Source organism: Eschscholzia californica, unplaced genomic scaffold (genome assembly GCF_041429995.1).
Source record: "Eschscholzia californica isolate CP2 unplaced genomic scaffold, dmEscCali1.0.p SCAF_1, whole genome shotgun sequence".
Classification (NCBI taxonomy): domain Eukaryota; kingdom Viridiplantae; phylum Streptophyta; class Magnoliopsida; order Ranunculales; family Papaveraceae; genus Eschscholzia; species Eschscholzia californica.
Window position 1 is genome coordinate 65,521,717 of NW_028238198.1, and position 69,337 is coordinate 65,591,053.

General features: G+C 36.7%; 8 protein-coding genes, 2 non-coding genes and 1 pseudogene across 12 annotated transcripts; 5 read left to right on the top strand and 6 right to left on the bottom strand.

Annotated features, from left to right (window-relative positions):
- The first annotated feature begins 4,673 nt into the window (after positions 1–4,673).
- On the top strand, positions 4,674–4,780 carry LOC147568328 (small nucleolar RNA R71). Its single transcript, XR_015231613.1, has one exon. It is a non-coding gene; the product is annotated as a small nucleolar RNA R71 (small nucleolar RNA).
- A 7,951-nt stretch (positions 4,781–12,731) lies between these two features.
- LOC147568329 (Polynucleotidyl transferase, ribonuclease H-like superfamily protein) lies at positions 12,732–15,464 on the bottom strand. 3 transcript variants are annotated; one of them, XM_086654789.1, is made up of 8 exons: positions 15,103–15,464; positions 14,885–14,956; positions 14,139–14,262; positions 13,969–14,056; positions 13,680–13,817; positions 13,501–13,588; positions 13,288–13,408; positions 12,732–13,046 (listed from the first exon to the last, which is right to left on the bottom strand). In XM_086654789.1, the coding sequence occupies exons 1-8, from the start codon at positions 15,191–15,193 to the stop codon at positions 12,869–12,871; spliced, it is 900 nt and encodes a 299-aa protein (XP_086510915.1). In that variant the 5' UTR covers positions 15,194–15,464; the 3' UTR covers positions 12,732–12,868. The 3 variants fall into 3 exon arrangements, with proteins under 3 accessions (XP_086510915.1, XP_086510916.1, XP_086510917.1); XM_086654790.1 differs by having other exon boundaries at positions 12,732–12,963; positions 15,103–15,359; XM_086654791.1 differs by having other exon boundaries at positions 12,732–13,030; positions 15,103–15,359.
- A 3,295-nt stretch (positions 15,465–18,759) lies between these two features.
- LOC147568330 (rho GTPase-activating protein 5-like) lies at positions 18,760–22,163 on the top strand. Its single transcript, XM_086654788.1, has 5 exons — positions 18,760–19,320; positions 20,405–20,525; positions 20,672–20,791; positions 20,946–21,176; positions 21,340–22,163. The coding sequence occupies exons 1-5, from the start codon at positions 19,196–19,198 to the stop codon at positions 21,931–21,933; spliced, it is 1,191 nt and encodes a 396-aa protein (XP_086510914.1). The 5' UTR covers positions 18,760–19,195; the 3' UTR covers positions 21,934–22,163.
- Positions 22,164–22,294: 131 nt separating this feature from the next.
- LOC147568331 (N-carbamoylputrescine amidase-like) lies at positions 22,295–23,258 on the bottom strand. The gene is made up of 5 exons (XM_086654792.1): positions 23,099–23,258; positions 22,965–23,011; positions 22,834–22,858; positions 22,510–22,676; positions 22,295–22,380 (listed from the first exon to the last, which is right to left on the bottom strand). The coding sequence occupies exons 1-5, from the start codon at positions 23,256–23,258 to the stop codon at positions 22,333–22,335; spliced, it is 447 nt and encodes a 148-aa protein (XP_086510918.1). The 3' UTR covers positions 22,295–22,332.
- A 412-nt stretch (positions 23,259–23,670) lies between these two features.
- TRNAI-AAU (transfer RNA isoleucine (anticodon AAU)) lies at positions 23,671–23,744 on the bottom strand. The gene has a single exon. It is a non-coding gene; the product is annotated as a tRNA-Ile (tRNA).
- Positions 23,745–26,583: 2,839 nt separating this feature from the next.
- On the bottom strand, positions 26,584–29,681 carry LOC147568333 (vesicle-associated membrane protein 727-like). Its single transcript, XM_086654794.1, has 6 exons — positions 29,571–29,681; positions 28,681–28,916; positions 28,393–28,588; positions 28,180–28,300; positions 27,010–27,072; positions 26,584–26,871 (listed from the first exon to the last, which is right to left on the bottom strand). The coding sequence occupies exons 2-6, from the start codon at positions 28,868–28,870 to the stop codon at positions 26,728–26,730; spliced, it is 714 nt and encodes a 237-aa protein (XP_086510920.1). The 5' UTR covers positions 28,871–28,916; positions 29,571–29,681; the 3' UTR covers positions 26,584–26,727.
- An 85-nt stretch (positions 29,682–29,766) lies between these two features.
- Positions 29,767–33,648, top strand: LOC147568334 (coenzyme Q biosynthesis Coq4 family protein / ubiquinone biosynthesis Coq4 family protein). Its single transcript, XM_086654795.1, has 3 exons — positions 29,767–29,891; positions 30,154–30,346; positions 33,030–33,648. The coding sequence occupies exons 2-3, from the start codon at positions 30,164–30,166 to the stop codon at positions 33,522–33,524; spliced, it is 678 nt and encodes a 225-aa protein (XP_086510921.1). The 5' UTR covers positions 29,767–29,891; positions 30,154–30,163; the 3' UTR covers positions 33,525–33,648.
- LOC147568335 (5-methyltetrahydropteroyltriglutamate--homocysteine methyltransferase 1-like) lies at positions 30,623–32,987 on the top strand (annotated as a pseudogene).
- A 238-nt stretch (positions 33,649–33,886) lies between the features above and the next one.
- Positions 33,887–36,455, bottom strand: LOC147568336 (leukocyte immunoglobulin-like receptor family A protein). The gene is made up of 4 exons (XM_086654793.1): positions 36,281–36,455; positions 35,368–35,457; positions 34,545–34,812; positions 33,887–34,392 (listed from the first exon to the last, which is right to left on the bottom strand). The coding sequence occupies exons 1-4, from the start codon at positions 36,321–36,323 to the stop codon at positions 34,065–34,067; spliced, it is 729 nt and encodes a 242-aa protein (XP_086510919.1). The 5' UTR covers positions 36,324–36,455; the 3' UTR covers positions 33,887–34,064.
- A 149-nt stretch (positions 36,456–36,604) lies between these two features.
- LOC147568337 (F1F0-ATPase inhibitor protein) lies at positions 36,605–38,327 on the top strand. Its single transcript, XM_086654797.1, has 3 exons — positions 36,605–36,988; positions 37,074–37,157; positions 38,070–38,327. The coding sequence occupies exons 1-3, from the start codon at positions 36,848–36,850 to the stop codon at positions 38,088–38,090; spliced, it is 246 nt and encodes an 81-aa protein (XP_086510923.1). The 5' UTR covers positions 36,605–36,847; the 3' UTR covers positions 38,091–38,327.
- A 234-nt stretch (positions 38,328–38,561) lies between these two features.
- Positions 38,562–40,814, bottom strand: LOC147568338 (uncharacterized protein At2g27730, mitochondrial-like). Its single transcript, XM_086654796.1, has 4 exons — positions 40,486–40,814; positions 39,643–39,681; positions 38,655–39,065; positions 38,562–38,596 (listed from the first exon to the last, which is right to left on the bottom strand). Exons 1-3 carry the CDS (start codon positions 40,585–40,587, stop codon positions 38,856–38,858), a joined length of 351 nt encoding a protein of 116 aa, XP_086510922.1. The 5' UTR covers positions 40,588–40,814; the 3' UTR covers positions 38,562–38,596; positions 38,655–38,855.
- Positions 40,815–69,337: the final 28,523 nt, after the last annotated feature.

Sequence of the window (69,337 nt, forward strand, 5' to 3'; positions counted from 1 at the left end):
TAACCAACTAAAAGCAAAGGGAAGTTTTCTAGCCTTTTTGTGGATTATCCAAACACAAATGCTATTCCATGTGACAACTCTCAACCTACCCCAGACCTAATCAATGAGAGCGCGACATATTTTATTGTCAGTACAAAAGTTGAGATCTTTGAAAACTTTAGCTTTCAGTCCTTGAAAGCAAGAGCATTCGCTTTAAGTCCCTCATCTTCTAACTAATCTGGACTGTTGGATGGACGAACGGTCTAGATCTTATAAGAAAAAAACTCAAACTCCCTTTCCCTCTTAATTTCAATCGACTTAACCTGTTCCACCTCCTTCTCTTACTAAAAAACGGCCAAGCAAGAACAACAATGATTTTCTTTACTCTGTTCAACCATTCAACGTGAGAAATCCAAAGATTGTACCCACTAGTCAGGAAATTATTGTTGAAGCCATTTATCTTGAAATTCAGTTGATTGGAAGCAAAAAGTCACAAGAAATTCGCAAGATTTTGTTTGGTAATAAGTTAGGTTTTTTTTTCATTCTTGAACATGCTATTGCGACATATTTTATACCCCCCCCCCCCCCCCCTTAGCACATGCTATTGCTACGTATCTCAAAATTCCTTGTAGGCTTCTTTGTGATGTCTTTTCCATAGAGGCCCCACTTTTTTGGCGTAACGAACATAATCATAAAACTCTTCAACACCGTTAAACTTCATTCCAAACCAAGGTACTTGATGCAGCGCGTAGTAGGCAAGAGATTAAAAGTATAGAGATCGCCCTTCTATGATTGATTAAATCAAATAAAATTTTATTCAATAAACTAAGCTCCCCTAACAATGAACATAAAAGTTCTGTTTATAGGCTTGAAACTCTAAAATAATAGAAGTCTAAAAATACTAAAACTCTAAAATGTCTAAAATCTAGAAACTGCTACAAACTAACAAAATAACCAAACCTGAGAAACTGCTAAAAACTAGAAAATCTTTCCTAAAGCAACTTATATTCTGAAACTTCTAAAACTAAGAAAATATAAAATTCGAAAACTACTCAAACAAAAAGTCTTCCGGTAGGTCATCCAATTCCTGACTTGTCATGGTCCCACTTATCATAAAATACTAAAGTTATCGTGTCAGCTGCATCATCCTCCCGGGTTGGTCAGAATTCGACCTCGAGTTCGAATCATGCTCGCCCGAATTATCTTCAGAATATGGTAATAAATGTTTGACATTAAATTCATCAGAGGAACACACATGACTTGGCAATCTCAGACGACAAGCATTGGGATTAATCCTTTCAAGGATCGAGTTTGCAAGATATCCAACCCGAAATCACACATGTAATGTGCAACAAAACAAGACAATAAAGTAAACCTAGCTCACTTTCGGAGGACTCCCGGTTACATTTAGCGTATGCAACAAGCCTTTAAACCCTTAGGTTACCCCTAAAGGACGAGTTTTGTCTCGTGAGGGTTTCCAGTGAATACACCCACAAAGTTCTAGATTCCAAGGGACAAAAGAGTTCAATTATCGATGCAAATAAGGTGATGATAAACAAGTGAGAGACTAAAGTATGTCAAACATATGAATCAAACCAATAAACACAAAAGCATGCTAAGAGTCTCCTCACTAATAGTTTTATACTCAAATGTAAGTATCCCATCATCATGAGTATCATCCAAGGCTAAAGTAACAAAACCTTGTTTCCTATCATAGCACATTTCGCCTCGACTTTAGCCTCACAGTCATACGCTCTTAAACATGAAATCACTCAAAATCGAATCGTAATGGTTCACTCTCAGGTGTGAGCATGGAATAAAGTAAACTCAACACAGCAAAATTAAATGAGGATAACAAGTTATAAAACGAAATGATCTCTTAGGAATGGAAATAACCACTAACGGAATGGGGAAGCTCACTCACTCTTCTCACCCACTCTACCGTCTAATAATGTCTCCTAAAGGTCAACGGATACAAGTGATGGAATGGAAGATGATGAAATCCCGAGAATGTCGACGCCTTCAACGATAAAAGAACACTCAAACAACCTTTAAACTTAACTTCTTGCATTGAATACTTTATTTTCATAACACTTACACAAACACAAAATAACACATATAACCAAACTTTCTTTCTTTTTTCTTTTTTTTTTCTTTTTTTTTTCTTTTTCTCCTTTCTTTTCTCCTTTTTTTTTCACTTTTTCACTTTTTCTTTTATTTTTTTGCACACATATCCAAACACCAAAGTAAAAATACAACTAGTATTCTCAACAGATCACCTTTACTTTCACATTTTGCTTTCGCATTCTTTCTTCTTTACTTCTCATGCCTTCATTCTCGAGAATAGTATGATGAATGGATGGTGGAGTATCCGTTTCCCTAAAGTTGACACCATTATCAAGTTTCATGGACTACAAGAGTAAGGTTTATTCGCTATCCTGATGTCACTCCTAGTGGCTAAGGAAGTTGAGCTCATGAGATCGTCTAAGCTCTATTGAAAGTTGCGAAGTTGAGTAGCTCTTCATTCTACTCGGAGTTAGCGCGGAAGAGTACACTCAAAGGCAATAAAAAGGCTCAGATATCTCACATGGGTTTAAGTCTCCACTAATGACTATTTTAGGTCACTTAGAAGTGTTCCTTCTTCCTTAAGATGATACTCACATGATAAAACACCAACACCAAAGGACTCAACATTCATAAAAAGACTAAGAGCATGCATACGATTTATCGAGAAAGACACACATGCATCAACATACTTAAGAAAATCACTAGAATCATACCAAATCTACCCAAAAAATTTCAGATTTGGTCGAATTTGTTGAACTCTCTTGTCTTTTGAAATCTAAGGTCATGATGTCATGCGACCAAAAAGTCGTATCCCCATCCCCAAACTTAAAACTACATTGTCCTCAATGTTCTAAGCATATACTCACCAAAAGATAAGAGGTACAATAAGTTAAAGAGAAGAGTGGAAGGATATTACCATAGCCGGCGGAGATAAAAATTTATACTACCAAGACTTGTGTATTCGAGTTCCAAGTTGATGATAAACCCATCGCCATCCCCAAACTTGGAACGAACCACGTCCCAAAGGTATATAAAGTGAGAAACACTCCTAAAACATCAGAATGAAGCATAAGCATGACCACATAAAAATGACCACTCACGCAGGATCACTCGATTGCATCGAACCATGCAATTAGTCATTGATTCTCTTGCTTTCACAAGAGCACGAGTTAGATCTCGTGGAGGGTTTCCAGAGATGATACCCACAAACATCAAACCCATCTCAATAGACCAACCAATCATATAACAAAAGACGAAATATTTGGGGGTCTACCCATACGAAAGTTTTAACTGGTAAGAACCGTCTCACAACAATGTAATGGTATGGGTTTATACGTGAGACGGCAAAAAATAAGAGGTAATCCCCAAACTTGGATGACGACAAGGCAACAAAGTTTGACATAATAACAGAAAGGACATGCATTTCACTACAGGGATCTACGTATGTATGAGATATTGGTTTAGGTGTCGAACTACAACTTAAGGATTTGTCTATAAGGCTCGGGACTAAGTCAGAAGTTTCCTTAAGTGAAGGTTCAACCAATTGTTTAAACATTATTCTCGTCTCGATATCATACGTGTCCTTAGAGAAATCTATAGCTCCGCTTAAGAGGGCATCCACATCTAATCCATCTTTACTAGCTACAAAGGTCTCAGGTAACAAACTAGTCATGTCGTTATGGTTCTCCTGAGCACTAGTAGTATTGTCCCTCTTAACTATCAATGCAAGCATATTCATATCACGAGCAGGGAACAATTGTTTATGAAAAGCGGAATGAGGTTCATCAACTAGTTCAGACTCAGATTTCGACTTTAAAACCTCGTTATGTCCATCTTCTCTCTCAGAATTTGTAAGATCCTCGGGTATGTCTACCTTCATAGGAGTATCCAAGCTATTCAATTCATCACTTCCAAGAATGAAGTTGGACTTAACATTAGCACTAGGTGTATTACCCTCACCTATACCCTTGAGATTTGTTGGAGTTTGGGGTTGTGAAACCCTTTTCTCGATGTCTTTCAATTTTTCCTCCATCCCTTTAAGGGCGTGCAAGGTGTTTTGGCTAATCTGAGTTTCTACCTCATAAAATGATTTCGAAACATCTTCAAGAGTCCTCTCATGATGAGATGCATAAGAACCAACTAAGGGCTCTTGAAGATTCTCATAATCATTGGTAAAGACATCACTCCTCGAACCTACGGGCTTCATATGAGTGTTTACGACATTTGTGCATCCTAGCGAGACATCTCGACAAAGAGAAATAGTAGGGCATTTACTCGCTAGGTGTTCTCGACTTGCACAAATGCTACAGACACTATCAATCGCTAAATCACCATCATGCATATCTATAAATTCTTTCCGAGCCATGTATGCAATTTTATCTTCTACTTCCCCAATCTCCTTTAAAAAGCATATGCCTCCTTTTGAGTAATGGTTTCCTTCGGCTATATCTCCGTCACTCTTAACGGGTGTGTCCCAATCTTGGGCCTTCTCCGCTAAGAGGTCGAGATACTCCCAAGCCTCATTAGGACTTTTACTCATAAACTCTCCGTTGCACATTACTTCCACGAAGTGTTTCATTTTGGAGGTCAAGCCATCGTAAAAGAACCCGATGACCCTCCATATTTCATAGTTATGATGTGGACATGCGAGAATGAGGTCTTTAAATCTCTCCCAACACCCAAAGAAGGTCTCCTCTTTGTGTTGCTCAAAATTCATAATTTCTCTTCTTAAGGTGTTGGTTCGATGGATTGGGAAAAACTTTTTCAAAAACGCCCTAGTCATCTCATCCCAACTTCTTATAGTCCTAGGCCTTAAAGAATGAAACCATATCTTCGACTTTTCTTTCAATGATAATGGAAATAGTTTGAGCTTAGCGACTTCCTCAAGTACTCCATTGATTGGGAGTATCGAGCAAATCTCATCAAACTCTCTCAAATGAAAATATGGATCTTCATTCTCTAGGCCTCGAAATATAGGAAGTAATGGAATAATCTCAGGGTCTATGTCTAAATTACACTCATAACTCGGAAATATGATGCATGAAGGTATGTTAGCCATATTAGGTTCAAGGTAGTCTCTAAGACTTCTAAGTGGTCGATGAACCTTATACCCATCATTCCAACTATCATTCCCATAAACATCCATTGAAGCACAATTAAAGCAAAATGCAAGCAATCACAAGTGTTCAATTCAACTACGACTATCAATAATAGACAAGATGCAAATACACGTAAGCCGCTCAAATAGGTAAAGGTTAGGGAATGATACTAGAGGTGGCGTTCGTTACCACAATTTGATCCTCTTCCCTTTTCTTGTCTCTACCTTTTTATCCCCAAACTTGTTTGCTTTCGTCCTTTAAAGCTCCTTGGATGAGTACCTCAAAGAAAACAAGAATTAAAAGAAGCTAAAAAAAACAAATAAAATAAACGTCCAAGTAAGCAAATAACACTAAACTAATGAACAAACCACGTAAACGATATCTAAACTACTAAACCTATCCCCGGCAGCGGCGCCAAAAACTTGATGCACCCGAAAAGGTTGCACACCCAAGCGGAGGTATCAAGTAGTAATCTGGCAAAGCCGGGATCGATCCAAGGATAGGAAGGTAGTTTGGATATCGAAAGGGTCTCGTTCGCCGGTCTAGATATCACTAACTAACTTAGACTAAAAAGGAGAATAATACAGGTAAACGGGGGGTTTTGGATTGAATGAGAAACAAAACAAGAAAACTAAACTAAATAATAAAAGTAAACGGGCGAGAGAGATTCGAGAGAAGAGTTCGGAGGAACAAGAGTAGGGAGACGGTAAGACTCGACTCGGACAACAAATAAGCGAGAGAGGTGTCGAAGTCCGGGAATCCATAATGATAAATCTATGACTATGTGTAGTCCGATCTAATGTTTCAAAATATAATCGATGTTCGGCTCCTAAGGTGATGTCTATAAGCACTACGTATATCCGGAGATCATACTTAGTCAAACAAACGTCATAATCGGTTAATCCCGAGTCAACGAAAGTGTCGTCTAGTCGTCTAACTATGTGAAGTGCATGACAGGAGACATGAAATTATGACTTATTCTACGATCGATATCAAATACTTCGTTTCGTCTATTAACTATGCGAAGTGCTTGAAAAGACACATGAAAATACGATCAAAACGATAATCGAAATAAATGAACATCAATTTATAATCAAAACATCAAATCATATTAAACAGTCACGAATTCATCACATTTCATCTCATATAATCGACAAACTAAAGTTAGTTAAACATGGTGATTAAATAAGAAATGGAAAGGAAATGGTGAGAGAATCCCCCTTTTTCGATGATGGTTCGAGGCTAAGATCGTCGGAAAATATGAGTTTTTAGTTGCAGCCGATCTCCCCTTAGCAATTTCCTGGGTTCCCCATAGCGACCACCATCATCTTCTCCATTTAGAACACAACCTCCATTAAAGCTAACCCTAGCTTTCTCTCTCTAGAAATTTCTTGCCCAAAATCAAATCAAACTACATGGGAAGCTAGCCAAGATGATGGGGAGCAAAAACCCTAAGGTTTCGAACCAAGAAGGTTGCCGGAAAACTCATATAAGTCCGGCCAAAATATGAAGAAATCCTGTCAAAATCCATGGAATCCGGCCAAAATGTGTTGTCCCAGCCAAAAGGCCACTGTCCCGAGTCGTGAGCTGCTTATCCTTGCACGTCCGAGCCGTGAGCAGCTACCCCTTGCACGTCCGAGCCGTGAAGCATCAAGTCCGGCCAGATGCAGCAGCTACCTTGCATCCGGCCAGGAGCAGCAGCTACCCGAGCTGCTTGCACGCGTCCTATGCTGCTGGTCGCGACTAGCTAGTGCTGCTCCGGCCTGGTCTGAAGCTCTCCCGTGAAGCAGTCCCGTCCGTGCTGCTTAGCAGCTTCTCCCGAGCAGCTCGAGCTGCTGTCGGCCAAGGCTAGGCCGGCCTTGCCTTGGCCGACACTCCTCCTTCTCCTTCTTCTCTTTTTCTCTCTCTCAACTTCTACTTAGTGATGAAGAACCCTAACCCTCTTGCCTCTTTCCCTCCTCTCTCTCTTGGTGAAGAAGATGATGAATAGTCCCCCTCTTGATTCCTTTTTCTCACTTGTGTATACACAACCCTAGACTTAGTCAAACTTGACTAAGTCTTAGACCATTTTGACTTGGACCAAAAAGTGCCCATAGAATCTCTATTATTCTCTTCCTCTTTGGGCTCTTAGGTTGGGCTTCTTTCTAAAGCAAGGGAGTGTCTTCATCTTGTCTCTACATTTAGAACCAAGGGAGGTGCCTTTATAGAATCCTTGTTTCAAGACCGAACCTCGGCTTCTTTCATTCACAACTTCTCCGTCCGAACTCCGAATCAACTTCCGTTTTCACCGTCGGACTCGTCATTGACTTCACTTGTTGTTTGACTTCTGATTTTGACCAAATGACCAAAATATCCCTGGTGCTCTTTTCTTCCCTTTTGCCGCATAAGATGAAAATGTGATAATTCGCTCTCTTTATTCCGAATTACACGCCAAACCCCAAATAAACTACTTAGCAATAAAAACACATAAATAATTAGAAATAAAACTCGAAAAGAACTAACTCATCAAAGTTAAGTGACCTAAATGTGGCATTTTCACGCCACATCATAATGCTTGCAAATCTAGTTTGCAAATTACATTTTGCAAATCCTAGTTTGCAACTTACATTTTGCAACCCCCAGTTTGGATTTTACATTATGCAACCCCATGTTTGCAATTTACTTTTTTAAACCCCCATTTGCAAATCTGTTTGCAATAATAACAAACCCAGTTTGCAGAAAAACATAAAAAACGTCGTTTTTCTGAAGAAAAAAAATTCGAAAAAAAATATTGAAAGTGGATCTTGTTAGAAAGTTAATATTCTAAACATATAAATTTCATACTAATCCGACATCTCGAGAAAAAGTTATATAGGTTTAAATTTTTTTCTTAAAAAGTAAAAGAGTTAGTTACACAAAGGTACTGTAGTCTGTTTATATTTTTCGATCTAAATAATAATTATGAAATGTTATATGCTTTTAGACTCATTTTTAATATTATTTTCACCTTTTTAGTTATTGTCCCTTTTTAGATTGTTTGATTTCTTTTTTGTTGAAGGCACGTACAATCAATCAAAATCCAAAAGACCCTATCATGAGACCGTGTTAGAGAGAGACTGCATAACATCAAGTCTTCATGGTCTTATGTATTCTACTTGAGGAAGTAACAATCCTAACCATCTAGTTTTTTTTTTTTGTTGACAATCCTAACCATCTAGTTGAGAATAAATAATAATTAACCCCCCTCCCCCGCCTTTTCATTAACTTAAATCAGAAGATTCAGCTCTTCCATGAACAACGATCTCATATATTCTAATTGAGGAAGTATTCTAACCATCTAATTGAGAATATAGAGATGCTAGAATGACTTAGAGGGTGACCAAAAGGGTGCCATGATGACGTGAAATTCATTAAAAAGACAAGGTTTTTTCAAAGTTTGACTACGGTGGGGACCGCTTTTGTTTCCAAATGAGAAAACATGTCATCCTCTAAGTACCAATTTCTAAGCCACTCTATCATTTCCCTTTTGAAAGTGTGCAACTGTCTAAACCGATCACTTGACTCGGTGATGCTCAATGGGGTAGTCGAGTGAGAGAGAGATGAAACAACTCACTGACCGATGGCTAACTTACTCTTCTTTGCTGGCGAGTCATTTTCAGGTAGAGTTTTGGATGAATTACAGAAAGAACGGTTGTTAAATAGAAAGAGAAAATCACAAGTTAAAAGTTTACTGACTTTGAACTTAGTTTAACTAAAGTAAAAGGAAAAAAATAATCATTTCCCCTTTGATATTGTGATAACAATGGAGTATTAGTTTTGGTTGTCCTGTGAAAATAAGAACTCTCAGACAACAATAATTGAAAATAGAAGTTAATTTTTCATCAAGAAAATGTTTAAGTATTTATAAACATTAACGATGGAGGAAATTGACATAATTAAAAATAAATAAAATAGTTAGCCCTAATTAAAAAAATAGAAAACAAGAATTCCAATTACTAAAATTAATCTAATAATCAGAAGATAATAGTTTGCCAATTTTCCATTATTCTTGCCGGTTCCCGTTGCTATAGGCGCCTTCAATGTTAGTTCATTACATCCAACTTAAACACCATATTGGAGATAAGGGAAATGATAGAGTGACTTAGATCATCCCCAATGCAAAACTCAATCTTAGAAACTCGGAGTGCCACATAGGATTTTCTGAGTTTTTCTTAAAAAATCATCTCCAATGCAAAACTCAACTAAGATCTCAAAGATGATGTGTCGAGAGTGGAATAGAGATATCTCAAGAGGACACTCTATTTTCAGAGTGTCCTCTTGAGATATCTCTAATTGTTCAACTCATCAATATTTAAATTTCAACCAATAGAGATCAAGTATTCGTATATTTCCAAAATAACTAATTATTTTTGTACAAAAATAACCATGACACGTAAGTAAAATAAAAAAGTTAGAGTGTTGCATTGGAGACATATAAGAATGGAGGATCTCTGTTTTCGACACCTAGGAGTGAGAATCTCAATTGGAACTTGATAAATAGGACGAATAGAGATTTTTTTGAGTTTTGCATTGGAGATGCTCTTAGAAATTGGTATTTAGAGGGTGACATGTTTCCTCATTTGGAAACAAAAGTGGTCCCCACCGTAGTCAAACTTAAAAAAAAAAAACTTGTCTTTTCAGTGAATTCCACGTTCTAAATGCACTCAAGGGAGTTTAACACAAACATCAAACTTGGTTGGCCTCGATAATTGTCATTAATGCAACGTGGAAAATGAAACTTTCCATGCACTAAGAGCAAGTTTAATGGCAGTTTGTCTTACGCCGAAAACCCCAAAAATTTTGGCCTCATGATGAGTCATGAAAATGCCTCATTTCAATCTCTTAATTGGAGCTAGTTAGTCCATATCGAGCCGTTACTCTGATGAACTGCTTGATTTTCTTTCTCAGATGTCTTTTACGGAGTTTAGTGTGAAAAACAGGCGAAATCGAGAGCAATTGATGTTAGGGGCATTTTGGTCATTTGGTGACAAGGGTAGCATGGTAAGTTTGGATAATGTTGATGCTCGGATAAGAACAGGGGTCCATGACGAGTCCGTGGGCGAAAACGGGAGTCAAATCGGAGTCCGGACGAGCAAATTAGCCAAAGTCAAAGTTGGAGTCAAATTTGGTTGACCAAATCACTTAAATACACGTGGCGTGCAATCTGACGTAGGATGGAATTTTCGGTACACAGTTGGGCGTAAATGGGACAAATTTCGGGATTTCTCCAAGCGGCTGCTAACAAGCATCTCAGCGCAAGATAAGTTTGTGGCCTTGACAGATCTAACGGTCAGCTTCATATCAGGGACACGTGGGACCATTCGATGATCTGTTGTAACGTTTTCTACACGGCTGCGATGCACGGGATCACTCCTATAGCCAGCACTTAACCAACGGCCACTGTTTAGTTCCACATTAAGTGGAATCGTACTCTCTCTCTCTCTTATCTCTATTGATAAACCTTAGAGATTTGAGAGAGATTTCTCTCCTATAAAACCGAAACTAGATGTAGAGAGAGAGGGGGTGATTTAAACAGAAAGGAAAATCATAGAGAGGGAGATTGGTTTCTGTTATAAACCGAGAGAGTTGTTCGGATTTGGGAGAGAATTGAGGAAGAAATCAAACTTGTTTTGGCCGAGATTTGATGGGTTCAGTCTTATATAACAGAGGAGGACGATTTTGAAGGGGGATCACGTTTTGAAAAGGAGGTTTTTCAGAGAACAAAAAGAACAGGAGAGAGAGATATAACCGAGAGCTCATCATTTTTGAGTTTTTCTTAATTTCTGATTTTTGCTTCTCTTTTTGTAATCTTAGTTTCTTAGTGAGAGAGAGAGAGAGCGAGAGAGAGAGATTACAGAGGAAGAGAGAAAGTTAGAGAGAGAGACAGAGAGATATTGTAGAGAGAGAGAGAGACTCGGTTGTATTAATCGATTACTTTTATCTTGTTTTCGATTTTCCTTTTTATTCTGTTTTCTTGGTGAGAGAGAGATAGAATAGATAAAGATAAAGAGATTACAGAGAGTTATAAGTAGAGAGAAAGAAAGAAACAGGAGGTTAGAGAGAGAAAGAAAGTTGAAGAAGATGAGAAAATAAATTTCCCAGAGGGAATCCATTTCCGGGAAGACGAGAAAATCGTTTTCCCAGAGGGTGCGTTTAGCAGAATTCTTGGAAAAACAGACGGAAATCAATTCCTTAAGGTTTTGCTTGGCTGCAAAATCAGTAAGAAATCCGACTTGTTCTACTTTTCTCCCATATTTTATGTAGTTAAACTTCTATCTATCATCATGAGAAACTAATTTTTTTATCTAGGGTTTTAGATGAAGTCCATAATGAGAATGTTATCGTTTTGATTTATATGCAAGTCAATTTTTCGATTAAATCTTCATATCTTTTAAAGTTCTTATTGATTTTAATGACAACATCTTCCGGATTCTAGAACGTTCATGTAATAGAACCCGAGTAAAACAAAGAACTTAGTTGATTAAGGCAAATACATCGTCTTTAGGATTATCATGTGGACGGATTCGAAAACCCTAGGTTCCCCTTTTCTGAATATTAACTTATTTGTTTTCTATTGAGTTATATTTGCTATTTTTTTATTTGAATCGTATTACCAATCAAACCACTTTTGAAAATCACAATAGTTTTAAGATTAAATTGAGTTTGGCTTAGTCTCTGTGGAACGAACCGGTCTTACCAAGAAATTACAACTTGACACCCGTGCACTTGCGGGTGTAGACCTTTTAGGGTAACCTTTTAGGCCCATCACCTCAGCTCAGCCTCAAAAATTCAGCTCCAATCCCAACCTCTCTTGAGGCCGAAAATTTGTTTATGTGGGAAATGCGTGTGTGGCGTTTTTGTCTGTGTGCGAGAAACGTGTGTGGTTTTGTGTGTATACAAAACACGTGTTTGAACTATTTCGAAATAATATTTTTTTCCAAGGTTGAAAAATTATTTGGGGACCGACACTTTCATCCAATGTATTTTAATTTAATGTGGAAGTTTTTTTAGAGTTGAAAAAAAAAATTAAAACTAATTACATTAAAAAAACGAAAAAAGAAATAGGAGAAGATCTTGGCCGTAGGATTTTTTCCAACGGCCAAGATCATCCCCAGCATGACCGTTGGATCCCCAACGGTCATGTTGGGGACTGCTTCAGTCGCCCCTAACATTAGGGGCGACTGAAGCATCGGCTGGGGCCTCCGCCCCAGCCGACTGCTGTTGGAGGGCCTGGGTGAGGCTAAAAATTTGAATTTTTGGCCTCAGCCAGGCCCACGTTGGAGTTGCTCTAAAGGCATAGGTTACACCTACTTAATAAACAATGAGGGTACAATTTTACCAGAAGATACAAAAGAGATGCGAAATGCTTTGTATATAAGACGTGCAAGAAGATGAAGAAGGTACAATACTACTCATATCTTAACAATCCAATTTCTTGGATGATTTAGAACTCTATTAGTGAAATCAGATTTAGGTTTCAAATGCATCTTTATAGTGGGGTAAAGAAATGTTTCTTCGTGAAAAGCCGAAAAGAAGATCCTCAACTCTGCTACGACTGTGAGTACTATGTTCTATAACTATCCCGTGTTCCAAATTATAATATAAGATGTTGAAGTTTCAATCCATGTCTTAATCGTTGTCATTAAGAACAAAATTCTCCTTCATGTTTTAATTGATATTGCAATTGAATCAGTAGAAGTAGCCTGCTAGAAATGAGAAACTAGCTCAAGTTTGCGCGTCTGGAAAAACTTGCACCGACCTTTGCCACTTGACTCGATTTCTTCATTCTTCCTCTTGCATCCTGTGAAACCAACATTGCTTAATTTCAGTTGCCGCTTCCCACTCTGATCACTTAAGCTTTCGTCATCCTGTTTATCCGATTCCCTTCAAGGATAACAAATAAATAAATCAACCATAAAACTATATTTCAGAATAAAATCCATGTATATACTATGTTATACACTTCCTTTTAGTACTTTCCCCGTGTCTGGGTACTTCTACTCTGTTGTCACACACTCCTGGACACTTCAGTGGACAATTGCACCTAATAATATGAGGTTTCGTATGTGCACAACATATACAGAGAGAGAGAGAGAGAGACGGAACGGGGTAAGTGCAGACTCACCATGCTACTTCGACCATGTCCTTGAAGTAAGAAGTGCATGTTCCCCAACTGAAGCGGACTAACTTTGGGAACCCAAATACCGGGTGTTGATGATCTTTCAACCAAGCCTTTGTTTCAGGATCTGGAAACAATATAAAACAAAGAAAATGCTCAGACAAAAAACATTAGTCGAAGGATAAAGAATGAACAAACACTTAAGAGTACCCTAGCTACCTCCAGGATATCCAGATCCAAAGTTCCTATGCATGTTCTCTGCTGTCTCATCAAGCACCCAATTTCGTAAAGCTCGGTCTCTTGTGACCTATATATTAACATGATAACAGAAAATAATACATAATCAGGAGTTCCGGAAGAAAAACTAAAAAAAATGAAGTTAGAGTTGGGTCAGGAACCTTCGCCACTATGCTAGCACCACTAACAACAGGATAAAGACTATCAGCTTTCTTTGCAACAACAAACTTGATACCCGGAAATCTTTCTGATAACCTTACTCTGTATTTCTCTGGATCTCCAACTGTATCGACATAAACCTGAAGTACATGGAGGACTTTCAAACTATGGTTCACCGAATTATCATAAAAGTTCGATTTAATAAGCTTATAACAAATTAGAGAATCTTAGATCAAGTAAATGGATCAATATAGCACTACATTAATGGCTGTTGTCAGAAGAGTAATCTACCTCAGTTAGAAGAACACCCATGTCAAGAACCTCAGCGACAAGACCCATCGCTGAATTATGTGAAATCTCATTCAGATTTATTTTGGTTCTGTGCAAAAATGAAATGGAATCTCATCTATTTTTGTTCTGTGAACAAATACAAAAGAAAGGATAAGTGGGATTGTACTAACTTTCTTAGCATTTTAGCTGAGAGTTCCCGTGGATCTATAACATCGGCAAGCCATCCAATTGATTCATCTATCTTTAAACTTTCAAATAGTTCTTCTCTCTTTTCCTCTTTTAGAGTCTTGGAATCTGAATAAGATCAATATACCAAAAAAAAAAAATCACAAAGTCTAAAAATGTACAAAAACCGAAATAAAATGACAGAGGAGCAGAGATAAATAACAAGCACGGGAACAGAAATTGATAACCGAGTTTAAAAGTTAGTATGGAGCAACTTATCTCTTGAAATATGAAGTTACCCACTTTCTCCTAGATGAGATAACTTAATGGGATGTCAATTGGGTTGATCCAAAGTTAGGGCACGATTTAAGAATCTAGAGATCAGTAAGAGAGACGAGAATGGGAAACTATATCCAAGTTTAAAATGTAGTATGGAGTAATCTATCCCCTTGAAATTAAACCCCCTTTCTCCTGGATGATATAACATAATGGGATGTTATTTTGGTTGATTGGAAACTAGGGCAAAAATTCAAGAATCTAAAAATCAACTACAGGAAATCAATCAACCATGAGACAAATATGGAATATACTCACTAGTTAGACGCAACCCATACTCTTTCAAATCCATCATATTTTAACAACCAAATCAAGTACCCATTTTCCATAAAACATGAACCCAGATGATAAAATACCAAAAAATTAATGTTGTTCAAAGAAAATTAAGATAGAGAGAGAGAGAATATGATCTAACCAGCAAAGTTCAAGGAAGCAAGGGTTTCCTGGTAGGAAATAGCACAATATAAACACCCATACACCATAGGTCCTGAAACAAAATGAAAAATTAAGAACTAAAAAGAAAAACCCAAACTGGAAAAACCTTTATACGAATCATGTAAACAAATCAGAAACCAAATAACAAGAACACAAGCTGAAACAACTAGAGAGAGAGAGAGAGAGAGAGAGTAATACCTAGAACAGGACCCCTTCCGGCTTCATCGATGCCCATGAGACATGGCTCAGATGCCCATTTTGGAAGGGGACGAGGAAGATCTGAACCCATTTTCTTCACACCCAAAATTTCCCGCCAAAATCTCTGCGAACTAAAGAAGATGCTCGATGATTTTAAGTTCTTGAAGTTAAACGCGCGAAAAGAAGGGATACTTGCGCGCGAAATCCACCCTAATTGACATCGGGAGAATCTTAACCATCAGTTTTCGATCTTCTTTTTAGGGATCTTGAACTATTTAAACAAAGAAGCTGGGGCCGTCCATTTAAGAAAATCGTCATCCGATTGCCCATCTCTTCTTTAGAGCATCTCCATTGCAAAACTCAGGAAAATTTCTATCCACTATCATAGACTCATTGGATGGTGCGGACCAGCCTTCCCGACTGCTAGTGATGTTGTCCGCTTTGACACACCTGGGCCTCACGGTCGTAAAAGGCCTCAATAGGGAAGGGTGCTTAACCTCTTAAGATGAGCACCACACTCCGTCTCACCCCAATGTAGGATTGACTTACAACACACCCTCACAAGACTACATCATAATAGAACGAATCGTGCTGATAACGTGTTATAGGATGGTTCGGACCAGGCTTCTGGGCTGCTAGTGATATTGTCCGCTTTGACATACCTGGAGGACCACACTCCGTCTCACCACCAATGTGGGATTGTTGCCAGAACACACCCTCCTAAGACCACATCATAGTAGAGCAAATCGTGCTGATAACGTGTTATAAGATGGTGCAGACCAGCCTTCCAGGCTGCTAGTGATACAATCCACTTTGGGCCTCACGGTTTTAAAAGACCTCACTAGGGAAGGGTGCTTAACCTCTCAAGAGGAGCACCACACTCCGTCTCACCACCAATGTGGGATTGACTTACAACATACATCATATATATGTCAAGTTCCAATTGAGATTCTCACTCTTAGGTGACAAAAATAAAGATCGATCCTCAACTTTTTTGTGTTTCCAATGCAAAAGTCTAAACTTATCTTATTTACTTACGAGAGTATAACCCGTGCCTGTCGAGCACGGACAATTCTATAAAATGCGTCACATGACGTTGGCTTTAAGATAATTGTGACTTAACTCAAAATCTCTATAACTTAATAAAGACATACGAAAGATATAACATCGACTCAAAGATCAATGAAAACTCAAAGGTCAATTGAAACTAAATAAAGTAACAAAACCATAACACCTTGAAACTAAATCAAAACCCTAAATCACCACCAATCGCCATCAATCATCAACCTAAATGACATAAAATAACAAACAGATATCTCTCACGCACCGTCACTTGATATTTATGACTTAAAGAGTCATAGCTTTAACTTGTTTGATTTTTTTTGTCTAGAGTTTTGAATTGTTGGAACATTTTGGAAACCATCAAGCCCAAAGCGTGTTGTTTCTTACTTCAGTTCTCCTCTTTGAGTCTCCCTACAAATCTATGCCAATTTCCTATATGTTTGTAGATTAGAGACTATAATCCGTGAGTCTATCTATGAGTATTAGTAAGAACTTAGGATTTGTGATATACTTTTATGGACCTTGGTGTGCTTCTTGAACTAAATATCAATGAATTTCTTCAGTGTTACTTGCACAAACCCTAGAAGATTCAAATAAGAAATCACCATAATTTATTGATATGACTTCAAAATCACTAAAACCTATCTTTGAGAAATCAATGAGAGTTCAATACAACGTATCCTACGGTTTCCAAATGAAAATAGACACCAATATTGAAGATAGATTCTTCCCAAACTCAAGCTTCTAATACAATACATTATAGGATCAAGAAAATTGCAACTCAAATAATCTTCAATTTATCATCCAAAGTAATACTGCAAATACAAACAGTTTGAGACGACATTTTAGTTCGAACAAAAACCAAAATGAGAACTACAAAGTATTGACGATATCCATTGAAGGGGTAGCAACTACGATGATACATCAAAATGAGAACAGGTTCTGTGTGAGAGAGAGACAAACAGACAAGGAGAGGGTGTGATATGTCTGGGGAATGGGGGTGAGAAAAAAAGAGTTTGATCGATCTATACGCGCCCCAGATTGCAGCTATAGGCACCCCTCAAGGCTAAAGTTTTAAGGGATCCAAATGCAAATAGGGCGCCTACAACAATAATGTGGATACCTTTAAGTCTTTCCAAAGAAAAATGAGATCTTTGAAAAGATGATCTTTCTTATAATCTCAAGCACCTTGGATGAATTTTTATCAAATCTGAACCCTCAAACTTTGATAGAGTATATCTCCACCATTAGAGACAAACGTGGGAGAGCAAATCTTGGCCATTGGGAGAAGGGGGAAAGATACCCTCCTCCCTTATTATATAGATGTGACATAGTTATTTTTGTAAACAAATAATTAGTTATTTAGAAAATATAGAAGACTTGATTTCTATTGGTTGAAAATCAAATATTGATAAGTTGAACAATTAGAGATATCTCAAGAAGACACTCTAGAGTGACCTCTTGAGATATCTCTATTTCACCCTCGACACGTCATCTTAAAGATCTGAATAGTGTGTTCCATTGGGGAGAATTTTTAAGAATAACTCTAAAAATCATATGTGGCATTTAGAATTTCTAAGATTGAGTGTTGTTTAAGAGATGCTCTTCGTCCTTATGATGGTTATAGACCGTCGGATTTCATAGACTTATGATGCTCGTTTGATACAGAAGACACAGAATCCAAAGCTTAAATACCACCTAAGTAACCTTAATTCTCTTTTCCACTCTTTTCTTCCAAGGTCCAAGAAAGTAAGTAATCCTAAATTGCTAACCTAAACGGTTGTCGTGTACAAGTAGTCTTCAGACCCTTCATTCTCCATCTAAAACATAATCCTTGATCATTTTAGTTTTTCTTCTCTCTCCATTTATATCGTTCTCTTTCTAAATCCCTCAATCCATTCGAAGTTTTGCATCAGGCATTGTACTACAAAGGTGTGTATAACTTTGTGTTATGTTTTTTTTTCTCTGAATCTTTAGTCCTTAGTGATTCAATTCATACTTATTTACTTACTAGTTTCATTCTTACTTACTGGTTCGATTCATATTTGTTGTTTGAGGGTTGTTTCACGCGGATTTGTTGTTCTATTAGCACATGTCTTAACTATATCTTGCCAAATAATGATCAAATTTACTTTTTTTTTATGATTATTTGTATTTTTTTGTTATCTTTTCCATTTGTAACTTGTAAGTTGTAATATTGTTTATGTGGCACGAAACTGAAGCTATAAGTTTCTGTAAATTTTTATCAGAAGCCCGAATCGAGACCGTCCAGTGCCCGGCTGACCCGATAGAATAGACGATCTAGGACGGTCAATGGACAAATGATTCTTAAAAGTGACCGTCCAAGACCGCCCAAATAAATAGGCGGTCACTAACATTTTTTGTCTGAGTCGACCGATTCGATGAAGTTAGAGCAGAGTAGGGACCAGCCCCATTCCCACCACCAGCCCAGAGGAAACAATGGTTTCTCTGTCGTACTTGTTTAAATTATGTAAATGCTTTCTCTCTCTCTTCACTCGTTTAAATTATAAATGCTTTCTCCTCCTCCTAGTTGGTTTGCTTCTTTCAAATCCTCCAACAGACAAAATTAATGTTGAGAGAACAGAGAGAGAGAACAAAAAAGAAGGATAAAAAATCATTAATGATTCTCACGTCTCGCCATTACCCCTAAGTCGTTCCTTTAATCAAACTCTACTGAATTCTTAAAACCCAACCCTTCATTTCTCTTCCACTTCTCCCGGAAAAACAAAGAACCCTTCTTCTCTTTGATTGATTCTTCATCATTTTTTTTAATTGACAGCATTACAGAAAATTTCTCCATTACCCATTTCATTTTCCTGTCCTCCCCAAACAACAATTAATGTCGCTCTCCAACAGACCCAGTCTCAATCTCAAACCTAAATCTGTTTTCTTCACAACAACAACAATACCACCAAATTTCTCTTCTTCTTCACCAGTTTCTCATGTAACTGATCAACAAAACGAAATCAAAGTTAGAGAGAGAAAGAGAACCTACCCATAGTTACGTTTAATGGAGATTGGATGGCCGAATAGTGTACGCCATGTCGCCCATGTCATCTTCGATCGGTTCAGTGGGTTCCTGGGTTTGCCTGTTGAGTTTGAACCTCAAGTTCATAAGAAAGCTCCTAGTGCCAGGTCAGTTCATTTTGCTCATTTTTCATTAGGTGATTTTGGTTTTCTAATTTGGGTTTCTTCTTTTTCATTAATCAATCAAGGGTTTTTGTTCTTTAGGAATTTAGTTAATGATTTTCATAGTGGGTTTGTTCCTTACGAGTTTAAATCAAGAATTGAAGTCTTGAATTTTGGGAATCTAATTTTGTAGTAATGGTGAAGCTTACTAAGAGAGTAAGCTTGGATATATCTGGTTAAGATAGATACATTTTCTGCAACTGTGTTCAAGAACCTTCATCAATTTTGACAAATTGAGTTTGAGTAAAACACATCACCTCGTTTGGATGTTTTTTCATGACACTGCTTAAAAATCCTCGGAAAATGAAGTTCACTTCCCAATTCGAAGCTCGAAATGATACTTTCAGTTTCTTTAGACATCACATAAGCTCTTTTGTTCTAACCACCGTCCACACTTTAAGAGCTCTCTCTCGGACCTAAGCCTGTTCCAACTGCTAACATGAATCGGGTTTCGGATGGTCGATGGATGGGTAACTCCGTCAGTCCAACACCCACAAGCCGACTGGTTCTCTGTGAATGCGTTCTATTATACCGCTAAATGCATACATTATGGTCCAAATCATTCGGTATTTACTGATCATGCACGGGTTTGGAATATAATATCAGGGCAGTTCCAATATAAGTCACTGACTTCCGTCCATTCTTTCGAGTATAATATGAAACAAATACATTACGATGCAAATCTTTGCCCCTGCTCCCTCTGCTGACTCTGCTGTGAGCGTCCTCTGAGAGTCCGTTTGCTACTTAGTCAACAGGCTGAGGCTCTGGTCTGGGATCAGCAAGATCATCTACTTGAACTGCTGACAGTGGAAAGGAATTGGAGTCCATTCTACTTGGGATAATTGGCTATAAGGGAAAGATACTGGATGAAGTTTTGCTCTTAGGCCTACACTATAGCTGTATAGCATGTCATTGTGTCTGATTCGCCTTCTCTTCCTAAACCTGATAATTTTGTTCAACTTAAAGCTGGAATTTTACCTTTACTACTTCTGGATTTTAATCCTTGGACATGGATATCCTTCTTTTGCAGTATAAATGTTTTTGGAGTTTCCGCCGAATCAATGCAGTGCTCTTATGATTCTAGAGGAAATAGTGTCCCAACAATTCTCCTACTTCTGCAGAGGCGCTTGTATGATCAAGGAGGCTTGCAGGTACTTCTATATGTTTCCTTTCGTTTTCACAGAGTATAACAGCAAAATTCACCATTGGTACCCAGGCCATTTCGTTAAGACTCAACCTCATCCATATATATCTTTAGCGAAAATAGTATTGAACCATTACATCTAAATATTTGCAGATAGAAGGGATTTTCAGAATTAGTACAGACAACAGCCAAGAGGAGTATGTTAGAAACCAACTAAACAAGGGAGTTGTGCCGGATAATGTTGATGTACATTGTTTGGCGGGACTTATAAAGGTAATTTTTCGAAATCATTCCACACAAACATTACTTGTTCTGAAATCAGGAAGTTGACAAGTTCTCACTATCTTTCATCTTTTTCTGACTTCCGTTTTGTACCCAATTTTTCGACCTGAAATTCGTATCAATGATCATGTAATGATGATTCTAGGCTTGGTTGAGAGAACTCCCAAGTGGTGTGTTAGATTCCATCGATCCTGAGCAGATAATGCAGTGCCAGTCAGAAGAAGACTACACTCATCTTGTGAAGCTCCTTCCCCCTACTGAAGCTGCTTTGCTTGATTGGGCCATCAATCTGATGGCTGATATTGTCCAAGAAGAAGTTCGGAACAAGATGACTTCTCGGAATGTTGCCATGGTGTTTGCTCCAAACATGACTCAGGTGCATATTTTGATCAACTATCTTAGCAAGTTCAAACTCTTTCATGCACCTACAAGTATTTCACTGATAACAGTTGTAGTTCGTGATCAAGATATGGTTTTTACTTATCCCGAGCTCCATCATTTGTCTCTCGTCTGAGTCAGTAACTTTTCTGCACATGCAGATGAGCGATCCATTAACAGCACTGAAGTATGTCGTTCAAGTGATGAAATTCCTCAAGACAATGATCGAAAAGACGCTCAATGAAAGAGATGATTTCACAACGAACCCGTTTGCTTTCTACCCAGAAACTATAGGCGATAATGGACGCCAAAGCCTTCAACAACCCCGCAGCCTTCAACAACCCCGCCTGGACGAAGCATCCCAAGACAAGTACGACAGAGGGCAGATTTTTTTTCTCGGTGCGCCTATTTTCCGTTCCCCCTCATACCCTGATGAAGAGAGTAGTTTCATGGATAAAGCTGATGCTCAAGATATCCCATTGCTAAAATCTAACAACGATCCTTCTAGTTCTGAAACTGGATGTCAAACAAACAAGTCATCAAACTTTCCGATGCCAGGAACTCAGAAAGGTAATTTTAATGCTCCAAAGCCTGTGATTCTAGCAAATTTCCTCTACGACAAGTCTGTCAAGTCTAGTAATTCGAAGTTTAGTCGAGAACTCAAAAAGGTTATTCAGCAACCTATTGTTAAAGTTGCAGAACCTGCTGAGTTGACTTTAGATTCAAGGACGGATAAGCTTGAAGCTTGGAGGTAAATGAACCACAACTTCCCCTACTGACTTGACTTCGACAGGAGTTTCCTATAATAGTTTGTTTGATTCTTACAATTTGAAAGAGTTGTTATGCTTTGTGTTTAACTGATTCCGACTAAAGTTTTTCAACCTGATCTTTTGTACTCTTCTTATGTGACATTTTACTACTTGTTCTGATGCCTCACTAACATTTCTGATTTCCAACAAAGTGCTTGCTTGTTGCAGACGAAAAATTTCAGCTGATCTTCAAATTTTATTTTGCAAATAGACTATCGACGTCGTTTATTATGACATTTTACTACTTGTTATGAATTGGTCAAAGAACCCAATTTTTGTTACTTCTGTACTAGATCAGTGACTTCTGTTGTTGTACAAGTTTCTTAGACAAACTCTGCTTCAACGCTATTTCAACACCAAGTGATAAATAGGGTTTGACGCTACTAAGGGTACCTATATTATCGTAAATGGGTCAGCAATCTTAGTACCAGTATCTAAGAATCAAGGTTCCAGAACAACCCAAGAATCGTTGTCTTTAATCTCAGAGGAAATCGGGGATAAGGATAATCGAATAACATTTACCAAATTAGCCCCAGCATGGCCTTGCATTACTCGTCTCAAATGATAACGGGAATCAAGCCCGTCATCTTGTGGTTCAGAACCAATAGCAGTAGGATAAAACAATATCTCTGCACCCTGAAGAACCATAGATCGCGCAGCCTCTGGGAACCACTGATCCCAGCAAATAGCTAACAGCGTAAGATGAAACCACCTTTAGGTGTCTCAATTACTTCTTTTCAGGAAACGAAAATAGTATAACAATAAGAAAAAGAACATTTTGCAGCAGAACTCACAAGTATGAGTCTAGTAAATTGCAAGAATTCCTTCAAGAAATATGCAACTTACCAACTCCAAATTTTGTCTCGAATACCTGTTGTTGCCACGATATCCAGATCGGTATGAGTTTTATCACTTAATAAAATTCACGAAAACTAAAACTAGATAGACTGTATCCAAATGAAACAACGAAAAATCACCTTGAAGCCAGTATCACCGGGATTGAAATAGAACTTTACTTGGTAGCCTAAAAAACATCACAAACAAATCAAACACAAATATAATAACCAGAACTGCAGAAATATTATTATCCTCTCTGAATTCATACACTTACCTGGTCCATCGGGGATATGAGATTTTCTATACAAACCAAGATCTGTGCCAGCAGCATCAATAATGGCTATCGAATTGTAATGGGCATTGTTTGCCTCTTCAAAGAAGCTTACTGGGATTACCACTCCCAGCTCCTTCACCAATTCTTGTATTCTGCACATTGTGCAGATTTACTTGTTGGAAGAAAGAAGCTCGACTTGTTTGAAATTTATAGGGTTTAAGTATAGATAATAATTCTCCATTTTGTTCTAAGAGGGGTTTAACAATTCTTTTTGTTCCTACCAAACCAAATGATGCTTACCATTTTTAAAGCAATTTTCAGAGTATTAAGAGGTTTAGACTCAGTTCAATTCTAACCACCAAAAGATGTACCAAGTAAGCATTTCGAAAACAATAAGAATGAAGAGCCAAACAGCCAGGAATTGCAAGGCTGAGACAACTAGTCTTCTTCCTGCTTCCATTTTCCTCTCCTTCTCTCTCAATTCTGTTTCAAATTTCAAGCTGGTGGTGAGTTTGCTAACTAACTATGCATAGATATAGATAGGTAAGAGAAAAAAAAAAAAAAATTAAATTTGGCCCATGCAGGTTTCGAACCTGCGACCTTCGCGTTATTAGCACAACGCTCTAACCAACTGAGCTAATGGGCCAATTGATAATGTTTGCATATAAGACCTATAACATTGTTTGAATGAAAAACATCTATAACACTACTACGTAACGAATTCAGCTCACATATTTAGCTTTCTATACATAAGAAAATTTTCGGTAGCAAAAATTTCCTTTTCAAAATTACTTTTTTCAAAAATCGTTTCTGCGTTTTTTTCAGATACTGTTTTTGCAGAAACCATTTTTTCTGAATAACATTTTCGTTCAGAATCAATTTTCGAAAAAACACTGATTTCCCAAAAAACAATTTGAAGAAAAAAAATGGTTTTTCGAAAAAATAAAACTGATTTGGAAAACAAATTTTTTGAAAAGAAGCTGTCGATTTTCGAAAGTTCTAAATCTAAAAGAATTCAAAACCAAAAAGTAGATTCTGGAAAAAACATTCGAATAAAAATAAAAAGTTTCACAAAAAGACGATTTTTAGAAAAAAAAACGGACGGGTTATAAGTAAATGAGGGGTTTTTAGAAAAACGGTTGCTTCAAATTAGTTTTTAAGAAGCGTTTCAAAGAAACTTATGGTGTTTGTGGATGACGGAATCATGAATCCGCAGATTCATCAGTCATTCGGATTCATGATTCCATGGATTCATGAATCCAAGTAATATATTTTGGTTTGTTTGGCAACTAATAAGAATCTTGAGTATTTTTAAACGCTTCTTTAAAAAAAATATTCAATAAATCTTGTTCTCGAAACGCGTTTTTTCAAATATTGTTTCATTCGAGAACTATCCATTTTCTTCATAATTTTTTTTTCGAGAACCGTTTTTCAATATTTTCGTAAACAAATTTTTTGTTTTCAAAAATATTTTTTCCCAAAAGTTGTTTTTCCCCAAATTTTTTTTTCAAACACTACTTTTTTCGGTAACCGAAATTTCATCAAACCTATTTTTTTTCACGAAAATCATTTTTTCCCCGAAAATCGATTTTTCCTAGCACCCTTTTTTCCTGGGAAAACACAGAATTCGGGAAAAAATGGTCTTTAAGGAGCAAACAGTTTTTATAAAATTTCAGTTATCGAAAAAATATTTTTCGAGAAAAAAACGATTTTTCGATAAAAAAACGGGTTTGAAGGAAAAATAATTTTCAGGAAACAAAAATCAGATTTCGGGAAGAAAAAGTTATTTGGGGAAGAATCAGTTTTCAGGGGAAAAACTGTTGTCGGAAAAATCGGGTTTTTGGAAAAAAAAAAAACGATTTTTTAAAGAAAACATGATCTTTTGGGAGAAAAAATTATTTTTGAAAAAAATAATACTTTTAGAATGATTATTTTGTAGAAGCAATAATTTTTTTTTTATTATTTTAAGTTCGAAATTTAAGTTTATTAATCCAAAATCCTAGCAAATCCTAGGGGTAGGGTGGGATTTTGGTTCAATACAAATTTTAGAATTAGGAATCCTTAGAGCATCTCCAATGCAAAACTCAATCTTAGAAACTCGGAGTGCCACATAGGATTTTCCGAGTTTTTCTAAAAAAATCATCTCCAATGCAAAACTCAACTAGGATCTGAAAGATGATGTGTCGAGGGTGGAATAGAGATATCTCAAGAGGACACTCTAGAAATAGAGTGCCCTCTTGAGATATCTCTAATTGTCCAACTCATCACTATTTGAATTTCAACCAATAGAAATCAAGTCTTCTTATATTTCCGAAATAACTAATTATTTTTTTACAAAAATAACCATGCCACATAAGTAAAAAATGCAAGTTTAGAGTTTTGCATTGGAGACATACAAGAATTGGGGATCTCTATTTTCGCCACCTATGAGTGAGAATTTCAATTGGAACTCGACAAATAGGACGAATAGAGATTTTTTTGAGTTTTGCATTGGAGATGCTCTTAGAATTCAAGAGTCTTATAGCATCTCCAATGCAACACTCAAACTCCAAATCTTAGAGCGCCACATAGGATATTTTAGAGTTTTTCTTTAAAATCCATCTCCAATGCAAAACTCAACATGAATATCTAAAGTGATGTGTCAAGATTTATTTTAGAAATCCTTAAGAGGACACTCTAAATTGCCACATGAGCAAATCTATAAGTTTTAAACTAAAATATAACTTTTAGAATTTTCTAAGTGCCACATAAGTGATGTGTCAAGATTTAATTTAGAGTGTCCTCTTGAGATTCTCTAAGTGTCACATAAGCAAATCTATAAGTTTTAAACTAAAATATAGGCTTTTAGAATTTTTCTTGAGTGTTGGATTGGAGAAGGTTTTGAAATAGAGTGTCTCTAAATGGCCAAATAGGAAATAGACCATTTAGAGATCCAAATTTCACACTTGACACATAGGATTTTTAGAGTTTTTCTTGAGTCTTGCATTGGAGATGCTCTTAGGATTCTTAGTAGCCAAATAGACCAAGGATTCATGATTCCTACCAAATCTCACTTTTGATAGGAATCCTCCAACCAAACACACCATTAAATAATTATGAATCTTAAGATTCTTACCGATTACCAAACTTACAAAAAAAAAAAAAATAATCATTTGGACTCATGTAGGGATGGATTCATAATTCCTTCTTCCAAACACACCATAAATTTATTTACCAACAATCTACAACCATTGAAAGCATAGTGATTACCTTTTTTTTTTTTTTTTTGATGAGAGAAGCATAGTGATTACTTGCAAGAACAAGTGTTGAAAACACAATTAACATTTAGAATGTCTTCAACTAAAAGTGTAATCAATTGGCCAGACATAAAACATAGGCAGTTTCAATGAAAATCCACTTTAGAACTCAAAAACTGTGTCAATGCAACAAGGCATGTCAACTATCAAAGTTTCCACTTCACTGATGGGGAAACATGACAATTCAACTTCAGCAGAAATATTACCAAATTATATACGGAAAAGGTTTCCACTTTAAGTAGCTTATTCCAACAAAGATAGATTTTAACCAGTACCAAACTCCATTTACATGAAAAAGGGGTTCTCATTTTTACATCAACATGAAATGTAACATCAACATTTGAACCCTCTACAAACCATCAGCCAGAGAATAAGGATGAGACTTAGTATTCCCCCACCTACAATCAGCTTCAATTGGAAGTTCTGTAGCCACATCTTCCGACGAAGCTGCCTTCCCTGTCTCTGAAAACTGTCTGCCTGTGAACCAAGCAAAAGAACACGTGTATCAACATAAAAGGTCACTAGTGAAATTCTATAATCATTTCCAAAAAAAAAAAAAAGAAATTCTATAATCAAACTATTCAAAATGCCACAATAATTGAAGCCTGAAAGTACCTGAAATGTAAGGTTCTCTGTTTTATCAACTAGAAGCTCGATCTTTTCCCCACGATCGAGAACCTGAAATACCATAAAAGTGACTTGTATGAGATAAGGTAACAAATTACCTATCTGTTTCACATTCAAGTTCAAAGAAACACTTTCACTGACTTCTCGGTCAAGGGTGGATAAGTGATTTCCACCTTCTCTGCATTTGGAGAACGACATACATGGCCATGTGTTGATAGACCAACCACTTCATTCCTCAAGCATCCTATTGTGTTTGCCCTTTTTAAATGTACTTGGTACGGTACGAGTAATTACCAATACAGTGTAGGTTTTCCTTTCGGTAGGTTAGCAAATTAAATGAGCGGCTCAAAGACATCATCTATCCGTCACCAGGTCAAGCTATACCCCGACATTCGCCGTCTTGGTATCTGTCTAGAATGTATTTTCTATAGGTTCACAGTGTTGAAGGCCGTTGGGCCTAACTCTTCTTGAAACCGCTTGCAAGGAGAGGAATCAAGGACTGCCCAAGACTTCTCTACTCCAGATATCCTCTTGCACAGGCAATGTGGCGTACTTGGTAATACACAACATGTCCAATTTAAAGGGGTCTGACAGCAATTTTAATCTTGAAAACCGGAGAAAAAAAACAATCCAGAGTTTGGATCACAAGTTACATTCAACTACAACATAGAGGAACGAGAACGGGAAAGACATAATGTTTAGATCAAATGGTTTCAGAAGTACATGGTGTATCTGTGATCCACTTCATAGAAACTCGATAATTTACTTGTTAGCAAAGAGAAAAATTTCACAAATTCAGACCAAGCTACTGAAAAATGAAGTAGAATCATGAATGATGGAGAACAAACCACATGCAGACTTGGAATCAACCTCGCACACCTATAATTTGTAAGACACTCACTTAGCTATTTCATGAATGGATCCATGAGTATAGAAACCGAAGCAGGAACTGGCAACATCTTATTTACCACAACAAGAGGAACCTTCTCTTTTTGAAAAATAAAATAGGAGCAATATAAAAGGCAATACAGTCATACAGTTTTCCTGGTAGATATAAAACTGGCATGGCTGAAAAGTTCATTTACTAGATGAAGCACTAACTTCCGAGCCAAAATAAGACAAGGATATCTATGTTAGTCATAAACATAAGATACATACCTTCTCAATATTGTCCATCATTATCCCTTTGACTTCAGACATTTGTGCCTTCAATTTGGAAATCTTACTGATCTCTTCTGGATGGTTCATGCAATACTGCATATGTTCCTTAAGCCTTGGCCTGATAAATTAAAACCGGGTCATAGAGTTGCAATACACTAGCAAAACAAAATAAATACAACACTTTCATCAGTTTATCAATTTCGCTTATACCCAAATTCCCTGTCAAGATTATATGCAATGCTCAATGGGTCTTCAAATAAATCTTCGTCGCCGTCATCAGCAAGAGAATGTGGACCCTCAGAACCAATTAGGGCGGCATATCGCTGCTTAAAATCATCCTTTACTCGCTCAAGAAACACAAAAGGTACACTTCTACCAGTTGCTTCATCAGCAACAACAAGAAAAACTGCATGACCAACGAAAGTATCGATCTGTGATGAGAATGAGTAAACAAAAATTGATAAACACCAGTGATTGAATTAAGAAAAACCCCCGTACCAAATCCATTGTCAATGAGGAAGTTGAATGTATGGCCATCACATGAGTAAGTGTGTTTGTTGCTATTTAAAGGCAATTTCTGTAAGCATTGGACAGCAATTGTGCTAAAGTTACCAGAGAATGATGTGTGCTCAGCTAGAACGACATTACCCTTCGCCACAAAACTATATATCAATCCTCTCTGACTCATAGCTCGACTATTCCTTCAATACAGATATCTTTATTACACCACAAATCTACAAAAACCAGAAAACTACGATCATTGGTCAAGAAGTCTAAATCCTCAATTTTCTCTAACTTCTTTGATTCCACTTTACAATTGAGTTTGAAATCCACATGACTTCAAATTTGAATGTCACAATACATTATTTGAACATCACCAATTAAGAGTCAGACTTCCAATTTTTAGGTCATCATCTGATGCAGATTTGCTTAAACCTAAATACTGAAGTGCCTACATAACGATGATCAAATTCTAATTCAACAATCTAAAAGACAAATAAAATAGTTACTAGTAGAATTGGATAGAAATTAAATAATTACAAGAAAGAGAAACAATAACAAAGCTCATATACATTAGTTAAATAAATCCCTAACTAAACCCTAATATCATCTTTTAAACATAATCATGTCCACAAGTTTTAGATCAAATATTCGCAAATGAATATGCATTTGAAGAATATGGAATTAGAACTAAATTTAAACTAGTTAGGGTTACTTGCATGAACTAAAATTTGATAGCAAAACATCATTTGGATTTCTTCAAACAAAAATATAAAATCATGAAATTGAATTATACCAGATCAAATAAGAGTCGATTTGGTAGCGTCAAACGCTATGAACTAAAATAAAAGAAGATCAGAAACTAAGAGAGGACATAGATGAAAAACCTGAAACCCTAAATTGGATTTTCTTCGTGTCAAAGCAAGTTTTCTTTATCTGTTCTCAAACTCCAATTGGCGAAGAATCTTGAATTTGCTTGTGTTTATATAGTTCTTACTCGTAAATGATCATCCGTCTAATATATAAATACCTATTATTATATTCTTAATTACAATATTACCATCCATCTTCGTCATACTAATTGCCCAAGAAGCTCTTCATAATTACAACAGTGACCTTCCATAAAAATCCTATAGGAGAAAGTGTCAAATCGCTCAAATCGGATATCTTTGGAGTTCCTCATAATCGGTTGAAGTTCTTAATCCCTGGTTTGTTTTACTTCCCTAACTCGAGAATCGTTTTTCTTAATAAATTTTTTTTGTATTAAAATCGTTATATACTTCCAATTTGTTTCAAATTTCATTATGTGCCCTTGAATCTGAAAGTTCATGATCATGATCTTGTCGCATGGAATTGTTATTGTTTGGATGCACACTATCTGTTTGATAAAATGCCTCAACGAAAATATTTGGTTTCTTTTTTTGTTATTCTTGCATGTAAATGTTGTGTTTGTTGTATTGGATTATGAAGGTGAGGTAAAATGCTTCAAAGTGGAGGTATTAAGCTTAAAGGGTGGCAACAAGCAGCTGTTGCCCTTGGTTCAGCATTTGGAGCATTAATGGACCCAAGAAGAGCAGATTTAATAGCCGCTTTAGGGGAAACAACGGGCAAACCCGCTTTCGAAAGAGTTTTGGAGAGGATGAAGAATAACCCAGAAGGCAGAGTAAGTTCCTTAATCTATTAATATCTCAATTCTTACATGTATTATATAATCAAAATCACAAATTTCGGAACTTTTGATTGTTTTTGTGTTTGTATGTGGGTTCCATGTCTTTAGAAGGTGTCTTTTATTAGTATCTTATTATTTGGCTGTAATGATTTCACTATTATTTGTCATGATAGTCATAGTGAAATTAGAGAATGTATACAACTTATCTAGACTAATCATGTTGGCATAAATAATTTAGATGCTATAAAACCTCAGTAGATTCTAATTGGATACCAAATTAGAATGTAAAGAAACTCTGGTGTCTCAGACAGATTCTTTAAAGCTAGGGCAGTCCATTTTCCAAGAGAATCGAGAGTTTTGTTGCTAAGATAATGATTTGGATTTGCGGTCGTTTTCATGGCAAGAGGTAAGACCTCTGTACCTTCAATGGAGAAGACCAAGTGGTTCGACACCAACTACCATTACATTGTACCTGAATTGGGCCCCGACACCAAGTTCTCATACACTTCTCACAAGGCAGTGACCGAATACAAGGAGGCCAAGCCTCTTGGAGTTGACACTGTTCCTGCAATATACAAAGAAGTTGTCTCTGAATTGAAGGCAGCAGGTGGTACCTGGATTCAGTTTGATGAGGCCACCCTTGTCATGGATCTCGAAGCTCACCAACTGCAAGCATTTACTACTGCTTATTCTGAGCTAGAATCTACTCTATCTGGTCTAAATTTCGTACTTGAGACCTACTTTGCTGATGCAGCATATAAGACTCTCACTTCTTTGAAATTTGCTACTGGTTTTGGGTTTGACTTGGTTCGTGGTACAAAGACCCTTGATTTGATTAGGGCTAGATTCCCATCTGGCAATTACCTCTTTGCTGGTGTGGTTATGGACATTTGGGTTAATGATCTTGCTGCATCTCGGGAGACTGTGACTGCTCTCGAGGGTGTCGTGGGCAAAGACAAGCTTGTTGTGTCTACCTCATGTTCACTCCTTCACACCGTTGTTGACCTCGTTAACGAGATCAAGCTAGACAAGGAATTGAAATCATGTTGGCCTTCGCTGCACAGAAGGTTGTTGAAGTGACTGCCTTGGCAAAGGTCTTGGTTGGACAGAAGGACGAGGGCTTCTTCTCTGCCAATCCTTCTGCCGAAGCTTCAAGAAAATCATCTCCAAGAATGAGAAATGGGGCCGTCCAGAAGGCTGGTACTGCTTTGAAGGGCTCCGACCACCGCCGAGCCACTAATGTAAGTGCTAAGTTGGAAGCTAAGCAAAAGAAGTTCAACCTTCCAGGCTTCTAGTACTTTCTACCGCTACTATCGGATCTTTCCCACCAACTCCAGATCTCCGAAGAGTCTGCCTTTAATACAAAGCTAAGAAAATCTCTGACGACGACTACGTCAAGGCCATCATAAAAGAAACCAGCAAGGTTGTCAAGCTTCAGGAAGTACTCTACATTGATGTCCTTGTTCACTGAGAACCTGAGAGAAACGACATGGTTGAGTACTTTGGAGAACAATTTTTTGGTTTTTCTTTCACTGCCAACGGGTGGGTCCAATCCTACAGTTCAAGGTGTGTCAAACCACCAGTCATCTACGGTGATGTGAGTCGTCCTAAGGCCATGACCGTTTTCTGGTCCTCAATGGCTCAGAGCATGACTTCTCGTCCAATAAAAGGAATGCTTCCAGGTCTGGTCACCATTCTTAACTGGTCTTTTGTTAGAAATGACCAACCTGGATCCGAAATTTGTTACCAGACTGCTTTGGCAATCAAGGACGAAGTCGAAGTTCTCGAAAAAGCTGGAATTAACATTATCCAGATCGAGGAGGCTGCTTTGAGAGAAGGTTTACCTTTGAGGAAATCCGAACAAGCTTTCTATTTGGAATGGGCCATTCACTTTTTCTGTATCACTAACTGCGGCGTCCAAGACACAACTCAGATCCACACGAACATGTGCTACTCTCACTTCACAATCATTGACATGGACGCTGTTGTCATCACAATTGAGAACTCTCGATCTGACAAGAAGCTTCTCTCAGTCTTCCGTGATTTTTTTTTTGAATTGTTCAGCGTGTGCCTCGAACCCTTGACCTCTAAGGTGGAAGATTATACCTCTTACCACTCCAACCAAGGGTTGTTGGCTCAGTCTTCCGTGATGGAGTCAAGTACGGTGCTGGTGTTGGACCTGGAGTTTACAACATTCACTCTGCAAGAATCTCAACAAGAGGAAATCGCTGACCGAATCAACAAAATGCTTGCAGTTCTTAAAACCAACATCCTTTTGGTTAACCCAGATTGCGGGCTTAAAACCCGTAAGTACGGAGAAGTTAAGCTCGTTCTCACAAACATGGTTGAAGCCGCTAAGATTCTCCACAAAGAGCACGGACTTTGCAGTTTAAGGGTTCGAGATTTTAGTAAGTCTGCTGTTTCGGTAGAGAATGGACTTTGCAGTTTAAGGGTTTGAGATTTATGTATCGTTGTAAGTTAGATCTTGGTTATGTAATCGGCAAATTAATGTTTTTCGAAAAAAAAGATGGGAGAAGTTGCAGCAAATACTTCTCCAATCCTAGAAAATAGTGTAGTTTTTTGTTTTCTTGTTCTTATGTTCTGAATCTTATATTTATGAGCTACCTTGCCAAAATCTTTATAAACATGATCTCATGATTAAATTGTTATTCCACAGGCAATACTAAAAGATCGTCCACGCGTAATATCTGCAAACGTAGGACACGCATGGGACCTACCAGAGAACACATTTGGCGCAGCATATGCAAAATTCATGGGATCGAGGAATTTTTCTCCTGACGATCGTCCACCTGTACGTTTCATGGAAACAGAAGAACTAGCTTATGTGGCAATGCGAGCTCGCGAAGTTCATGACTTTTGGCATACCCTATTTGACCTACCCACTAACTTGATTGGTGAATCAGCACTGAAGGTTATAGAATTTGAGCAGATGTATCTTCCTATGTGCCTTCTTTCAGTTGTTGGTGGCTCGGCAAGGTTCAATGAGAAACAACGAGCATTATTTTTCAAACATTACTTTCCATGGGCTACTCGAGCTGGTATGCAGTGTACTGATCTTATGTGCATCTATTATGAACAGCATTTTCACGAGGATTTAGATGTTGTTCGTAGAAAATGGGGGATAAATCCTGCTCCAGCGCCTCCTTTATAAAATTGTTTCCGACCTATCTGTTGTTATGTGGCTCTTCAATAAAAACCTCTGTAAAATCAAAGCAGACACTAATTTAACTTAGTAGAAGAATGGTAATCATAAATTATGTTTGTTCTTGTTGTTAGTTTCATTTCTCATCTTTATTTAGTTATAAAATCAATTTTGGGTAAGGATTATGCGTAAATGGCAAAGAAAATAAACATCTTCAGACATGAAGATCATTATAAATTAGACACTAGTAGTCTTTTTTTTCGAGAAAGAGCAAGAATGAAGGAGGTTGTGAAGTTACAGAGACTAGAAAACAGAAAAAGGTAAACAGGGGTTGCAACAGAGACAGCAAAACCTAGATCAGAACACCATTGTTTGAAGTTTGATTATCATAACATAACTGATTTACACATAAAATCAACAAGATTCCACATCGTTCAGTTCTTTCATTCGCCCCCTAGTCTTCTTACTTCTCAAGTTTGAGTAATTTAAAAATCCTCTAGTGGGAGAAGAAACAATACAACTTAAGCAGGTCAGAATGATGGTGTGAGATTAATTGGAATCAGAATCGTGCCTCCTCCTGTCCTCGTCTCTCTTGTGTCTTTTCTTGTCATCAGAATCATAATTCTTCTTTTCTTTTTCTCTCCTGTGTTTCTTCTTGTCATCAGAATCATGTGACCGATGTTTCTCACGCCGTTCATGTCTCCTCTCGTTCCTCTCTTGTTTCTTCTCTTCTCGCTTCCTTTTCTTTCGGCTTTCATCATCATCTTCACTCACATGGGATACTGGTTCTTTTCCTGTTGCATTCATCCCTTCACCAGGAATATCTTTATAGGTAGGAGGAAGAGAACTTGACTCTTCCAGACTTTCTCGAGGAGCTCTGTAATTAAAAGAAATCGAACAAACTAACTTTGTTATCTCAAAATGCTTAAGACAGTAAGAAAAGAAACCAACATGAAACAAATTTGCGGATAACAACCAATGTTTGATAATGGGATACACATTTTTCTGATAACTTAGAACAGAACATACCTTGCAAAGCCGAGACCTTGAACCTGAGTAGCTTCAGCATGACCAGCACCCAAGTCTTCTGCAGTTGACCCTCTCTTCACAAGCTCTGAGAATTCATGTTTATCCAACCGATTCCCTTGGGGACGACTGGAACGTTTTGGAGCTAGACCAAGAGCCTCACGCATCGCTTGTTCCTCTTCTTCCTTGATCTTTTGTATCTCGGCCTTGGCTGCCTCCATATCTGCCATCTGAGATTTCTTGTCCCTAGCATACCAGTGTAAGTCCTTGCCTGTTACAAGAAAATATAGGTGGAAACAATTAGTTTCATAGTTACAGAAAATGGGAGACCCCAATCTCTAGACATGGGCTCATCAAACTAAACAGGGCACATTACAAAAATAAGTAATGCAACTACAATCCTGGCCATCTTGTTGATGAATCCTTCGATACACCACATGATATCGCAGAAATTTCGTAGATAAATATGGGGGAATTACTCAAGGAACAAATTGAATTGAGAGGAATATTTAGCTTTGACTGAGTCAAGAGTTTTTTGTGCTTATAAAATAAAGCACGTGTTCTAGGAAATGACCAAAGACATACTGGGTTAATGAATCACTAGAAGTAGGAGGCGAACAAGTACCAGTTCGGGGGTAAAATAGTACTATTATCATATACCATCAATCGACGTATAAACAACCCTAAGTATCATCCACCAGTCCATAGTAGATGATTACCACCTACTAAAAGAAACCTAACAATTTTACAATTTCAGTTGCACCAACTCATGAGCGTGCGTGCACTTTTGGTTAAATGTAATGGAAAGTTAAAACCAATATAATACCTTTCTGCCATCTTCCAACAGGTGCCTTGATACTGTGACCAAGATAGTTTTCACGATGCTTATCAACCTTCACGTCGTCCCATTTAAATTCTGCATAAACATAAAGAGGTAAAATAACAAGAAAGGGGATCAGAAAAGAGGGAAAATAAGAAACACGAGATAAAACTAGATAATCCATTTCCGTATCTCTAAAAACTTTATGAAATTCTCTGAGAACATGAACTCTCTAGTCTGAACAACACATTCAGGACTATTTTCCCACTATTTGCTTGATTTTCAGTAAACCCTGATCGACTATCTTTTTTCGTATCCTAAACAGTAAATAAACAGTGTGTGAAAAATTGCACATTCCCTATATTGAAACTTGAAAAAATTATACACAACAATAGGTTTAGCCCAATAAGCTCATAGCCTCACCGCATATAAGCGACCTAAACTAGTGCCCTCCGAGTACAGTTATAAAAACCACACCTTCCAATCCTCTAAATCTATCTAATCCTTTTAATTTACTAGTCTTAAGAAGAAAATTATACAACTTTTAGGTTTATGAAACCTAAATGTTGAGTCAAGTTCTTATATTTTTAGTTTAATCCCAAATCAACATTTTAAAATCGAAAGGTTTCTGACATTGAAGTAATTCCCACTTTCCTTATTTCCTACCGAATCAGAATCTAATCATACAATGCCCTAATTTTGTTCATAGGTATACAAATTCAAAAGATCCATATAAAAATCGAAAACCAAAAGTACGATTCAAATATCATAAGCAACAGTTACTTCAATCAAAACATATCTAGTCTAATCGAACTCGGAAATAAAAACAAACACAAAGAGAAACTATCAAATTCAATAGAGAGACTTGATTTTAAGTTCGATTATAAACCCTAGAGAGAGGGACAGAGAGACAACTTACGATCTCGACCGCCACGAACACCTCCTCGTGAAGGATGATACATATCTTCTCTCTCTCTTCGCTTCTTGACGGACCTGAGATTCCGTCACTCTCTTGTGATCTTGATTTTTATCGTCGGTGAGAAATTCCGGGGCAAGACAAGAAGGAAGTATATATTTGTTGATTATCATATTTACTATTTTAGCCCTACGAATTTACTTAAATTACTAATCATTACTGGGCTTAGCGAAGAGTCTGTTACCCACTCTAAAGAACCTAGCCGGCCCATGAACTTATAGGGCTCGGACTCATAGAAGCAAAGTAAACAAGTTTCCAGTTCGTGGCGTTCAATGAAACTGTATGCTCTTTAACCAATTGTAACCAGATACAGAATATCAAGTATCACCCACTGAAAACGAAACTTTATCTAGTTTTGCAAAACCGCTTTTGACTTATAAACCTGGTTTTATGAATCATATATATTCGTCGTCATTCTAGGGTTTCTGCTTCATCATTACGTGTCTTGGAGAGAAAGAAAGAATTTCATTATCAATCATTTTCATAAGTAAATAAAAGAAGAATCAAGTAATGGCGATGAGAGCTATTGTGAAACGTATTTCTTCAATTCGTTCAATGGAAGGAACTAGCAGGATTCCACGTTATTTCAGTGATGGAAAAGGTAAAGTTTTTAGTGAAGAAGAACGAGCAGCTGAAACTATCTATATTCAGGTCTGATTTTCTCTCTCTCTAGAAATCGATTCTGTTTCATTTTTATGTTCTCTTTTCGTACTGATTGAATCTGATTTGTTTGTAGAAAATGGAGAGAGAGAAAAGGGAGAAATTGAAGCTTAAAGCTGAGAAAGAAAAGGCAGAGGCAGAAAAAGCGAAATCTGAAGAGGTACTGATAATAACTTATAGAGATTTGATCTTTACTGATATTTCCTTACTTGTTGATTGCGTTTGTTTAATTGAAAAATAAACTATGAATGAAAAAATTAGGAACAACTTCATCTGCTTTTTTAATGTTAGATTAAACTAGGGTTGATCTTATTTCATTTAATCTAGTCTTGAAATTCTACTTATTTGAAGCACTAATTAGGATATGGGTAGTTCAAAACTTCAAATCAATCCATTTGATTAGGTCATTAGGATTTTATGGATTAGAAGCTAATTAATTTCAGATATTTAACTCAATAATCCTATTTGCATTTTATGATCTTCTGGTTAGTTGCTAATAGTTAATAGGAATAAGTGAATAACTAGGGAAATGAATTTTAGGTTGTTCTCACTTCATATTCTTGAAGCCACAACAAACAACAAACTAGTTGTTGTTATCCGGGTGGTCTTTGTTTAGGTTGTGGTCATCCAACTCAAAATCAATTGACACCGGACAATTTTCAATGCGGGACAATTGTTAGACGCCTCTCTTTATACCATCTTAAGTTTGTCGACATCCAACTTAAAACAAATTGACAGTGAGAGTGAGCGGCGAGGACCTAGACGTTATACTATTGGTTACTACAGTACCCATTTTCAATGTGGGACTATTCTCACAGTCTTAGGTCTCTTACTTCTAGTTGAATCTCTGCCGGGTCTTGGAAGTATAATTAAATCCTTGATGTATCTATTTGAAAATGTTTATTCCATTAGATATGCACGGTCAATATTATCGTGTTCCAGATAAAAATAGAAATCGATGAGGGATCATATTGAATGAGTTTTATCTTTTTCCACTTGGACAATATCAGTGGTTTTTGTATTTATATTTGCCCTCCATGGACAATTTCTGATCAACTTCTTCTCTCTGCAGAAGCCTGCGGACAAAAACTGAGATGGTTATGGATGGTTTCATATAATCAGCATATCTGGAGCTCTTGCGTTGGGGTTGTTTGGAGTTAAGATGAAGAATAAATGTTTGTGTTTCTGTGGAAGTGTTGGAAGAGTGTTATGTTTGTGTATAGAAAACACTTGATCACTTGTTGATTAACTTTTCATGTTAAATGTTGCAGACTCTTTCCCTCTTTATGGATATGTTAATGCCAGTTAATGGTTTTATTTTCTGAATCAATAGTGGCCGAATTTGGTATTGAATTTCTATCTCTTCATCCTAAAGCAGCTGGCCGAATTTGGTATTGAATTTCTATCTCTTCATCCTAAAGCAGCTGCGGGAAATGGTTTTGAGGTGTTGGCTCTCTTAGAAACACCAGCTCTACCAACTGCTAACCTAGAACTGTGAAAGATATCAGTTGATTTACGATCTAGGATAAGATCCTTCGGATTTATAACCAATTAATTCTGCAGATAAGGAATACATATGATCGTTATGCGATTAATGAACTAGCATCCTTCTTCAACAAAAAAAACAACTAGCATCCTTCTTCAACAAAAAAAAAACTAGCATCCTGCCATCCTCCCACTGGAAGTATTTTCAGTTTGAGACATTATTTTAAGAAAGCAATTTACGAGAAATGGATTCTAGATTTTTACGAGAGGACCAAAACAATGCAAGGCAAACCATGATTTCTCAGTTCAAATTCTTGTTCCTTCTCCTCAAAGGAGTAATTTCAGAAACTCAAATGGAACTGAAGACCACATCTTATTCTTGGGCTTTTTCTGGCTTCTTGGAACTTCCTTTAAGGTACCATCCTAGAGCGCCAAAACCAACTACAACTCCAGCAATGACTCCATAGTTGCGATTCTTATCAGTTGACGTGCTCGAAGTCGAGGAAGTTGATGCACTAGGTTTAGCATCGGAAGCAGAAGCCGATGAGCTTGCTGCTGTTGCGTTTTCTTCTGGTTTAGGGCCCTGAAAGTGCACAGATAGTAGCATTTAAGACACGAACTCTCACCAAGCATGGGTGAAACTGACTACGATTACTTGCTAGTATGACAAAAGAAAAACTGCACCAAAGGATGCATTTAAAACTCTCTTTAGAATTTTCTTATAGAAGAAAGGGTTTATGTGCATTTTGTCGAGTCGTAAACTCCGACTTTTTTTGCTCAATTCTAATGGAATAAAATTGACCAACCTGGGCGGTTCTTATTAGTGATACCCAGATCATCAACTTCCCTTTTACTACTCATTTCATGACACATGAAGTACAAGCTAGAGATTGACAAACATAATCGAACTCACGACACCGTGACATTACTTGATTAGCTACCCATAATGAAGATACACAACTGTTTACTAACTAGTCCCCCGATATTAGAAAGAACTCTGAAAGAATATGTGACCACTGAAAAGGTTGGCGCCTCTTTCATGCAAGCTTGATTGTCTACAATAATAGTCACAGTGAAATTACAAAGGCCGGACACTGAATAGCTTCATAATCAATATATACAACGAAAGTGATATCTCAACTAAGCGAAGTTAAATATACCTTTCTTGCAAGTTTCTCCAGCTTCTCCTGTTCGATTTTCTGAAACATGGTAATACAACAAATTTAGTGTTGAAGAGTTAACTTAGTACGTAAAAATGTAGCATAGAACTAAACGGGAATCTACAATTTGCACAAATGGTTGGAGTCTTTAGCTGTTCCATCTTACCGTCAAATAATTCTTCAAGACAGTTCGAGTATAGATTTTTCTATTCTTCTGCAAATGATTATTATATGTATTGCACTTTCACTTACAGAATTGTAACAAATCAACACGGACCATGAGAACCAAACCCTTCCAAAGTAGTTGGATTCTAGAGCAAGTGAAGCTCATTGGGAGGCTGAGTTTGATTATCTAGCCTCGGCCTAGCCCCTTAATCTCTCCGAGAGATACCCATCGGATCGGGCTCTCTCCCGGCGTGTTCTGAGTGGATCTCAGGGCAATTACTTAGCCCTTAATTTGGGGTAACTATCATATTTCTGCTAACAATTGTATACACTTCACTTACACCTTCCTAAGAATCTACCCTTTTCTTACCCTATACAAGAACCCTTGGTACATTAAATTCCTTGGAAATCCTCATAGAAGATTTTGAAGACCAATAACGATGTTAAAAATTTCCTTTTCAAAATAAGAATCAACGATTAGCCAAAATCTGAAGCCCTAGTTCATATCACAATTGAATTTGAAAAATGATTAAGCAGTCGATAGATTAAAATTGAACGAACTAAATAGCATTTGACATTTATCAAACAAATCCAATTTCATGAAGATGAATTATCAGAAGAGAACGATGGAGTAAAGATGAGGGAAAATTGAGAGTTGAAATGAAGAAATTCAAGTACCTTGATGTAAACATTTTCAGCAGCTTTTTCCTCTTCACTAAGAATTTTGCCACTGCTAGATAACCTTCTGGATACAAATCTTGCTGCGATTCTCGTCGCCATGGATTCAAGTAGATCTAGGGTTTCTTGATCGTTCTATTTGGTTGTGATAATAAGATTTGAAATTGTGGATCACAAAATACACGAAGAAATGAATTGTGGTGATTATATTTCGGCAAGTGTCACTCGATAAACCCTCCACTTTTATCTCCTCTGTGCCTAGTCAACACCACGGAACTGAAGGCTATGGTTGAGATGTATAGTCTAGACTACTGACGGCTTGGCGGGTCATAAACTTACCAGATAATTGGTTAGAGGCCCAAAAATTGGGGTTAATAAAGCTAAAGGTCTAAAAAGGCACTACTTATTTCTAATTTAATCCTATGCTAATAAAAATTGTGTCAAGCCCCTTTAAGTCAGAAATGTTAAGCTGCAGGTCCAAACACCAGATGTTATGGGATTCAAGGTTAAAAAAGTGCATTGACTGCTGTGTCTTTTTTTTCTTCTTCTCATTTTACCCTTCTTGGCTTTCTCTCTCCTTCTCAGTGGCGGACCCAGACTTTCTCTTCTGTGAGGGCACTTTGAGTTATAAATTTTTTTTTTAATTATTCAAAAATTTCGAATTGACGTTCAAGTAATTGATTTATGTATCTTATACTTATATTTTCAACCAACTCAGCTATAGCTAACTTGTGACTTGCATTGATTATAGTCTCAATAACAATAATTAGTCTTATATATTCGAATTATATAAAAAATAATTAGTAAATTTTATTTCGAAAGAATGAGAGAGTTTACTGTCTTAAAGAATTATCACCACATTTTACAATCTTAAAGAAGTTAAGAAAAAAGGAAGTGGACTAAATATATATTTTTTTTTTAAATAACAACAAATATAATATATATATATATATATATAAACGAATAAAAAAGAAGATACAATAATATGGAAAAGAATAGCTCTAACAAAGTTAAGAGGAAACATCGTCGAATTTACAAAGCAAAAAAGACTCTGACTAGAACTGATTTGGAAATGAGGAGTCAGAATGAAGAAATTTAAGGACCAAATGACAATTAAGAAAAATCTATGGGGCACAAACAAAATTACACACAAATCGAAAAGAAAAACTGGTTTATGGTGGGATTAGAAGTCTGGCAGTCTAACACGTACACCTACTTCTCACTCCACTACGCCAGGGTTACTTTTATTTATAGATACCTGGGCTCTATTTGACATGAAATTAAATCGTTAAGAAAGTAAAATGCATTTAATCCACATCCTTCTGAATTAGGACCTTACGGAGTAACTTACAAACTGACAATGTCTAAAATCTACATTATTCAGAATTTATGTCTGCATGAAATATATGGTTTTAGCTCCAAATAATAAAATTTTTTTGTCAAAAATAGTGACAGAATTGACTCTTCTTTCTTTAGCACGAAATAATGGCTTTTTTGTCCAATTTTGTGAAACATTTGATCTGGTGAAGTCTGTATGAGAGATTATTAGTGATAGAAGTGAACATGTAGTTCATTTGGAAACAACCGTTTCTATAAAGCACGACTAGTGGTAGCGTTGAGCCGGTTATTACTTAGGAATCAGTCTTTTCATAAGGGATTACTTGTATAGCAAGGAGCATGTGGTTAATTAGGAATCATTCTTTTCATACCCAATTATATGAAATTGAAAGAGCTCTGATACCTAAGTCCAGACTTGAGAAGTTGGCACGAATTTCTTAGACGCTTTAAACTCTGCTCTGGCTCTAAAACATACCTGATTGGCCCTACTTAAGGTTTCACTCTGGATCAGTGTGAGAGGTCTGCGGAAATCAACGCGATCCTTAAGTCTGTTTTGCGTCAAAGCACGGGAAGGCAAATCTGATTAATGGTTTACCTATTCTAAGCCTTGACTAGATTGTAGTGTAGGCAGAAGAATTAACAAATTTAAGTGACGTTAAAGGCAAAGACACAAAAAACCACATTTCCATATAATATCTAAAAATTATAAAAAAGTATGTACAAAAATCGAAAGACACATAAACAAGGAAAGTTATCATTTTGACGACAATCAAAGGATGGATTCATCTGAATCGCTGCTTCGCTACCGCATCAACTCAATCGGTCATCACAATCAGCTAAACGATGTTAGTATATAAATTTACAGCAGTAATAATATTGCATAACCATTATTTTTTGTACCTTTATTAACCCGAACCTAATAACCACGGATTCCACTTCATTTCGGAATCGAACCCGGGACGTCCAGGATTTTGGAGTTTATGTCAACACTAGCAACCACTTGCGCAACCGAGTATTGACTAATGGTGAATTCTTTTTCAAATATTTATTCATCTATGCGAGTCTTACTCATGGGCCCAACAGTATTGTCGTTTATTTAAATAGTAAGGAAATTAAAAAGGCATTTAATCCACATCCTTCTGAATTAGGAACTTACGGATCAACATGCAAACTGACAACGTCTAAAATCCATATCACTCAGAATTCATAACTTTATGAAATATATAGTTTTAGCTCCCTGTAATGATCTTTTTGTGCCAAAAATAGTGAAATAATTGGCTCTTTTTTTCTTTAGCTCGAAATAATGACTATTTTTGCCAAATTTTGTGAAAAACATGATTGGGCAAAGTCTGTAGAAGAGATTATTAGTGATAGAAGTGAACCTGCATTTCATTTGAAATCAGTCGTTTCCATAAAGCACGACTAATGATAGCGGCGAGCCGGTGGTTAATTAAGAATCAGTCTTTTCAAGAGGGATTACTTATGATAGCAAGGAACAGGTGGTTAATTAGGAATCTGTCTTGTCATACCTAATCTACAACGATAAAATATTTTGTGGTTTTGAAAGGACTCCGCAATATATGTTTGAGCTCCTTTTAAGTGGAAATGTTAAATTTATTTGATTAGGACAATTCCTATTCAAAAATATCTAATTCTAAATGAAATTCCGCATGCAAGCTAGAGAAAATTCTCTCCAAATTTATAGGGACAGGTATTCACTGTCCCAAATACAAGCACGAAACTCCCGGCAAGCTTGTAGGGACAGTTGTTGATTGTCCCAAATGAGAACAAAAGGAAATTGTATCAAATTTTCAGGGACAGTTAATGATTGTCCCTACTAACCGTTTATATAGGGACAAACACAAATTGTCCCAAAAACAATATAGGGGACAAATGCTTTCTGTCCCTATAACTGTCCCAAATACCATTTGGGACGCCACTTTCTGGGACAGACACAACCCGTACCCAATGCTATATTGGGGACGGTTTTGATGCTTTTGGGACAGTTTTTGGCCGTCCCTAATGGCTATATTTTTTGTAGTGAATCTTTCCAATTTTCAAGCTAAAGCCTAAAACAAAAGGTAAGAAAGTAAAATGCATTTAATCCACATCCTTCTGAATTAGGACCCTACAGAGTAACATACAAACTGACAATGTCTAAAATCTACATCATTCAGAATTCATACATGTATGAAATACATGGTTTTTGCTCCCAATAATGATTGTTTTGCCAAATATAGTGAAAAAAATTGACTCTTTCTTTCTTTTGCTCGAAATAATGACTCTTTTTGCCCAATTTTGTGAAACAATTGATTAGGTAAAGTCTTTATAAGAGATTATTAGTGATAGAAGTGAACATGTAGTTCATTTGGAAACGGCTGTTTCCATAAAGCACGACTAGTGGTAGCGGTGAACTGGTGGTTAATTAGCAATCAGTTTTTTCATAAGGGATTACTTGTAATAGTAAGGAGCAGATGGTTAATTAGGAATCAGTCTTTTCATACCGAATTATATGAAATCGAAAGAGCTCTTTCACCTAAGTCCAGACCTAAGAAGTTGACACGAATTTCTTAGACGCCTTAAACCCTGTTCTAGCTCTAAAACTTACCTGGTTGGCCCTACTTAAGGTTTCACTTTGGAGCAGTGTAGGGGCCTACGGAAATCAACGCGACCCTTAAGTCCGGTTTGCGTCAGAGTACGGGAAGGCGAATCTGATTAATGGTTTACCCATTCTAAGCCTTGACCAGATTGTAGTGTAGGCAGAAGAGTTAACAAATTTAAGTGACATTAAAGGCTTAAACACAGAGAAAATCACATTTTGGTATAATATCTATAAAATTATAAAAAAATATCTAAGAAAATCGAAAGATACATGAAACAAGGAAAGTTATCATTTTGAAGACAATCAAAGGATGGTTTCATCTAAATCGCTGCCATGCTACCGTATCATCTCAGCCGGTCATCCCAATCGGCTAAACGATGTTAATATATAAATTTACAACAACAATAATATTGCATAACCATTTTACACTCTAGACATGTCATTTCAAAAGTTAAGATATGCTCTCTGTAAGGATTTTCCATAGATTTAGCATTTGAGTGATGTTTTTCTAATATCTGTCAGAGATTTATTCACCCTCATGTGAGTCTTACATGTGCAACACAACAGTATTGTCGCTTTATAAAGTAGTAGAAAAATTGTGGTTATTACTGTAAATTTAATAGTAAATTCTTTTTTGACATTGAATATGGGCGACGATCTACAATAGTAATTACACCCATAAAAATGACCAATACCCCTTACCGTATATGAAGCAGTTTAGTAGGCTGTGAACCTAGATTGTATAAGTATCATCCCCGTTGTATCGTTCTCTCATGTATAACAAAACTCCGGTTACTACTTTATATAAGCGACAATACTGTTGTGTTGCACGATCTACGGTAGTATTTACACCCATAAAAATGACCAATACCCCTTACCGTATATGAAGCGATTTAGTAGGCCGTGAACCTAGATTGTATAAGTATCATCCCCGTTGTATCGTTCTCTCATGTATAACAAAAAAGCGGGTAAAGATTTCGGCAAAGCCAAAATTGGCCCGAAGAAGCATGACCTAAAACTTCTTTTTTAAGCACCAATGAAGAAAAAGGCTAGACGACATATTTTTTGTTTGTCTCTTTTAGAGTAAAACCTAACATTAAAAGCCAAACGTTACAAAGTTAAAACCCAAGCAAATCAATACACAACACACTTCCAAAATGAGGGACTAAAACTGTAACAAAATTAACACTAAAAGGGGCAAACTTGCAAAAGTTAACTTGGGGTGTGGTAAACTGAGTCCCCAAGAGAGTGAGCGTTCTGATTGTTAATTCTAGGGTAGTAGCTGAGGACCAGGTGTCGATTTTGGTTCTCGCATGCAAGCCGTTAATCTCCCTCAGAATGCACCACGGTAGGTCTTGATCAATGACGGAGATGAGTCAATTAAAACCCTAGCATCCCCTTTTAATATAAATTTATCCAACCCTAGTTCATCCCCTTTTAATATAAATTTATAAACTACTCGTTCGAATCAATCCAATAATGGGGCATAAAATTTCATAGCCCGACCGACCCAACCTAATGAGGGAGTAAATTTGCGGTCGTCCAACCCAAACTGATTCCTACCCGGCTCATAATTGTCATGTAAAACTATATGGTCATCCACCTTCCACATTTTTATAATGAAATAATTATTTATTTTAAATTTTAATGGTGGAATGAAAACAGATCTCACTGCCACACAAATACAACTGATATTTTCTTAGATAAACTATAAGGGCAATACTAAATTCCGAAAATTGTGGAGAAAAGAAATTTGTTTAGAGAAATTCTATTTATCCTTCCATTTTGGTCCCTCCTCCAACCTTCTGTTGATGTGGCGACATACCACTTGAGTGTGGTGCAATTGGAGAGAGAATGGTGAGAAAATATACTCCAATGATATGTCGCCACAACAACGGAGGGCTGAGGGAGAGACCAAAATGAAGGATGAATAGAATTTTTGATCTGTTTAACTACACAAGACTTCATAGTTCATACCATTAGTATGAAAGAACTTTCTAACAATTTACTCTTATTTTGTCATTTGTCTTGCAAACTCCCTGACTCCCTCAAAGGAAAGGCTTTAAAGTTTCTTGTCCTTCTAGTTGTCATTCCAATCTTCTATTTGTTACAAGTTGATGAATCATTAACATTTTAAGCAGTACTTTTCTTTTTGTTTCATTTTAAAGTTATAACCGATTAGAGCTTATTCCGAATGCTTATTGTTAATTTCAAGAGAAAAGTTGGGACATTGGAGAATGCTAAACAAAATTTTCTCTTTCCTACTTATCAACAAGGATTATTGAAAAAATTCTTTTACCACCCGCTAGTACTACAATATTCACTTAACTACTAATTCCCATCATAATGAGAAGCATAAGGAGATCCTTTCATGCAAGTTAGACATGTTATAATAAACAAATTTGATATTTCCAACATATTCAACAGAATGAAGCACTAAATATTTATGAGAATTTGACACATTCTTAATAATTTCACAAAAAATGTTAAACACGGTTTTCTTTTTTTCCTTTTGATTAACAAAGATGATTGTAAGACTTTAAATTTATTTTCAGTTGATAAAACTACAATTTCACTTAACTGCCACTTTACTTCATAAAGAGAAGTATAAGGAGATTCCTTCATGAAACTTAGACTTACTATAATAAATTTTTTGTTGAAAACAATAAACAAATTTGTAATTGCAATATATTCAATCAAATGAAACACATTTATTTAATCAATAAGACTTCCTATAATAAAAAGATTTGGTAAAAGTTCTAGGAGATTCCATCATGCTACTTAAACTTAATAGGCCACAAAGGCCTTTGAACAATAAGACTACATCTCTATCAATCATTCTCCAAGAATGACCAATTCAATATACATATATCTAATCTAATATTGGGTTAGGGCAATAATTGAACTAGCTTGGAGATTCCATCATGCTACTTAAGGATAACAACTAAAACTATTCTTTTCTAATTAAACTAATATTTAAACCAACTTCTTTGATGTTATGGAAACCTTTGGACGTAATAAATAAGTTGAAAATTTCTTTTTATACAAATATTTACTCCGAATCACATAACTGCATTGAGGTTAATATGTTACAATAAATCCTAAGCAGTAAAACAAAATAGAATGTGCAGATAATATTTACTTCATTAGCCATAAAGTTAGTTGAAGTTTTATTTGTGCTAAGTTAAAAAATACTAGAGTTATAGTCTGAAGGAAAGAAAACATTATAAAACCAAAAGCCAGTTGTTTTAGAGTATGAAGAAAATTTGGCGAGAAATGAAGATTTTGGGTCAATCCAATTTGACCTAATTTACTTCAGAGTTATCTTGCGAAAGAATCGTACATAAGTACCGTGTTTTGCGAAAGGGACATGATCATTTATTATTTTGCATAGGGGTCGTGGACTAGGATTGACCGTTAAATAAATATTAGATTTAACTTCACGTTAGATGAAAAGTTAACGTCGTTATGTAGATGTAACGTTGTTACCTCAAGTAAATCCGATGGACGTTATTCCTCCACATAGATGGCTAAAATCTATTGATAAAACTTGCCTAATCTCACAGTTGTTTTAAAAGAAAATAACTTATTCAGTTCATCTTCTTCCCTTTTTATTTCTTCAACCTTTGATTTTCATCAGATAATGAAGAGATGTTGCCGATTGATATAACTTGCTTAACCCTTGATTTTCTTTCTTCAAAAAAACAAAGTCGGCATCTTTTGTGGCCGAAATATGTAAGTACAATTTAACTTTGTATTTTAGGGTTTACTACTTTGTTAAGTTTTTTACTTTGTCATTAAAGTTTTCTGGATTGTTCTACACTTCTACCAATCTTCTATCGACTTCATAAATTTCTAAGACTTTCCAACTCTCTAAATGAGCAAACATAGTAAAGTTTAGGTTTCTAGGCGATCTTAATGTGTGAGTACATTATGTTATCTACTTGCATTGAACCAACAAAACATAAAAAAAATGAATTTTGTACACTTTAGATGGATGCACTGGAAGTGCCTACAATGCATTGTAGTGGCACAACATGTGCACTAAAATGACCAATTTATCAACAATTTTAATGATTCTGTTTGATCTAATAATTTAGAAGAAATTCAAAGTTCCCTAGTAGCTAAGAAATCTAGAAAAGTAATAGTGAATGTCATAATTTGTTACTTTCACGAATTAGTGTCAAAATTGTATAAAGTTTACTTAAATATAACCATAACTTTTTAAGTAATGTAGTTAGAATTAACGGTGTTAAAGCTTAACGACGTTAAAACTTAACTGGTCAATCATAGTCCACGACCCCTTTACAAAATAATAAACAGTCATGCCCCTTTCACAAAACTCGATACTTATGTACGACTCTTTCGCAAAATACCCTTTACTTTATTAGATTGCAACCAACTTTTAAGGACTTTATAATACAAACTATTTATCTTATAATTCCTATGTCTTTTCTCTCTTTCTTCCCTATCACCGACCGCACAAGAACACCGGGCCCCCGGGCCTTATGGGCACATAAGTACACCCTGATTTCTCGAAATTTAAACCAATTCAAGTCAAACTTCACAATCCGTGTTTTTTGTTTCATATTCTAACTCATTTACATGAGCCAGTCATGATGATTTGGGATCTATAGAGTTGCAGACATATAGTAAGTTTGGGCATCACTATTTCAAAAATCTGATGCTACTTTGTCCATTAACAAGATAAAGCAAAATCATGTGAAATAGACTCAACCGCTTTTCGCCAAAGAGGTAAAAGTTTGAAAATATTAAGGTTCAAAGTTGAAGATGGAGATTGAGCTTGACTTTGGAGTAATGCTGGGGAATAAAATAAGTTTTCAAGAAAGAGAAAAACACCCAAATACCTCACAAGAATATGTTTCCAAAAAAGAGAATCTTTGTTTCTACTTGCTAAATTGAAGAACATGATAAATTGAAGAAGAATATTCCTAAACCACCAAAATGACAACTTACAATGAGAAATTTTATTCCTCCCTCCATTTGCTCCCTCCTAACCATCCAACTAATGTGATGACTTCTCACTTGAGTAAGGAGAAAATGGAGAGAGAATATGCACTCGCCACATTAGCTGGAAGAATGGGAGAGGGATCGAGCAAATGGAGGAAAGAATAAAATTTTTGACTTACGATTGAGACTATAGTTACGGTTGTTTAACTTACTTGCATGCTGACGAAAGATTTACAAATGGATCTCGAGAAAATGATAAACATTTTACATAATGATTTCCATTATGTAGATTGTAGAATGAGTCACATGAAAGGTAGAACTGAAGGGTCTTGTCATTAGAGTGGTGTAACAACAACTTAGAAATGATATCAATTCCATCTTTAGTAAGTTTCTTTGGCCTGGTGCGGATATGGGGTGTAAGAGAGCTCTCATTGGCAGGGAAAGCCTTTGTTACCCAACCGACGAAGGGGGCCTCGGTTTTCTTAATATCGAGGTGTTGTTTGAGGTGTTTTTTGAGGCGTCAAATCTTCTCCATATATGGGATTTGGTTAGTGGTAAGACGACTTTGTGGGCTGATTGGGTGAGAAATAATCTCATCAAAGATCAGCATTTTTGGACCTTAACATCCCCGAGTAACATCTCTTGGTGTTGGTGTCGGATCCTAGCCAGCAGGATGACAGCTCTGGTTTGCACTTCTTTAGGGGATGGTCATGAAACTAAATTCCGGACTGATTTATGGCATCCTCGCGGCCTTCTTTACGATGTTTTTGATGGGGGTATAGATATAATTCTCACTTACATTTAGCTGCACTGGTCTCTCAGTTCATTGGGCAGTTAGGTTGGGTTTTTCCTACTCATATTGCAACTATGTTAGGGATTATCGAGGTCGAGACTAGAGAGGTGGTGGTAGATAGTACTCTTAGAGATGAGGTGATCTTGGAGCCTAGCCAGAATGGAGAGTTTACTCTTAAAGAGACGTATGAAGCAATTCGACTCAGAGGAACTCAATTGAGTTGGACTTCCTTAGTATGGTCACCAGGTGGTATACCCAAACATTGTTTCATCACGTGGCTTGCCTCTTGAAGACGCCTCAAAACCAGATCTCTTCTGGCTAGTTGGGGTATGGTTATAGACACTGTTGGTTTCAGGTTTACGGATTCGGTTCTTGACAACTAATCATATAACACTTTAAGATTATATAAATATAAAAATGAAAAACTTATCTTGTTTGATCGAGGCGAGTGGTCACTCTTTCCTTAAGACAATCATGTCCCCGCAACGGTGCTAACAGTCTACGGACATTTGTCTCCCAAGATACAACGATCACGTCATATAGAAAGAAGCACTACAATTCTATATGCTCCATCGAACTATCGAGTTACTATGCTCTCAAACATGACTCTAGACAACTCAACTATTGTCTTCAAATACTCTACTAAAAGCTGTCCAAAACCTTATATTAAAAGAGAAACTAAATTGGGTATTTATAGAGTTAGTCATGACTCTACAAATCCACAAGATGTCTCTCCATTGGGGTATGACTAACCATAACTTGTGACTTTTCACAAGTACCTATTAGATATAATTTCACTCAAATAAAAAATTATTTATACCATAAATAATTTTCCAACAATCCCCCACATGAGTGAAATTACCAACAAAAGACAGACAACATACAAACACATGACAGACAAACATACATACATATGAGAGCATAACAGGAGGTACCATGCATCGGGAAAGATAGCTTTTGGCTTTGAATCTTCCGTAGTGAATAGATACCGGGTTTACAAGGACCTTAGTGAACTATGTCTTGAACTGGGTCCTATGAACTGTAAACCGATGCAGTAGCTATCACACATGACATTCCTTGTAACCTTCAGTTCTCGGTTGTGTTCATTTCGGCCTTGAACATTCTCGGGATTCATGAGCGCTTTAGAGAAGTCGGCCATTACGACCTTCTCACGGAACCGGCACCAGTTCACACCCATATAGGTGATCTCCTATTAAAGGTATCCTGTTATACCCCATTTAGAAAAAAAGAATTCTAAACCATAGGAATCATTAAAAGATAACCTTATCCTCTTTTATTACAGGCAACACTGATTCATCCTAGGAATGGGTAAGAGATAAATCTCTTTCAGTGTTACTGGCGAGTCAGGATATAGCTTCAGTTTCCCTTTGAACCTAGATCGTGGGATCTCCAGTCATCTAGGTAGGGTTTCACCATGCCTTTACTCATTTACTTTAGGTGTTTTAGCCCCATTCCCCTTGATGATAATTGCTCGCAATTGACACACCTTTATCTAATTGGATCCTGTTAGGTTGTCGTTCAACTTTATATGCATGCATAATTGATTCACAATTTCAAACTGTATAGAGCAATCATTTAATGGTAATATTATGTCAACACAAGTACGATGACTTAGCATATTCCATTTTCGAATATCCTTAAAGATATTCATTTTTCTTTAAGTTATCTATTTCAGTTGAAATACACACCTGCTATGTGGATTTGGACAACTGATTGGACATTCATTTAGTTTTATAAAACTAATAGATTGGTATACTATTGTTTGTAGTCAACAACCAAACAAGATATCTATCTTATATACCATTCCCAAATTAATCAAAATCGACTTCAATTCCAACATAAAATCTTCAACATTAATGGAAAAACAACTATGACATACCATAGGTCCATGTTTCCCCCACATTTCATGACTAAAACTAAGTTGTCATGAAACCAAACTCAGAAAACTAAAATTGAGTCCGTCCAACTAGAAAATGATGCTGAAAGATAACAATACTAGAATTGCTATTTTACTTTTCTCGTACAAGAGAAATAATTTGGTCGTTTTTTATCCTTCTTCTCGGATGACCTCGTCTCCTTTTTTTTTTTTTAAAAAAAAAAAAAAAAAAAATCAATTACTCAAAGTTTTTTTTATAGGAATTTAGGCTAATAAAAACATCCTTCTTTTGTAAAGGCTCCACACTAAGATCGTTTACAAAATAATTCACTGTTCAGGTACTGCCCCTAGTTCTCTTCACTTTTATTGTGAAACTAGGACTAGATATTTAGCCTTTGTACTTCCTTTACTGGAAGATTTCATGTTTCTCTTCTTATGGTTTCTCCGATGAAAGATAACACCAATTCATCTTGAAATGGGAAGAACATGAAAACCACCTCATTGCTTCTAATGATGAAATTATGTCTATATGTATGGTTTTACTAGATGTACCTGGATGCATCTAATAGCAAGTGAATGCATTTGTTAGTAAGTGTTTTCTTTATCACTTGATATTCTTTTTCTCCTCCATGAGAATTTTGGGCAGAGACATCAATGTCCTTATACAACCCCCACAATGTGATTATTCTTGACTCACCATTTCTATGAGAGAACCCTTACCTTACATAACGTATCTTACCTTCATTACCCCCACAATTTGAAATGAGTTTATCACTGACTTAGTTTGATTTTACAATCAACCAAAGAATGCGTCGTCCTCTTGGAATTTAAATTCGGTATCTTAATTAATTGAAATAATTAAGATATTTCAATCTGGTTATACTCAAATGCCTTATTAGGCGTGAACCAAGTTAAGCACCTATTAATGTATTGAACCACAACAAGAGACTCCACAACAGAAAATGGGTTTCATTGTTTGCCTTGATTCCATTTGGTATAGTCACCTTTTGACTTTGTAATACACACCATGGACTATGAACATAACCGTTGTAGTATGAATACAAACAACTATTTTTCAGAAACCCAAACGAGACAAGTAAATATTAATTTCCTTTTGTTCCTCATGTCTGCTCTTGTCATTGAGTTAGAGTACCTCCAACATCAGTAAGTTGTCATGATAATCATAATTTAAGGAAAACTGTTAACAATAAATTAACAAACCAGAGATCATATAGTTAATTGGTTGCTGCCTTATTACATTTCCTTCAGCTACACTATTTTGTGATGTCAAAATCATTTTCTTTTTGTCTACTGTTAAGGTTTCAAAATGACCATCATTTCTCATAATTCATATGAAGATATAGTCGTCATTTTAGTTTATTTAATTGGTAGACAGACATGCTAAGCGCATACAAAAGACCCTCTTTGGAGCCTCTCCATCTTCACCTTCACTTCTAAACTTGGTTTTCAATTCCCAATCACTGACTTTTCAATGTAAAGAATTGATTTTTCTCAAAGAATTAAGAACTTTTCTCATGACTCCACAAGAACCCTGATTTCATCTTTCTAAAGATCGACCAACACCATACTACGTATGATAGTAATTTACGTAATACTAATAGTATTACAATATGACTAAAAACAGAATCCTAAGCAATGATATATAGCATATTTACTGTTAAGAAAATAAAACTTATCTGGCTTAGTAATGTTCTTGTTTGCATCACCCAATACTCATTTAACAATGTTTGAGAAGTCACCTGGTTCATGTTTGCATCACCCTGGTTCATGTTTGAAAAGACACCTCTTCGGCAAACAAGGGACAACAGCATACTTGTTTTTTTTTTCTCACAAAATTTTCAATTTCTCATCTGACTTGGTCATATGACTGAACAACAAGAGAAAACTAACTCTTCCTCCCAATTAGTTGATTAACAGACCGATAAGATGAATTTAAATCTTTATCAATTGTTGAATAAAAGTTGATTACCCAAGCTTTCTGATTGTCATCCCAAGTTTTTGTTTGGAGAATTTCACCTTGGTTTCTGAAAAGATGCTCTTTTAAGGTAAACTATTCGAATTAACAGGAAGTGTCAATTTGATAGTTCCCTCTGGAATGAAACTAAAACATCCTTCATTGTGGTGTTTGACCTCCACATCAATCTCTCCGACAGGTTCTGTGGTAAGGAAAAACTTTAAAGAGGCTACTTGGATCCACTACGTTCCTATCCATTAAATTTCAAACTCCACACATTAACGTGTTAGTGACTAAAAATTAGTCATCCAAAACTACTGTAATCATGTGCGATTTCATTTGACATGAACTATATGGACCTACCAATGTTAGTACACCAAAGTCAAACTTGTTTTAAGAAATTACAAACATAAAATTGAAACAGGATCAGAAAGAAGTGATAAGCATTTAATATTGCAAGAAATCGAATCCGATAAATTGATTGTCTTAAGATTGTTGGTTTCAGGTTTACGGATTCGGTTCTTGACAACTAATCATATAATACTTTAAGATTATATAAATATAAAAATGAAAAACTTATCTTGTTTGATCGAGGCGAGTGGTCACTCTTTCCTTAAGACAATCATGTCCCCGCAACGGTGCTAACAGTCTACGGACATTTGTCTCCCAAGATACAACGATCACGTCATATAGAAAGAAGCACTACAATTCTATATGCTCCATCGAACTATCGAGTTACTATGCTCTCAAACATGACTCTAGACGACTCAACTATTGTCTTCAAATACTCTACTAAAAGCTGTCCAAAACCTTATATTAAAAGAGAAACTAAATTGGGTATTTATAGAGTTAGTCATGACTCTACAAATCCACAAGATGTCTCTCCATTGGGGTATGACTAACCATAACTTGTGACTTTTCACAAGTACCTATTAGATATAATTTCACTCAAATAAAAAATTATTTATACCATAAATAATTTTCCAACAGACACTACCTGTGTATTCTATGGAGGAGATGAAGAAACGGATTTCAACCTATTCTTTGGTTGTTCGACCACAAAGAATATATAGGAATCGCTATTACTCAGGATGAGATTTCAGAGAGTTTGTGTTGTTGATTGGGAAGAGGAGTTACAGTGGTGTATTAATCACTTTCGTGGGATTTCTATTGCTGCCTGAGTGGGTCGTTTGCTTTTAAATGCCTATGTCTATCATACTTGGAAGGAGCAGAATAACAGGGTATTTAGAAACAATGTCATGGCGCCGGGGTTGATTATTCACACTATTTATGATGAAGTACAGATCAAGTTGAATACCGTTAGTCCGTTACCAAACGGTTTAAAGAAACGGAGGAGAATCGGAGGATCATCGATCGCTGGAAGCTTACTATCTCTCTTCAAAAGCCGGTCTATACTTCTTGTAAATGGACTCGGCCGATGGCAGGGAGATATATGATTAATATCGATGGTTCACTGAACGAGGTGGATGCGGTATATGGAGCCATTATTCGAGATTCGGAGGGGACTATTGTTAGAGCAACCACATGTCAGCTTGATGGACAGACTATCTTTATACATGAGCTGCAGGGTGTTGAGTTGGGATTGGAGTTAGCACTTAGTGTCGGGTTGCAGGAAGTTGAGCTTGGACTTGATTCGATGAATATTAAGTCGCTTCTTGCAAAACCACATCAGAAATTACCATGGAGGGCAAAGCGTTTGTGGAAGAGAGTTCAGAGGCTTAAGAGCCAATTTTGGAGTTTTCGGGGTTTTCATGTCTACAGAAAATCAACCAAGCTGCTGATTACTTGTCAAAGATAAAGCTAGGACCGGCGTAACTTACTTGAACATTAGTCAACTGTCGGTGGAATTAGTCAACATTGTTAATGCGGACTCTAGAGGGACAATGAGAATGATGAAAGGGTGGGGATAATGAAATGATGTAATTTGATTTCTTTGCTGTTTTTTTATTCTTATTTCATGGTATTCGGTTCGGGCTTCTCCCGCCTATCATTATAAAAAAAAACTACAACTTAGGAAAAGAGGGAATTAGCCTCCTTTTCCAACTAAATGGTGTACCCAAAAATAGCATCCCCTTTGGCCCCTCATAGAGGTTTGAGAACTTTTGAAGAAAACGGTTCATACATCCATAGAAAGGGTGACGTTAATGTTCTAAGAATAGTAGAGAAAGAAGAAATCTGTTACATCCACAAGACTTCATAACATTAGTATTGAAGAAGTTATCAATAAATTATTCATTCTTTTGTCATTTATCATGCATATTCCTTTCAGCGAATTCTTGTTATTCTCGTTTCATTTTTTTTATTATTCGTCAAATTTTCTATTTGGTTTTAGTCTTTAACTCAATGGCTTCTACAACAAACCATGGTACAACTCATCCTAACAATGATGTTTTATCGTTATCTTGATAGTGATAATATATAGGATGTTGGAGAATGCTAAAGGTTTTCTAAGCTTAATATGTTATAATATATATGGTTTAGTAGAAGCTTGGAGTAAACACTATAATATGGATGAGGAAACTAACTAGTGATTAAAAAGTTAAGACCTTTACTTGTAATCTAATCTTATAGAAGAGTTTACTCCAAACCAAAAAGGAGCTTCTAAGTTGATTTTTTAGGAAATTGTGACTTTCTAACTTCCCCAAGTTTTTTCATGGACAAGCTTTTGTCAATTTTCAAACTCCAAATCAAGAAAATGGTTTGGATTTAAGGCTTATGGGTTTAAACAAACAATATGAATATCAAGAACTGAACACATGATCCTTCATAAAAAAAAAAAACTGAACATGATTCTTCATTCTACAAAGATCCCAGAAACAATCTCGCGTCCAACATCTTCAATCTTTGATCTATCAATATTAATCACTATTGCAAATCATTTATTTCATTCCCTAACTCTCAATAGTTGTTTTTTGTGGTAAAATATACTATGCTCAAATAATATTTACTATATTAGCTGTTTCATTTGAAACCATAATTTCTAATACTAATCAAAAAAGTGTACCTAAAAGATCTTAACCAACCATACAACTCAAGAGGACAAAATGATCTAACAAAAAAAACAAAAAAAAATTAAAATGAAAATTTTAGAGGGATCACTCAAACCACCAAGAGGCTCTTGTTTATTGTAGGAGTATGGAAAGAACAAAAATTGCATCAAACTGGAACCAGGTTCAAGTCAAACTTCAGTTTCCATTTAACTTGTGTGAATGCCTATAACCAAGGGTGGACTCACGTTGGGACCTATGGGGTGACGTGCCCCCATGGCCCCCAGTCGCAAACAGTTAGACTCCAAATTTTCTAAGTTCATTTTGAAGTAAAGTAATTGCGCTACTTCAAGAAGACACCGTGTCTGGCTCAATGGAGACTGCCTAGCATTGCGCGGGAGAGGTCATGGGATCGAATCCCATGATTTGCAATTTCCCTCAAGTAGAGTTATTTGAACCCCGTACTATGCCCTCTTCATCTTTCATTTTATGTATATTTTCTTGCAATATTCTTAATTTAAACTACACATATTTTTTTAATAATTTACTTATAATTATTTTTCATTAAATGTTTTTAATGATGCTCGACCATTCATCATTGGTGATGGTATTTGTGTTTGTTTACTATGTAATATAATTAAATGTGCCCCACAATGAAAATTTTCTGGGTCCGCGTCTATAACTAATTTTATAGTATCTATTTAATGCAATAACTATAGATACCATTAGGTCGTAGAGTCTGAAATGACTTTTGCCTCCATGACCAAAGGTGCAAAGCAAGTAAAAGTTAACCCAAATTGGATCCGAGCAAGTCAGGTTAACCCGAATTGACCCCAAGCACGTAAGACTTAGGGGCAGGAGGAAACAAACAAAGGCCATCCAAGTCATATGGAGTTATTGAGGATTGAGAAATGCCAAGTGAGTTTACTCTATGTCTCCTTTATTTTCATCAAGTAATAACCAAGAAATCCCAACATTATCATCCTCTCTTATATTCAGCTTCACAAATCTAATAAGAGGATTGTCAATGTTAGCCCTAGTTCTGCATTTTCTTTTAAATGGCTCTAGACTGAGGAAACGAAGTTGACATCACCATTTCATGTTCAAAAACAAAAACTCATTGTTAAAAGAAGCAAATTTTGATGGTGCAAGTAATAAACCTTAATTTAACGATATTCTCCGGGGATTAAATATCTTCCCGTCCGTATAAAAATCTCACATTTATATAATGAGATAATTTTTTATCTCAAATTCTAATGTTGGCATGAAAACAGAATAATAAAGAAAGAAGAAATCTGTTACAGCCACAAGACTTCATAACATTAGTATAGAAGAACTTATTAGTGTGGCTTCATAACAGTAGTATTGAAGAACTTATTAATAAATTATTCATTCTTTTGTCATTTATCACGCATGTTCCCTTCAGCAAAGTCTTTATATTCTAGTTTCATTTTGTTACCATTCATCAGATTTTCTATTTGGTGCTAGTCTTTAACTCAATGGCTTCTATAACCAACCATGGTACAACTCATCCTAACAATGATGTTTTATAGTTATCTTGATACTGAAATGGGATGTTATAGAATGCTAAAAGTTTTCTAAGCTTAATATGTTGATAATATAAATGGTTTAGTAGAAGCTTGGAGGACACACTAGAATGTTTATAAGGGAACTAACTCGTGAATTGTGACTTTAGAACTTCCCAAGTTTCTTCATCATCAACCCTTCCGTCAATTTTAAAACTACTGTTTTTCCTAGGTTTCAATATCATATTTGTTCGATAAGGTCTGATTTCACACATCACATGGTTCAAATCCTCCAGAACTAGGCGATTCATCAATTTAGTGATGGGTTAAGGATAAATCGGTTGGATCCATCAATTCAAAGTTTGATTATAGGAGTTGCGGTTCGTTATCAAATGGGTCGTTTTCAATTACTATTTTGGAAAAACGTTTCTGTCACAGAGATATCCTCAAGGTTGGTAGTTAGGGTGTCAATAACAAACAATATAAAAAACAAGAACCAAACAATTCTATTGTTATTCCAATAGTATAAACCATTTGTTCCATTCCATCATCAACTAAAGTAGCTTTCAATAATTCAGATAGAGAGAGAGAAAAGAGAGAGGGAGAGAGAGAGAGAAAGAGAGAGAGGAAGAAGAACGAGGGAGAGGAAGTAACGTGTTTTGGGAGAGAGTACAAAATGATCCTATGCCTGGCCAATATCCCGGTCGAATCCCGGCCGGGGTACTTGGATGGGCAAGATCTAGTGAGAGAAAGCCTAACACACTTTCTTTCACTAGATCTGAACCGATCAAGTACCCCGGTCGGCAGGGGCGGACCCACATAGGGACCCGTGGGGGCACGTGCCCCCACGGCCCATGGTTTGGTTGGTGTTGATTCTTAATAGAAGTGAAAATTTATATAGTAATAACTCCAGATTTTTTCAGCTAAAGAGCAGTCGGTGTTGTGGTGTCAAGTCAAGTTGTCCACCATCCTGACCCGGGTTCGAATTCCTCAGGCTGCACCTTTTTTTTAAAAAATTTTCTAATGACTACAATAGGATATGCCCCTTAGTTTGTAATTAGCTATGCTTTTAGTCCTATATTTCTTCATGTTGACCCCCTATTTGTCGATCAGTTCACTTTTTAGTCTTTCTTCATCATAAATTCAAAGACTCCCATTAACATTGTTACAGATATTTTTCTCTATATCATTCGTATTCCTTCTTTTTTTTTTATTTCATTTTCTTATATATATATATATATGTGTGTGTGTGTGTTTTATTTTCGAGATTATTTTTCTAAAATGAGTTTGTCCACCTTCTTTCCTTAACTTCTTTACAATCCGAATGTGTATAAGATTACTTTTATTGATTTCAATCAAAGTAACTCATAAGACGATAGTGGCTGAATTGGATTCGAATGTAACTATAATGTACAATAATTACTCACTTTGACATTAAAAGATTTGGACGATTTTCGTTCTAACTAAAAGTGCCCCCACGGAGAGAATTTTCTGGGTCCGCCACTGCCGGTCGGGATTCGGCCGGGATATTGGTCGGCCATAGCATCAGTACTTTAAAATAACTCAACCATTTCTCTCACTTATTTTTCCCACATGAAATCTGTTTTCATACTTCTAGGGTCCGAACAAACAACAAAAAATAGATTTTCTCGTGAAAAACGATTTTCTTACTCTGTTTTCCTACGTAACAAACAGACTAGATGTATTGTACTATGATTGTAAGGATTTATTCTAGACTACAACTTACTCGATGTCTTTTATCTATTAATATATATAACATGAATTTAATGCATTGTATTTCGTACAAAATTATTCGTTAAATATACCATGCTCAAATAGTATTTAGGGGATGGGTTTTGGGTCAATGGGTTTAGGGCCTAAAGATAACATTAAATAGAAAATAAATCCATTGGAAACAATTTACATGTCTAACCGCTCTTTTCTCTAATACTACGTAACCTATCCAAGGTTAAATAAAATTACTTAGATAGAAGATACAAATAGTCTTTTCAGTTTCATGAAAATAATTCCTCAATAAGATGTTCTCATCCGTACAAAAAGTTATCTTCTCCGTTTAAATGAATGTTTCCCTAATCATTTAACCCAAAGAAAATGGATCATAACACTCTCTTCTTCAGTTCACCGAGAGAATCCTTGGAAAAATCTCAGAGAAAATCCGTCCACACTTTTTAGTCTTCACCTAAAGAAAACTCAGAAGAACATGATGCTAAACTTTTTCTTTTACCATATTTTGGTTTTTTCAATGATAGATTGTGACACCGTGCATGATTTTGTTGTTTTTATTCTTAAAGCCAGGATATCAATTTTTTTCTTACAAAAATCTTTCAGATCTTGTCTCATTGTTTCTCTCTCCAGAAAATTTGCATGAAAAGTAGTTATACTTTGCAAATTTTTTCTATATTCTCATAGAATTTTCTAGATTTTAACAGGACATTTACGTTTTATAAGAGTTAGGGTTCTGAAGAGATAAAAAACAATCTAGGGTTTTGGTTTTCCCTTTTATACAAAAGGGTAAAACAGCCAAATTGGTAGTAAGAGGTTCAAGCTCTCAAAGCCCAGCCAAATGTTGAAGACAGTTCTAGAGGCACTCCTTGTACCTGAATAAGAGAAAACAAAGTTAGTTAATAACTAACTCTGACATTTCTGTTAAAGTCCGTTGGTAGTTATTCTCTTATCTCACTATACTAAATTATAACTGTTTCTTCTCTCTAAACTCTATAAAACCAAATGTAAATGAGTTTGAGAATTGATTGAAATAAAACTAAAGTTCCAAGAAAACTTACATCGTATCAGTCTAGGTTTTGAAGATCAAAACAAGGGTTTTCTTGCAGAACTTAACAACAATCATCATCAACATTATACATCTCGTATAAAATTCAACATCAACACAAAGGAAAAGATTAGTATCATATGAAGATTATTTCCCGGAAATCAAAGGATTTCAACAACAACATATCGAATTCAAGAAGATCAAGATCAAATTCTTATATATTTGAAGATTACTTACCAGTTTTTCAGACATTCCTCCAAGCTTTCAGCAAATGACTTCAAATCTTGGTAATCTACCGCCAATTTCATCTATTACTAATTTCATCTGTTACTAATTTCATCACTGAGAAGTTAGTGTTGGTTTTGTACGTCTCTTAGACTACTATCTAGTGTTCTAAGCGTAGTCTCAAACATCATATGTAAACACTATATTACCAGGATAATTAAGGAAGAACTAATCAATGAACTAGAAGAAGGATAAATACCTTAATGATGTGACACGAAAATGTCACATTTGGAGCGTCTAACTTAGACTAATTAGTTCATTTCGGGTATTATAAATAAGAGTTTATGTGTTTTTTTATGCTAGGTTTCTATTTTGGAGCTAGGTGTTTGATTCGGAACAAAACGGAGCAATTATCACTTTCATCTCATGCAGACAAAATGGGAGAAAAAATACCAAAGAAAATCAAATGACAAGTGGAGTCAATGACGAGTCCAACGGTGAAAACGAAAGTCGAATCAGAGTTCAGACAGAGAAGTTATTAAAGAAAGAAACCCAAGGGTATTTTAGTCCTTTGTGAGAATTTAAAGATGTAAAGATAAGGATGGAGGCACCCTCTTGGTTTCTAAATCAAAGCCCAAGAGCCCAAAGAAGAATGACAATGAAGATTTTATGAGCACTCTCTCTTTATGGATCCAAGTCAACAAAGTCTAAATGAATTGACTAAGTCAAAGGACCCTAGGGTTTTAGTAGTCTATTCTACTATTCATCAGCTTCTAGCTTGGAAAGGAAGCAAAAAGGAGAGAGAGAAAAAGAGGCAAGGGGATTTCTAGGGTTTCTTGTGTTCTTGTAGGTTTTTAGGATTTGGTTGAAGGAAGAGAGGGAAAAAGATAGAAGGGTCGGTCAGGCTAGGCCGGCCACCACCAAGGCCGGCCAAAGCTTGGCCGGCAAAGTCACAGCCGACACATGAGCACGAGTCACGGGAAGCTTCCACGGGAAGCTACACAGCAACACGCGCGGGACAGCAAGGGACCAGCCGCGATTTTGCTTGGAACTCGGCCGAATCTTCAAGGTCGCGGCTGCAAGTAGCTCGGGACGTGCAAGGGGTAGCTGCAAGTAGCTCGGGACGTGCAAGGGGTAGCTGCTCATGACTCGGACGTGCAAGGACAAGCAGCTCACGGCTCGGGACAGTGGCCTTTTGGCCGGGACAACACATTTTTGTCGGATTCCATGTTCTTGGCCGGATTTCTTGTCTCTTGGGTCGGATTTTATTATGGTTTCCGACCACCTTCTTGGCCGCAAACCTTAGGGCTTTTGTTATTCTCATCCTTGGCTAGCTTCCCATGTGGTTTGATTTGATTTTGGTTGAAGATTGTTAGAGAGAGAAAGCTAGGGTTAAGCTTTAATGGAAGTTGAGTTCTAAATGGAGAAGATGATGATGGTCGTTATGGGGAACCCAGAATTTTTCTAAGTGGAGATCGGCTGCACCTTAACTACTCATATTTTCTGACGATCTTAGCCTCGCACCACATCGAGAAAGGGGGATTATCTCTTCATCTTCTTGTCATTTATTACTCATTAATCATGTTTAGCTAACTTTAGTGTGTCGATTATATGAGATGAAATGTGATGAATTTGTGAATATATTTAATATGATTTGATGTTTTGATTATAGATTGATGTTCATTTATCTCGATTATCGTTTCAATCGTATTTTCATGTGTCTTGTCAAACACTTCGCATAGTTAATAGATGAAACGAAGTATTCGACATTGATCGTAGTCTAAGTCATAATTTCATGTGTCTTGTCATGCACTTCACATAGTTAGGTGACTAGACAACACTTTCGATGACTCGGGATTAACTGATTAAGACGTTTGTTTGACTAAGTATGATCCCCGGATATACGTAGTACTTAGAGACATCTACTTTAGGAATCGTACATCGATTATGCTTTGGAAAATTAGATCGGACTACACATAGTCGTAGGTTTATCATATCGGATTCCCAGACTTCGACACCTCGTCACTTATTTGTCTCCCGACTCTTGTTGCCTCCCGACTCTTGTTCCTCGGACTCTTCTCTTACCTTGTTGTTTAGTTTAGTTTTATTTGCTTTCTTCTTTTGTTGCTTCATCGATTAAAACCCCCATTTATCTTTCTTCCTTTTTAGTTTAAGTTAGCATTTGATACCTAGATCGGTGGATAAGACCATTCGTTATCCGAATCACATTCCTATCCTTGGATCGACTCCGGTTTTACCGGTTAATACTTGATACCTCCGCTTGGGTGTGCAACCTTTTCGGGTGCATCACTTAATCGCGTTTTCCCTCGAACCTTCCCAATTCGCATGTGAAGATCCAGAGCTTCAAGTGTAGCTCCTCTACTTGAGACACCGAGTAGGTTAACTTGATCTCCCTTCCTTAATGTCTGCTAGGACTTAATGGAAGGTTGAGAAGAACCCTTCTTCTTGACTAGATTGATAAGATGAGAGCTTTTTCTCTAACTTACTCCCTCTCCACTAGCTGTATATTAAGAGAGAGAGATGTTTTCCTCTCTGAGAAAAATTCACATTTTTTTTGTTCTCTACAAGACCCTTATATAGAGAAGTCCTAATTAGGATCATAATCAAAATTAGGTTTCTATTTTTCGGGTCACAGAAAAGATAATACCCAAAATACCCTTTTTGGGTATTTTAGGGTTTCTCCCTTAATGCGGCCAGCCAAAGCAGCCCACTATGGGCTTGGCTTGGCCGACCCACTGAAGGAGTTGAAGGAGATGTCCTTCGACCAAGGTGACAATGCGAACAATTTGTCGGATAGGACAATTGATGTGGAAGATCATCAAGTCCGATTGATTTAGGGATCGTAGAGTTGTAGCTAGAGACCAACTACGATCGTCGAATTACGAAGTAATTCGCGGCTAACTTCGATCGGATCCTACAACGGGTTACACATAAGAGTGAGAAATTGATCTAGGATATGACTAGTGGGAGTGAGATATAATCATGGGAGTGTCCCATAAACATATCTCATAGGCCTAAAAAGGAATTAGGCAAAGATAGTACAAAAAGGCCAAAAACAGGGTTTTTTGGGCTTAGACCGGTTCGGGTACTTCTAGGACTCGGATTGGGCTGAATTTTGGAGGGTTAGTTGCTGATATAATAAAAATTATATCTGCCAATTTTCGTGGTGTTTGGACACCTCCTCCTTAGGGAATTGAGAAAATACCAATAGTTGCTATTTTCGACTATTTCCCTAAATCTTATTCTAAAGGGTGTTTTAGGAAACCTAAAAGGAGGTGGATTCTTATTAGGGTTCTATATAAACACTCTTAGGGCAGAGAATAAGGTGTGGAATTTCTCTCTAAGCTTTCTTACTCTACCACATCAAGTAGAGAGGAGAAAGTGAGCTAATTCCCATTAACTATCAATCTAGTCAAAGAAGAAGGTGTTCTTCTTTTCCAACCACCATTGGTGTGCTAGCTATACAACAAGGTGGGAGATCAAATTGATTGCTCGTGTCCCAAGTAGAGGAGCTACACTTGAAGCTCTTGGTCTTCTTCAATCAATTCAACTAGTTCGAGGGAAAAGCGATTAAGGTAATCTACTATCTCCATTAGATTAATTACTAGTTTTGCATGTGATCCTGGGAATACTAGTGTAGACATTAGATGTCATATTTCCGCTATAAACACTAGTAGAAGGGTGTAAATTCCTACAGTGGCGTCAGAGCCTCTTGCTATTAACTAGTTTTTGCTAAGAATCGAACTAATTCATATGCTTGATAGTTTGAAAATTGAGTTTATAAAAGTATTTTAAAAGGTATTTTTAACTCATAATTTGATAGGATTCAATAAATTTTCAAATTGAGAATCACATTGATGATTAAAAGTGTTTTAAAAGTCTCAATTTGATTGAATTTCAAACTAATCCATGCTTGATTAAATTGATAGTTATGTTTAAAAAGATTTTAAAACATAAAATTTGATTAATTTTGAATTGGATTCAAAGATTTTTCAAAATTGATTTCAAAATTGTTCTTTGAAAAATTTCAAAAACCTAGATTTTGATCCAAAATTGGTTTGATTAAGAGTTGTTTTTAAGTTTTGGAAACTTTTGAAAAACAAAATTTTGGAATTTTAGAATTTTAGAAGTGTTCTAAAAAGAGTAGTTTTGACTTTAGGAAGCTCTCAAAACAAATTTGGAAAAATTTAAAAGTTTCTAAAAGTTTTAAAATTTTTTTTAGAAGTGTTCTAAAAGGAATTTCAAAAATTTAAGAAAAGTTTTAAAATTGGAAAATAGCAACTTAGAGTTGCATAAGAAAAAAAAAAAAAAAAAAAAAATTTTCTTTTTGGAAACTAGGGTTTTGAAAAACCCTAGTGTCCGGCCAAGAAGCTTCCTGGCCGGACCAGAAGCTCCTGGATGCGTCCTCTGGACGCGTCCTCTGGACGCGTCCAGAGCAGCTGCTGAGACGCGTCTTGAAGACGCGACCAGCAGCTGCGACAGAAGCTTCTGGACGCGTCTTTGAGACGCGTCCAGAGCAGCTACTAAGGACGCGTCTTGAAGACGCGACCAGCAGCTGCGAAGGAGCTTCCTGGACGCGTCTAGGACGCGTCTAGGACGCGTCTAGGACGCGTCTAGGACGCGTCTAGGACGCGTCCAGAGCACTCGACCAGACGCGTCTTGGAGACGCGTCTGGGAGGTTCTGGGTGTCTCGGACTAGTCCGAGACACCTAGTGCTGGTCCGGTCCAGTACCAGACACGTCTAGGACGCGTCTGGTACATGGACTAGCGTCCTGGCTCCGGCCAGGACGAGACCAGGCCTTGATAGGCCTCGGCCAGGACATGCCGGCTCTATGGGCCGTGCTATGTCCGGACCTTGTCCGAGCCCTTTTTGGGCTTGGGCCGGGACTTGTTTAGGACTTGTCCCGGGCTTTTTCGAGGCTTTTCGGACCACGAAAAGGGACCATCATTCGAGTGGGAGTTTTTGCCAAAAAATTTTCCGATTCCAACCAAATAATTCCAAAATCAATCCGGGCCATCCAATAGCCCAAAACGGATTTCTCTTTAAATTGATTTATGAAATCATTAAGAATCGAACCAATATTTTTTCCGAAATTGACCCGGGCTTTCTCGAGCCCAAAACGGAGTTTTTCTTAAAGATGATTTTAGAAATCATAAAAGATAAAACCGGAAAGCACCACTAGTAGAATTCTTCGAATTTAGACTTAAGGTCCGTAATGTGACATGTGATGTCAACAAAAGTATCTCCCAAGATAATCATGCATATATAATTCTTAGCCTTGATATATTATATTATTGCATGTGATGTGAATGCGGGAAACTAGTATGGCCATAGATTTATTTCTTTATTCTTGTTTTAAGCACGGATGGGTGCATGCTTTGTAATTAATTTTAATTTCAAGTTTATACGATCTGCGAATCGTTAGAGTCTTGTAATTAGAGTTTAGGGTCTATGAGTCCATTGAAGAAACTCGAGGATGAAATCCAAAGGCGAGTGGGAGAAATCAATGGAGGTTCAAAGATGGCGATCTAAGACGAACCAAAAGGCGAAACAAGAAGAAAACCAAGGGTGATTAGATCTTCTAGGTTAGGGGCCATACTAGGATCCATGTCTGCTTGATTTACTTTCTCGCGCGCATTTACTTACTTATTTACGCTTTATGTCGTGGATGTTAGTTAGGCTAAATAGTTCACTATAACAAACGCCAGACTAGCGTAAAAGTCCCCAAAAGTAATCTTGAGTAATCGCCTATCCAGATTAAGACACTCGTTGCGCCCTTGTTCGAGGAAGGTGGGTCGGCCTTCGCAGAGTACCTCCTCTACCTTGGGACAATGCGGGTAGGTCTATAGAAGAGGCCTACACGTCTAAATGGTTCTACTCAACGAGATCAGCAAGAGAGTCTTGGATACTCGAGGCAAAAGGATAGATTAGTCATTCATTAATGAAATCTATCAACCAAGAGTCATAAGGTATGATCAGTGAAGTAGTTCGCTCACCCGGAACGACGGAGTCAAAGGGTAGGGCCTTCGTCCGCTTTACTTCGAAGAACTGGGGTCTTGGAATCACTTATTCAATCGGGGACGATTTTATATTGGATAATGTGGGAAAACTAATGTTTTTCAAAAACGATAACGAGTTTTATAACTTTGCCATTACTTTATGTAGTTTTAAAGATGACACAAGGAAACAAGTTCGACCTTGGAACATACCTAAGGAAGGTGTTAAACGAAAACATCCATGAAGGAAGGAATCGGGAGATACTTCAAATATTGGATGGAGAGTTTAAAAACAAGCTAAATGTCTCAGAATATCCATTTTTGGATTTTTTGACTGCTAAGGAAATAGAGCATCAAGAGGATGATCAAAAGAGGGCAGAACCAGAATCAATGACTTCTCGATTGTTATCAGCCATGGAGGCTACTCTTAACGAGAAACCTCTGAACATTGAAGTCCCCTCCATCACTCCGAAAACTGAGGATTCAATCCGATGCAAAGCGAGAGTGGAGAGGTTTGATACAACCAGTAAATTATTGCGTCTGCGCCTCGAGAAAGGAAAACCAGTAGGTCCTCATGTTCGGCAAATGATAGAACTCTTTGCTAAACTAGAAGAGCTGGGTTCTCCTGTTAGCCAATCGGCGGCTAATGACATGATCCTCTATTCACTTCATGAAGGGTTCAATCTATTTAAGATGGAATATGCGATGAATGGATGGAACAAGCCTTTAGAGGAACTTGATGCAATGCTTCAGGCAGCAGAACGACTAACAATGGACTTGGAGCCAAAGAATAAGATTCTTGTGGCTCAAGAGAACAAGAGGCAGAAGAAGAAACCCGCGTTAAAAGGAAAAGGCAAACGTATTGCTAAACCTCAAAACAAAGGTATTCAATCTACGTCAAGATGTTTCTACTGCAGTGGCATAGGCCACTGGAAAAGAAACTGCCCCAAGTTCTTGGAGGACAAAAAGAATGGAACAGTGGCTTCCAATTCAGGTATAAACAGTTAACTTATCAAATACTGAAAATTCCCAAACCTTGGTATATGATACCTAAAATTGCCCTTTCATTGTGAATGTACAGGCGCAGCTGGGAACTGAGTATTTGGCTAAGGAAGACAAGATCCAAGAGGGAGCAGAAGCCTCGACTGCTAAGGATGCTGAAAGGGATCGAAGTCTACTTTAGGCACTATTCTAGATTAATCGTTTTCTAGTTTTTTAACATCATCTCTGTACTAAGTATTATGGAGAATCAATAAAGAACTTTATTTCTAAATTGAGATGTTAATAAGTGCTAAATTTAACAAACTATACCAAAAGATTCTAAAATTGGTCAAAAACCTATAAGATAGGTTCATCCCAATCGGAAAGGGATGAGGACAACAAGTCCACTATAACCAAAACATGAATCAAACTGACAAGAAAGAAAGCCTTGAGTCAAAAACAGAGATTGATCTTCAAACGTACTTCTAACCTATCCATATTTGGAGTGTCCAAAAGGATTAAGATGAAGAACATGAATCAAACTCTATCCTCCAAAATCCATTTAGTCTAGACATAGCTTCTCACAAAACTACCAAAATTCCGTCTAACAGCTAAGCTTGTAAAAGCATTACAAAAACTAGCTAATATCTGACGCAATTTCTTTTTAAAGAAATTTGGGCTTCTTCCACAACCAATCAAGAGAACAAAGTGTTTGTTGCTCATGATA

Bases quoted from the DNA above. Each gene is read 5' to 3' on its own strand.
- LOC147568329 (XM_086654789.1), bottom strand. From the start codon at position 15,193: ATGGGTTCAGATCTTCCTCGTCCCCTTCCAAAATGGGCATCTGAGCCA. The intron at 14,957-15,102 runs GTATTACTCTCT...ATTTTGTTTCAG, and splicing joins CGGAAGGGGTCCTGTTCTAG to GACCTATGGTGTATGGGTGT. The intron at 13,047-13,287 runs GTGAGTCTGCAC...TTATCCTTGAAG, and splicing joins GACATGGTCGAAGTAGCATG to GGAATCGGATAAACAGGATG.
- LOC147568330 (XM_086654788.1), top strand. From the start codon at position 19,196: ATGGAGATTGGATGGCCGAATAGTGTACGCCATGTCGCCCATGTCATC. The intron at 19,321-20,404 runs GTCAGTTCATTT...CTTCTTTTGCAG, and splicing joins AAGAAAGCTCCTAGTGCCAG to TATAAATGTTTTTGGAGTTT. The intron at 20,526-20,671 runs GTACTTCTATAT...AAATATTTGCAG, and splicing joins ATGATCAAGGAGGCTTGCAG to ATAGAAGGGATTTTCAGAAT.
- LOC147568331 (XM_086654792.1), bottom strand. From the start codon at position 23,258: ATGTGCAGAATACAAGAATTGGTGAAGGAGCTGGGAGTGGTAATCCCA. The intron at 22,859-22,964 runs GTGATTTTTCGT...TGGCAACAACAG, and splicing joins CCGGTGATACTGGCTTCAAG to GTATTCGAGACAAAATTTGG. The intron at 22,677-22,833 runs GTAAGTTGCATA...TTACGCTGTTAG, and splicing joins CGAGACAAAATTTGGAGTTG to CTATTTGCTGGGATCAGTGG.
- LOC147568333 (XM_086654794.1), bottom strand. From the start codon at position 28,870: ATGAGTCAGAGAGGATTGATATATAGTTTTGTGGCGAAGGGTAATGTC. The intron at 28,589-28,680 runs GTACGGGGGTTT...TTGGTCATGCAG, and splicing joins CCTCATTGACAATGGATTTG to TTTTTCTTGTTGTTGCTGAT. The intron at 27,073-28,179 runs GTATGTATCTTA...ATGGTATTTCAG, and splicing joins TGATGGACAATATTGAGAAG to GTTCTCGATCGTGGGGAAAA.
- LOC147568334 (XM_086654795.1), top strand. From the start codon at position 30,164: ATGCTTCAAAGTGGAGGTATTAAGCTTAAAGGGTGGCAACAAGCAGCT. The intron at 30,347-33,029 runs GTAAGTTCCTTA...GTTATTCCACAG, and splicing joins AGAATAACCCAGAAGGCAGA to GCAATACTAAAAGATCGTCC.
- LOC147568336 (XM_086654793.1), bottom strand. From the start codon at position 36,323: ATGTATCATCCTTCACGAGGAGGTGTTCGTGGCGGTCGAGATC. The intron at 34,813-35,367 runs GTATTATATTGG...TTCTTGTAACAG, and splicing joins TGTTGGAAGATGGCAGAAAG to GCAAGGACTTACACTGGTAT. The intron at 34,393-34,544 runs GTATGTTCTGTT...TTTTAATTACAG, and splicing joins CAAGGTCTCGGCTTTGCAAG to AGCTCCTCGAGAAAGTCTGG.
- LOC147568337 (XM_086654797.1), top strand. From the start codon at position 36,848: ATGGCGATGAGAGCTATTGTGAAACGTATTTCTTCAATTCGTTCAATG. The intron at 36,989-37,073 runs GTCTGATTTTCT...ATTTGTTTGTAG, and splicing joins CTGAAACTATCTATATTCAG to AAAATGGAGAGAGAGAAAAG. The intron at 37,158-38,069 runs GTACTGATAATA...TTCTCTCTGCAG, and splicing joins AAAAAGCGAAATCTGAAGAG to AAGCCTGCGGACAAAAACTG.
- LOC147568338 (XM_086654796.1), bottom strand. From the start codon at position 40,587: ATGGCGACGAGAATCGCAGCAAGATTTGTATCCAGAAGGTTATCTAGC. The intron at 39,682-40,485 runs GTACTTGAATTT...ACCATGTTTCAG, and splicing joins CTGAAAATGTTTACATCAAG to AAAATCGAACAGGAGAAGCT. The intron at 39,066-39,642 runs GTATATTTAACT...GTGCACTTTCAG, and splicing joins TGGAGAAACTTGCAAGAAAG to GGCCCTAAACCAGAAGAAAA.